Raw genomic sequence first — 65,750 nt, forward strand, 5'->3', positions numbered from 1 at the left:
AGACGAACCTAACCGCCACAGAGCGAAGTGTGCAGAAAAAAGCCAGAGGAAGAGTTATGGGTAACGTCTGAAACAAGTACAGCAGCTTAGGCAGGATGTCCATTTTTAGTACATTCATACGTCCCCACCAAGATAGTTTGAGGTTATGCCAAGATTCCAGCGAGTGATGGATTTTCGCCAACATAGGGCTGTAATTCAGGGCATAGATGTCTGTGAAATTCTTAGGTATCTCCGTCCCCAAGTACTTAACTGATTGCGGTTGCCACTTAAATGGAAACCTCTGCTTTAGTAAAGATACTGTACGTGGCTTCAGAGTTATATTCAGGGCCTCCGTTTTCGTCATATTTAATTTAAAGTTACTATGTGCCCCGAAGCGGTCAAGCTCGTGTAGCAAAGCTGGAATGCTAGTTAGAGGTTGGGTAATGTAAAGAAGCAGGTCATCTGCGTATAATGAAAGTTTGCTAGGTTCCGTGGAAGCTGGAATCCCATGAATGGCAGGGTTGGCCCGAATCGCTTGTGCCAGATGTTCAATCGTGAGTGCAAACAGCAAGGGCGACAATGGGCACCCCTGTCTGGTACCGTTTCTAATTGGAAATGACTCAGAGGAGTCTCCATTCGTTGCCACTTTTGCAGAAGGGTTAGAATATAAGGACATCACCTTAGACAGCAGCTTTGGCCCCATCCCTATTTGTAGAAGTGTCGCTCGCAGAAAGGACCAGTTCACGCGGTCGAATGCTTTCTCAGCGTCGCACGCCAACAGGCACATCGGGATGTTACTTTGTTGGGCATATGAAATAAGATGCAACGTCTTAGTAGTGTTGTCACGAGCCTCCCTATGTGGGATGAACCCAACTTGGTCATTGTGCACTAAGGATGGTAAAACGGGTGGCTAGAATCTTGGCAAAAAGTTTGAGATCGATGTTAAGGAGTCAAATAGGTCTGTAGTTACTACAGTGAGAATGATCTTTTCCGGGCTTGGGCAGTACCACTATTTGGGCTTGGAGGATGTGAGAAGATAGTGGGTGGGTATCATCTATTCCCTCGAACGCACGAGACATAATAGGGGCCAATTGTTGCGCAAATGTTTTGTAGAACTGTGGAGTGTACCCATCCGGACCTGGACTTTTCCCGTTCTTTAGTCCCTTAATCGCAGTCAGGAATTCTGTGGCAGTCAGGGGTAGTTCTAAATCGTCAGTCTCCGCGGGCATCATGGTAGGAAGGGCTGTGTCCTGCACATAACCTTGTAAGTCCAATGCGGTCGCGGTGGCCTGCGTGTCCCGGTCAACGTGTGGTTGGAGGTTATAGAGGGATGAATAATAGTCCCTGAATTCGGACACAATTCCCGAATTTTTATGCCGTTTTTGACCTGTATTAGTGACTATAAATGGGATATTTTGTCTTTGCTGTCTGGGGTGTAAAACCTTGGCCAAGTGCTTCCCGCACTTGTTCGCCTGGGAGTAATGGACATAGCGACCTTTGTTGCGCGCCGTCAGTGCCCTGTCAGAAAAAATGCGTAGTAGGTCGCGGCGAGTGTTGGACATTTCCACTAGTGTTGCTGGGTCAAGGGAGGTTTTATGCGTGGACTCAAGAGTGTGGAGTCGGTGAAATAAGCGTTTAATGTCCTCTGTACGAGCTCTTTTCAGCCTGGCCCCGTGCTGGATAAAGATCCCTCTAAGCACACATTTAAGAGTTTCCCATTGATTCATGGCAGAGGTCTCATCATGCGCGTGATTGCGCACAAAGTCAGTGATGGCTGTCGACACCTCTGCAGCACAGACGCTGTCATGCAACAAATTGTCATTCAGTCTCCACGTGGTCCTACGTGTTTGGCTCGGGCTGTGCCCCAAGGTGGCATGTACCGGGGAGTGGTCAGACCACAACTTCAGGCCTATGTCACCCCGGGGGTCCAGGTCTAGTAGTGGTTGGGACAAAAATATGTAGTCTATCCTACTGTACGAGTTATGGGCTGAGGAGTAATATGTGTAGTCTCTCTCAGAGGGGTGGAAGAGGCGCCAAGTGTCAACCAGAGACAGATCAGCTAAAATCGCTCTCATTTTAGATAGGGAGGAGGAAGTGATGTGTGACTTACCGGTAGAGGAATCCAGTCTAGGCACGAGTGGAGCATTAAGATCACCTCCCAATATCAGATTGGGTGAGCCAAAGGATCTCAGGCGGGTTGCCACGGAGGAGAGGAAGTGGAGCTGATCCTGGTTCGGAAGATAAACATTAACAACAGTTATAATCAGCTGTTGAGTGGCAATTTTCAAAAACAAATACCTCCCTTTAGGGTCACTGTCAACGTCTAATACCTCAGGAGAAAAGGAGCGATGGAAGGCTATTGACACACCCTTGGTCCTAGCTGAGGGGTTGGTGCTATGAAACCACTTAGTGTAGTATGTATCTTGAAAAGCGTGAATAGAGTCAGAGCGGAAATGTGTTTCTTGCAGTAACAGTATGAGAGTTTTAGCCTTATGGAAGTGATGCAGTATCTGCCTGCGTTTCTCTGGCGTATTAAAACCTCTGCAATTAAGCAAGGAAACTTTAAGTTCTATGGGGGTCGCCATAGTGAGGAGGGACATAGATAAAGTGAGGTGCAGTGGGAGTCTGAGAGCCTGTAGAGCTGGAGTGAATGGAAGAGTGTGGAGTGGGGTAGAGGGGGAAAGAGAAGGTAGGTGTGAATGGAGGGGGGGAGGGTGGGTGCCATTCTAGAGCAAGTTAACGTGCCAATGAGCTGGTCGTGTTCCAAAATAGCGCACCTGGGAGCAACCCACCCGGGAGTGGAAGCCCGGGTGGCCTGTAACATGCTACAAAAAGTTGCGACTGAATGGTACCCTGTAATGCCCATTTTGGTAGGAAGGACATCCTCTGAAAAGCTAACTGAGAGTGTAAATACAGAGTCAACGAAGACTCTGCTAGTCCTAAGGGGGGGAATTGCGGAACTGTAACATAGTATCCCGCCCCCGTCTAGGCGTTAACACTTAAAAATGAAATATGCACAAACTAATAACCACAAAAGAGAAAAAAAAAAGTGCATCAGAATAAGAAAAGAGCATTGTTAGGCAGCATCAAAGCATGTGAGGTCAAACGGTAATCTAGCATCATCCAGAGGCAGAGAAGTGTGAACCTATGGTGAACAACTAGAACCACAAAGTGGTGCAAACTCAGAGAGATTCTCTGCCTCCAAGATGCTATGCAACATACTCATCATACAGTTGTAACCTTCAAAATATCTCAACGACTCGTGGACCGAGGAAAGTCAGCAAGTAAAGGTCCCCACCGGCCGGCGGGGTTTGGGGGATTCTCATCCATTTGGAGATTTAGAGGTATGGGAATGGGAGCGCTTCTTCTTGGTGACCTTTGTCCAGCCAGTAGACAAGGGGAGACCAGGGGTGGCTGAATGAAGCGGCCAGTCTGGGATCCATATTTGTGGTAGCTCAAAAGTTCCAAGGAAGGCAGGTAAGTCCCCCAGTGTGCGGAAAGTCGCAGAATTGCATTCTGGGTGGCAGAAAGCTGGAAAGGGAACCCCCAGCGGTATTTTATTTGCTTGGCTTGCAGAGCATCAGTAACAGGCTTCAGGGCCTTCCTCATCAGAAGGGTTTGTCTGGACAGGTCCGTCAGCAACATAATTGGGGTCTCATTAAACAGGATGGCCTCCTGATGTCTGGCAGCTTGCATGATGTCCGACTTGACATTGAAATGGTGCACCTGGCAAATAACATCCCTAGGGTAAGCCAGATTCTGGTTGCGGGGGCCCAGAGATCTGTGAATGCGATCAATTTCAATCAGGGAGTCCGTAGGCTTGTTGAGCAGTTGGTTAAACACTTTTGTGGCCGCCGCAAGCAAGTCCTTGTTTTCAACAGACTCTGGCAAGCCGCGCATGCGGATATTATTGCGTCGGGTCCTATTTTCCTGGTCATCCAAACCATAAAATAGCTGCTGGATTTGGTTAGTGTGTTCCTGCAAAATGATGTCCTGTTCAGATAACCTGGAGATCGTTTCCTCCACTGAGTGTTCAATATCTTCCAATCTATGCCCAATATCTTTGCGGAGGTCATTCATCTTTCTATCATAAGACCTTTCCAGCCTGTTAATGTAGGATTCAATGTCCTGTTTAGTGGGGAGGGCCTTAAGATAGGCCTCCATATCCCAGCCATCCCGTCGTGAGTGGCCCTGGGGAGATGGGCTCCTGGATGGAGAGGGGCTGCCTGGGGGGGGTCCCCTTCAAGGTCTGGGGAGCGGGGGGAGTGTGATTGGTCGCCCGTAGGCCGTACCTGAGACGCGGCCCGCACAGCATGTGCGGCCGCGGAGCGTGTCGCCGCCATCTTGGGAGTGGAGGTCGCTCTGTGTCTGGCGTCTTTTGCGGGGAAATAGCTCCCTATGTCGCCTGTCTTCGAGGTCCCGGAGGAGCGGGGGGTGTTGCTGGGTCCCCTCCTGCTCATGTGGAGCCGTATGGCGGCCTCGGTCCGTGCTGCTGCCGGCGGGAAGAGAGACGGGAGCGGGAGCTGGGCGCTTACACGTCCGTTCTCGCCATGAGCTAGGCCACGCCCCCTTGGCAGAGTACTTTAAAATCAACAACACTTAGGATACTTCAGCGGAAACCTTGCGAGCAGCCCACAAGGCATTTGTTAGGGGAGAAATCATCCATGTCAGCTCAAATAAAACGGGAAAGAACAGGCGAAATTGAGAAATTAGAAAGAGAGTATATATTGCTACGTTCCCAACACAAAAGAAACCCCTCCAATGAGACAATAGCCAAACTAGACAAACTCAAGCTTGAACTTAATCTAGCCCTCACGACACAAGCAGAAAAATGTCTACGATGGAATAAGAACAAATTCTATACACAGACAAAATTGGCTATATGCTTGCATCCAAATTATCCCCCAGAATACAACTGAATGTAATGCCGCAAATCAGAATTCCCGGACACGGCCTCTCAGCCAATTCCAGAAAAAATCCTGGAAGCCTTCCAGATTTTCTATAAGAAACTCTATCAGGCTCCTCCCTCTAAAACAGATAAATTTTTAGATTCTTTGCCTATCCCGGTCCTATACTCTGAGCACAAGAGTTCACTGGAGGCTTCCGTCTCATAAGAGAAAGTCTTAGGGGTCATCAAGGAACTTAAGACAGGCTCTGCTCCAGGCCCCAACAGGTTATCAAACCTACTACAAAGCATTCACTTACACCTTGGAAATGCTTCTAGCAAAATTTTTTAAAGCCAAAATTCGGGGTAACCCAATAGATACACACCTTAAGACAGCATATATAGCAGTGATCCCCAAGCCAGATAAAAATCCAGAGGATGTTAGCAACTACTGTCCGATATCACTTATTAACAGTGGTCTTAAAATCCTCACCAACCTTCATTCTTTATTAGCAATTACATACACAAAGATCAAGTTGACTTCATCCCAGGCAGACAGGCCATTGACATCATATCTATTCTCCAATCTAATTGGGAAGGGTCCCCAAGAAAGCAGGCATGTTACTCTCTTTGGACCTACAAAAATCCTTTGTTTCTGTCTCCTGCTCATACATTTTCGCCCTTCTAGATTGATGGGGTTTTGGAGACAAGTTCATGGGCTTAATTTGAGCACTCTATTCCAGACCACAGGCTAGAATTTACCTCCAGGGATACCACTGGGATCCAATACACATAGCGGCTCTCAAACCCACAAATGTGTACTTTATGCGGATGACATTCTTTTGTTCCTCATCTCACCTATCACGTCCCTCCCAAATCTATGTTGGATGCTAGAAAGATTCTTGGCTATTTCAGGTCTTCAAGTGAATTACTCCAAATCGTTAGCCATGAATGTCTCCCTTCCTACCCTACTCCAAAAATCTTTTCAATTTGCATGGAGTGAAGCGTCGTTAAAATATCTCAGAATTAACCTGACACTTAAGACACAATCCCTTTATGATAGTAACTATCCCCATATGTTCCATAGTCTATAAACAGATCTTAATACATGGTCCAAACACAACTTAGCCTGGACATGCCGGATAAATGCGGTAAAGATGACCTTGCTCCCCAAACTGCTTTACCTGTTTCGCTCCCTTCCCATACCAATAAAACAAGCCCACCTCAAAGCCTTTCAGAGCAAGATTCTGAAATTTGTATGGGTTAGGGGAGGTTACAGAATCCCACAGGGCACACTGTTCTGTCATAGGGAAAGGGGGGGAATAGGTCTTCCAAAATTACTCCAGTACTATTTTGCAGCCAGACTGGCACAGATTTCGGTAGTATACAAGAAACCAGACTGGGTCCAAATTGAAAGGCAAGCAGTCCCCACACTCTCGACTTACTGCTGTGGTGCCCACCAAAAACTCGGCCGCCGATAATGACACGACTTTATCTCACTCACTAGCCCTCTGGGACCGTTTATGCACATCAACTACCTTTACCTTCGGGAGCAAAACTCTGTCGCATCTATTTAACAACCCTGACTTCCCCCAGGCATGAACATAATAGCTTTCAAATGGTGGATGGACCAGGGACTGTACCGGATCGGACATTTTTACACCCCCTTCAGGCCTTCTCTCAATCACTGCATCCATAAGTTGGAGTTACTGCCCTCTGAACGATTCCGATTCCGGAAAATTTTGCATTTCTTACACTCATTTTGGTCAGAAAGACCACTACCGCTTAGGTTTACTCCCTATGAACTCTGGTGTGGACAGGGTCTGCAACAGAGGGGAGGGATCTCAATCATTTACTCGTCACTAGTGCTACCGACTGCAAAATCACCCTTCATGACTGCATGGGAGGTGGACTTCCAATTTAGCTGGGACCTGAAGGCCTGGCAGGTGGCCTGCTTTAAATCATTCAAGGGCATTCTAAATATGGCCCTCACAGAGGCCAGTCTGAAAGTAATCTCCCGATGGTACTACATGCCATCCAGACTGGCCCCTATGTATGCCTCAACAAATCCATTGTGCTTCAGAGGCTGTCAACTCTCAGGGACAATGGCAAACATCTGGTAGGAATGCCCCAGAATTTGCCCATTTTGGAAGAACATTTTCAACATGCAGGCATACCCCACTTTTAAGTACACAATGGAGTTTATTTACCAAAGCTGGAAAGTACAAAATCTGGCTCACTTCTGCATAGAAACCAATGAGCTTCTATCCCCAGCTTGTTCAATTAAGCTTTGGTATTATAACCTGGAAGCTCATTGGTTTCTATGCAGAAGTGAGCCTTATTTTGCACTTTCCATCTTTAGTAAATAAACTCCTTTGTGTACTTAAAAGTGGGGTATGCCTGTAATTGTTAAACTCGCTGGCAGCCAGGTACCCAGGACCCGATGGTGGCTCTCCTCAATGGGGTTATCCCTAAAATACCCAAACACACTCATAGGCTAATTCACTTCGTTCTCGTGGGTGCCAAACTAACAGTAGCGAAGGCATGGAAATAACCCAAAATTTTGATCAAAGCAGCCCACAGGAAAATATCATGGATAATGTCCCATGAAAAGTTATCCAGTATATTACTGGATACTGTGGGCAAATTTGAAGCCACATGGGAACCATGGGCCCAACACGTAGGCATCTCCCTTTCCCCTAATATTAAGCCAGATTGAACCCACTTCATTGCCATCTGATAGACATCCTCAACTCCTAGTATCTTTTCCTTCAACTCCTGTCCCTTCTTCACACTTCTTTTTCTATCCTACTGCTCTCTCTCGGTAACCCTCAAATATTTGGGATATCAGTAGCTTACTTTCTCTTCTTGCTGGAAAGTTATAAGTTTTGAATATAGGTTGTGCATACAGCCAACCAATTTATTGTTTACCACTGTTAAAATATGGTGAGATGCGGGTTCGTTTCGGGGAATGAGACCCCTACCCGGCACAGCTTGGTCCCCTTTGGGGTACTGGGCATTAAGGGGCCTACCCAGGACCGCCCTGACATCTCGATGATAGGCTTTGCCTCTACACTATGCAGAGGCCCAGATTACTCTCCAGATCATATCTGTCTTAAACGCTGGGTTTAGACGAGTGCCTTATGGTAATACAATGTTTCTACTGTTTATATTATAAGTTATATACTTACCTTACTAGGTTATTGCTCACTTCTGTGGAGATACATTTGCTTTGTACCACATATTTCTGTTATCAATATCCTGATATTCAATCAGTATTTTTTTTGTTATATTACAAAAATAAAATTCTTTGAAATAAAAGGAAAAACACAGGGTTCTTTAGGAACTGGATGATCAGTAAACCTTTTAGTAAGGTTATTATTATTTAACTATTAAATAATAAATAATAAACAACAAACTATTTTAACCACTTCCGAAATGCCCACCGTCGTTATACATCCGTACTTTGAGGTTAAATACCAGAGTTATGGCAGCATATAGCCGGTATTTTCTGGTATTTCCTTAAACGGCGGGCGGTCCGCTTTAAGATCTCCACAAGATCACTTTTATCGGCGGCTAGAGAGGTGCCCCCCTGCCGTGTTCAGGTCGTCTCTGCCGCTTATCGGAGCACTGCAGACGATCCAATTCTTTCCTGTTAGAGGATGGAAGTCGAGTGAGGGAATGATAGCCCCACTCGACTCAATGATGTTGGATGACTTTAGCGACGTCAAATGTCACTTCCGCCCAACGGCCTTACATTTTTATTTTATTTTTATTACAAGAGATATTTATCAAGGGGTGCTTACATTCTTTTTAATAGGAATAAAAGTATTCCCCCCCAAAAAAATTTTTTAAGGGACAGTGTAAAAAAAAAAAGTAAAATAAGAAAAAAAACAAACATTTAAAGCACCCTGTCCCGCCATGCTCACACGCAGAAGCGAAGCATACGTATGTCATGCCCGCATATGTAAATGTACAAACCACACATGTGAGGTATCGCCATGGTCATTAGAGCAAGAGCAAAAATTCTAGCAAAGGACCTCCTCTGTAACTCAAAACTGGTAACCTGTAGTTTTTAAATGTCCCCTATGGAGATTTTTAAGTGTCAAAGTTTGTCTCCATTCCACGAGTGTGCACAATTTTGAAGCATTAAATGTTGGGTATCAATTTACTCGGCATTACATTATCTTTCACAATATAAGAAAAAATTGGGCTAAGTTCACTGTTTTCTCATTTTTTTATTAAAAAAGTGTATTTAGGTCTTCAGATGCCAAAAGTTCTTCAAAAGAGTCAGCTTTGACAACTGGAGATCTAGGGAACTGGGCATTAGCAGCATGCCTTAGTTGGAAGTATCGAAATAGCATCCAGCTAGGCAGTCCAAACTTCGGGGAGAGTGTTGGGAAACCCAGGAGGGCACCTGCCAGCATAATGTCACCAACAGTCTTCATCCCGTGTCCGGCCCAAAGCTGTGGTTCAGGAAGGGTACGGAAGTGAGGGAGATTCGGGTTGCCCCATAGAGGCTGAGCAGGAGAAAGCTGTCCGGGAGCGAAAAACCGACGCGTGCCTGCCTTCCAAACATGTAGTGTGTGTAGGTCCTGGCAGAAACTGGTATGCCCACAGTCCATGGTAAATTAGATTACACAGATCCATCAAGGAGCCCAAAAAAGCCACCTCTAGACAAGTGGGCGCATTGGCCCTAGAGCCCTGGAACCACCAATAGACAGACACCAGCATCGCCGCCCAAAAATAGACCCGAAAACTCGGTAAGGCCAGCCCGCCTAACCTGGGGGGAGATGCAGTGTTGTTTTTGCCAAGCGGGGGGAGGCTCCATTCCAAATAAAGGAAATCAACCTATTTTCTACTTCTCTAAAGAAGGCCAATGGGATCCATATCGGACAATTACGAAATACATAGTTAAAACATGGAAGGAGAATCATTTTAACTAGGTTGATTCAACCTAGCAAATTCAGTGGTAGCCCAAACCAGGACGAACAGTAAGCTTTGAGCGATGCCAAAAGTGGCTGGAGGTTGCTATCAAAGAAGACTGACATCCATCTATTAATCTGTACCCCCAGATATTTAAATCCCTCCACCCATTGTAGCGTAGAAGCTGGGTCTGCCTGCGCCGCTCCGTCGTCTATAGGAAAAATAATAAACTTGGACAATTTTTTAGTAAAAGAAAACCCTGATTTTAACTTATAGGCCTGGTTCTTAAGTGGTTAAAAATAAACGTAAACGTAAACGTAAAAAAATAAACTTGACGTTTTCTGTGATTCATTAGAGGGTGGCTTTGTTCATTCTACATGATCCCACTGTATGTAGGAACATAGTCACCCTGTCTTACTTGCTTCGGAGCTTGGATATGGACTATGGGGGCTATTTATGAAAGGTAAATCCACTTTTCACTACACTTGGAAGTGCAGTCGCTCTAAATCTAAGGGGTAGAGGTTTGGTAGCACATGGAGGACATTACAAGAAGAGAGAAAAACACAGTAAGAAAAATAGATTACAAAGCCATTGTGTACTGGATCAAGGTGGCCCCCTTTTCTTCACATCAAACACTTTAGCGGCACACAGCAATTTTTTGTATAAAACATACATATATTTTGATATTAAATATAATTTATAATTATATGAAGTTAAAGAGCTCCCCTTTTACAGTGGGTGCCACAGATAGTGTGTCAATCTTGCCGCTGCTAGCACCGAGATTGATACCCACGAGCTCCGTCGCGGGAGCCAGCGCAGAGCTTTGTCGCTCCTTCCGTTCGCTGCCCCCAATACATTCCTATGGATGCGCAGCATCTCTTGGGGGTGGCAAGCAATAGAAGCAGCGCTCACAGCGGTGATTTCCAGCGTAATCTCACCGAAAGCCAAAAGCCGCCAAGAACGGCCGAAAGCCACGAGAATGGCTGATTGCGGCCGAAATCCACAAAAAACAGCCAAAAGCCACGAGAATGGCCGAGAGCTACCGAGCGCCGCTGAGATACACAGGACATCCGCTCTGTATCTCAGCGGCACCGTTTTTAAACGGCAAGCCTGCGACAACACTGACAAGGTTGCAAATGACTGACAAGGCTGCAATGCAAGGATGCAATTGATTGACAAGGCTGTAATGGAAGGCTGCAAATGACTGACAAGGCTGCAATGGAAGGCTGCAAATGACTGACAAGGTTGCAGTGCAACGCTGCAAATGACACTGATAAGGCTGCAATGCAAGGCTGCAAATGACATTGATAAGGCTGCATTGATGGGCATTTAAATGTAAGTTTTTTTTCCTTAAACTTCCCTCCTAAACTTGGGGTGCGTCTTATATGCTGGCGTGTGTTATACGCCGGTAAATACGGTATTTATTTATTAATTTTTTGACCTTGAACGCAATGACAACTCACATTTTGAGCGCATTACTTTGCATTATGGTGAAAACAAGCAGTAAAAGATTAGTCTGTAATCCACTAATGTTTGCACATAAAGCAGACAGTAAGCTGCACACAGCACTTCAGTCTGTTTTGTATGATTACAGCTTTGTAGAATGATTGCTGACTAAAGGCATAGAAACTGCATAAAATACATCATCATTTATATGTGCTCAGTACACCATGACTTAAAGATAGAGCCCTGATGCTATAGTTTTATACTATAAACTTTAATATATGGTTATATTACTAGATGTGTACTGGATATGTAAAAAAAAAAAAAAAAAATGAAACTCATGGCTTCTTATTTTAAAATATATTTTTTATATATGATATAGTGTCCCCATAATAGTATATTATGATAAAAGATTTGATTAGATTAGATGTGGTGGGAGTTTGTGTATAGAAGAGTAGAAAAAAATAGGGGATAGGAAAAGGATCAGCTCTGTGGCCATCCTGAAATTTATTTTAATCTCAAAATTTTGTTTAAGTCAGAACTCAGATTTTTAAAGTTATAATTGCGAGAGTAAAAAAGTTAGAAATGTAGGAGTAAAAGTCAGGATTCTGACTTTCAAAGTCAATGCTGATGCTGTGTACACACGACTAGGTCCGATGGTCTTCCCGACTGACTTTTGGCGGAGTTCCAACGGGCTTTCCTGAGCGAACGAACTTGGCCACACACGAACAGACTAATTCAGTTTGTAAGTCTGTTAGTTTTGAACGTGATGACGTAAACGACACTAAACAAGGAAGTTCAATAGCCAGTAGCCAACAGCTTCCCTTGCGTTGTATTTGGTCCATCGGACCGGCACACAGATGAACGGTTCCCTGATTTTGGGAAAATTTTAGGGAATTGAGTCCGTCAGATAGATTTGAAACATGTTCTATTTCTAGGTCCATCAGATTTATTTTTCAAAAACGATCGGACTAGCCCACACACGATCGGATTGTCCGACGGATTAATCAGCAGTTTAACCTCATTCCATAAGTTGAGGAGAAAGTCCCTTGCAAACCTAACAGCATATTTGCCTTTAGTAAATCAATCCCACTGAGGGTATAAATAAGAAAAGATATAGGATGGACAGATTAGATGTACATGTATAAACAGATGGAAGGTAAAGGATGGGATGTAAAAAGCAAGATAAGATATACAGGTTTTACCATCACTTGTGCAACTACACAATCATTTCTTACCTTTCAGCACAGTGGAATCATTCAAGAAAAAATATGCATGATGTACACTGTATGATCAATCATGTTAGTGCAAGACAATAAACATGACAGGCAATACCCTTCTCTTCATACTGCTTATAAACACATTTCATTCAAAATAATTCAAATTTCTGTGATTTGTGTTGAAGTGCACTATACCTACTTTTACAGTGCCATTAAATAAATCCTTGGCAGTCTATTTATATAAGGTATGTTCCAGTGACAGTTTATGTGTGCACCTGAATGTACTAAATAATATGTTTCAATATAATAGGTATGACCATGTTATTATGCAAAATCATTATAATTATCACTACAGTAGGTTGTAATTTTGGCAAGATCTACAGAGGATGCATGACTTTGATGATGTTGTTGATTTTGGTTGTGGTGTATTCACAGAGCTGAGTAAGGTCAATGTTCTATAGATAATTGCATGTTGCAGTAGGAAGCTTTAAAGTATGCTCAAGGGAAGTCCTGATTCCTCAAGGCCACAGTCAATGCAGGAATTAAAGGTAAACTCTAGGTTGTAAAGTTATTGTCAATTGATGCTAAAAAAACAAACAAATATCTATTCCTTACCATCACAGCAGCACTATTTTATTTTTAGATTTCCTAGAATCCTCTCTCCTTAGCTTAAGTAATGGTTTACTGTCTTTTTGAGATTACTGGACAGAGCTTGAAGGAAAGATGTCATGAAAGAGATATAAATAGAACAGAAAAACATTATGGGACTTTCACGGCAAATTTGTGTGCCAGTTCGCAGTGCATTAGGGTCTAATGATTGGCCAAACCATGCAACTGACCTGCATGCTTTGGCCAATCACAGCGTGCTCTGTTGAGAGAACCATAATTGGCCAAAGGTAGGGTGCCTTTGGCCAATCATGGCTCAGGGAGACTAAGTCCACACCCCACACTATATAAGGCTGCTTACATAGGGATCATGTGTAGTGTTGTTGGAGGTTGGAGTGGACGGAGAGATAGACTGAGCTTGAGCTGGCCTTTGGCCAATTATGGCTCAGGGGTAGGGATGAGCTTCCAGTTCGAGTCAAACTCATGTTCGACACGAACATTGCCTGTTCGCCTGTTCAGCGAACAGTGAACAATTTGGGGTGTTCGGCAAATTCGAAAAGCCTCTGAACAACCTGTACAAGTCTATGGGAGTAATCTAAAGTGCTAATTTTAAAGGCTAATATGCAAGGTATTGTCCTAAAAAGTGTTTGGGGACCTGGGTCTTGCCCCAGGGGACATGTATCAATGCATAAAAAAAGTTTTAAAAACTGCAGTTTTTTCGGGAGCAGTGATTTTAATAATGATTAAAGTGAAACAATAAAAGTGTAATATTCCTTTAAATTTCATACCTGGGGGTGTGTATAGTATGCCTGTAAAGGGGCACATGTTTCCCGTGCTTAGAACTGTCCCTGCACAAAGTGTAATTTCTGCAGGAAAAAAAGTCATTTAAAATCACTTGTGGCTATAATGAATTGTCAGCTTCCGTAATACAGAGAACACTCATTGAAAGTCATTGATTAAAAAAAAAGCGTGGGGTTCCCCCAAATTCAGTTACCAGGCCCTTCAGGTCTGGTATGGATATTAAGGGGAAAAAAATAAAAAATGACATGGATTCCCCCTAAAAATCCATACCAGACCCTTTATCCGAGCATGCAACCTGGCAGGCCGCAGGAAAAGAGGGGAGACAAGAGAGCGCCCCCTCTCCTGAACCGTACCAGGCCACATGACCTCAACATTGGGAGGATGCTTTGGGGTCCACCCCAAAGCACCATGTCCCCATGTTGATGAGGACAAGGGCCTCATCCCCACAACCCTGGCCAGTGGTGGTGGGGGTCTGCGGGCGGGGGGCTTATCAGAATCTGGAAGCCCCCTTTAACAAAGGGACCCCCAGATCCTGCTCCCCCCCTGTTTGAAATGGTAAGGGGGACAAAAGTCCCCCTACCATTTCACAAAGAAAGTGTAAAAGAATGTTAAAAAAGACAAACACACTTTTGAAAAAGTCCTTTATTAAAATAAAAAAAGATTCCAGTGGTGGTAATCCACTCTTGCTATCCAGCGACGGATGATCGTCTCTCTGGGGTCCAGCGATGGCTGATCTGATCCAGCGACGGGTGATCTCTCCGTCCAGCGCAGTGCAGTCCATCCATCCTTCTTCTGTCTCCGCTGGCGTAGACACTGTGGGATCCCGACAGCCTGACATTTCTTATATGAGGACGGCAGGGCCACCCGTCACCTGACCCCGCCCCCTCTGACGCTAGTGGAGAAGCCTGGCTTCCTCAATGACGTATGGGTGACCCCGCCCCCCTCTGATGTAACGCAGGTTTCCGTTACATCAGAAATGCTATATTTCTGACCATCATAACAAATGGTCAGGCCTCTTACCGTGGGCGGAGTTTGCTCACAATAGTGCCTTGAATTTAGCTTCCCATTTGTGACCGTTTATGATGAACCATGGTTTCCAACTTTCCGTGTTGCCTGCCTCATTTGTTCCGCAGAGTATTCATGCATTAGAGGAGCATCTCTGTGGTCTTCGTTCCACTTGGCTAAGTCTAGGGGGCTTTGTGACATGCTAACGATAGGTACAGACTCCATGCTGACCACAGACACCTGCCTGCGCCTTCCTACCAGGTTGGGGACAGAGTCTGGTTGTCATCCCGCAACCTCCAACTTCATGTTCCTTCTTTGAAGTTCGCACCTCGGTTTATTGGGCCTTTCCGTATCATTCGCAGGATTAATCGGCTTACGAGTTGGACCTTCCTCCTAGTATGCACATCTCTAATGTGTTTCATGTCTCCTTATTGAATCTTTTGGTCTGCAACCACTTTACCACCTCTGTGCCATGTTCTCACCCTTTACAGGTTGAGAACTATGAGGAGTATGAAGTATAATCCATTGTAGATTCCTTGGGCGCATACAGTACCTGGTGCATTGGAAGGTATACGGTCCAGAGTAACGCTCTTGGGCTTCATCCTCGGACGTACATGCCCCTGTCCTCTGTGATTTCCATAGATGTTTTCCCCTCAAGCCCGGTGGTCCTCTGAGGGGTTATGGGTCATTGAGGAGGGGGTACTGTCAGGGCTAGGCTCAGCCCTTCCTTCTCTGAGCTGGCCGCTCAGCTGTTGGCTAATTGCCACAGTGCCTCAGCTTTTGATGATTTGCTCATCAGTTCTGCCTATTTAAAGCCGTCCAGCTCACTTCATCTCTGCCTTTGCCATTGGTCACATCTCTGAGACTTTCTCCTGCGTTCCCATTGAAGACTTGGACGGCTGAAGTCCAGATGGCTCCTGATCCTGCTTGCTGTACTACTACATTGATCTCTTGCTCTCTGTCATTGGCATTGGCTGACTACCCGATCTGGTTACTGAACTCTGCCTATGTATTGACTACGCTTACTCTGTTCTTCCTTTTATTATTATTAAACAAGTGTGATTAACTGTACTTCTGTCTTGGTCTGATTTATGGTTTCTGACAGGCAGGCAAGTGATTCAGTGCATTAAATATATATACAGTCTCCAACATATATATATGTATATATATATATATATATATATATCCATTGCATTCCAGTGTAGCCAAGCCTATATCTAACTGCAGGTGGTCATCGCTGGTGTACATTTTCAAATACACTTTTAGGCAGGCAGTGCATTAAATATTTATACAGTCTCCAACATATATATATATATATATATATATATATATATATATATATATATATATGCACTGCATTCCAGTCTAGCCAATCCTATATCTGACTGCAGGCCATTGCTGGTGTACATTTTCAAATACACTTTCAGGCAGGCAAGCAAGTGATGCAGTGGTCTGCAGTGCATTAAAAATATATACAGTCCCCATCATATATATATTCACTGTATTCTAGTCTAGCCAAGCCTATAACTGACTATAGGCCATTCCTGGTGTACATTTTCAATGACACTTTCAGGCAGGCAGGCAGAAAGGCAGGCAGTCAAGTGATTCAGTGGTCTGCAGTGCATATATATATATATATATATATATATATATATATATTGTAGAGGGTCAGCCTGGGGCAGGGTTAAGAGGGGGTTAATTGAAGAAGGCAGGTACTTCCCCTTCAGACCTGCTTATGGTCAGGTGTGCTGAAAGTGTCAGTGTGGAGCTGTTGAGTAGGAGAGAGACACAACAGCACGTTGTGTGGAAATGTCCATTGCTAGATGGTGTACCTGTTGGGTGACCTTAAACCACAAAAAGACTGTAGCTCTGTTTGGAGCCATTAACTGTTACCTCTAAGCCTGTGGGCTGATGAACTGTGAGCTGTACCTGTGTGCACATCCCTATGATAAGACAAGTCTGTCTGGTCTTATGTTTTTTTTTGCTGTTTTGCTGAATAAAAGCCACTTTTATTTTACTGGACTGCCTCTGAGCCAGCTCTTCACCCCTCTGATCCCCTACAATATATAAATATATAATATATATATATATATATATATATATATATATTATATATATGGCCTCCTACATATATATCCACTGCATTCTAGTCTAACCAAGCCTATACCTGATTGCAGGCCATTCCAGGTGTAATTTTTCTAGTAAACTTCAGGCAGTGTTTTTATAATCCAATTTTACAGCATGTCTGGAAGGCCACCAAGGAAAGGCAGACACTCACAGGCCACTAAAAGAGGGCAAGCAGGCTCTGTGTCTACAGCCAACAGTGCTGGTCGTGGACACGGTGCATCCTCAACATGTGGCCATGGGGAACGATTGTCCTTTTTTCCGACAGCTGTCCGTGTTGAGTCACAATATGCAGAAGAGTTGGTAGAGTGGATCACAAAGCCATCCTCATCCTCCTCATCCTCTGTCACCCAGGCTAAGAGAAGTTTGTCTGCCAATGCAGCTACCAAAGCGGCCTATTCCATCGGCTCAATGGCGTCAGTCCCTCCTTCCCTAGCCCCACCATCATGTCCTGAGGAGTCCCCTGAACTGTTCGACCACAGTGTTGGGTATATGCTGCAGGAGGATGTGCAGCATTTTGAAAGCTCCGATAATGGTACCCAGGTTGAGCATGAAGGCAGTAACGCGAGCCCAGAGAGATAGGGTACCCAAGGAGGACAAGAAACTGCCAGTCATGTTCCCCAGCTGCAGCATACTGCCAGGTTTGCTCTAGTGGCGAGGAGGGAGGGGATGATGAGGTTACTGACTCTACGTGGGTGCCTGATAGAAGAGAGGAGGAGGCACATCTCCAACTAGGCAGGATGCCCTGCAGGGGCCAGCTTAAGGACAGCCAACTGACTGTATCACACCGCAGAGCTCTACATGTGCAGGGCGCTGCTGACTTCTCATGTTTTTTCAAAAGTTCTTTGGTGTAGGCCTTTTTTGAGACATATGCAGCAGATCACATCGTTGCTGTTTGCAACATGTATCTGAAGCGTATCAAGCGTGGCAAAAGCAGCAGCCGCTTGGGCACCACATGCTTGACCAGACATATGTCAAGCTCTCATGCAGTCCGTTGGCAACGGTACTTAAAAGACCCACACCAAAGAACAAGGTAGACCTCTCCTTGCTCCTCATCAGCTGGGATCTCCAACCCCACTATACCTTCAGCCCTGTCAGAAACCTGCACTGAGAGGAATGAAGGTGTAGATTAGGTTTTCCAAGCACTTGCGGGCAATCTGCTAGCGGTACACCTAAATCCGATTGTAGCAGGCAAATTTACCTACCCCAGTTGCTAAACTGTCAAAAGAAATTAGATCCCAGCCATCCACATGCTAAGCTGCTGAATGCTAGTTTGGCTAAATTGCTAGCACTCCAACTGCTGCCTTTTCAGCTGGTAGACTGTGCCCCCTTTCGAGAATTTGTGGAATGTGCAGTACCTCAGTGGCATGTTCCCAAATGCCCTTTTTTTCTCAGAAGGCCATTCCGGCTCTCTACTGCCATGTGGAAGAGGGGGAGGAGGATGAGGATTGTATCAGCATGGAGGTGGAGCCTAGCACTCAGCAGCAGTATTTAAAGCATTGTTTTCAGTCCCTAGAAACCCATGGACTTGTATGTGGTTGGGAGGAGGTGGCTGGGGATCATGTCGTCCTTAGTGATCCAGTGGACTCCGGACCGAATGCCTCAGCAAACCTACACTGCATGGCCTCCCTGATCCTGCAAAGCCTGAGAAAGGACCCTCGGATTCGTGGTATCAAGGAGAGGGATCAGTACTGGCTGGCAACCTTTCTTGATCCACGTTACAAGGGTAAGGTTGCAGAACTTATCCAGCCTTCGCAGAGGGAGCAGAAGATGAAACATCTTCGGGAGGCCTTGCAGAAAGTTTTGTGCAATGCGTTTCCAGAGCCTGGGAGGTTAAAATTTCCTGGTCCTCCTGGACAACATCTTGCTGAGGCTTCGGTCAGTCACAGAAGGAGTGGTGGAGAAGGTGGTTGTCTGACCGATGTGTTCAGACAGTTTTTTAGTCCGCAGCCCTAAGTTCTGATCAGGTCCAGCAACCATCGCCAGCGTCTGATTTACATGGTGCAGGCATACCTTGGGGCGAAATCAGACTTGGAGACCTTTCCAACCAAAAATCCACTGGGTTACTGGGTCTTGAGGATGGATCACTTGCAAGAGCTTACACAGTATGCAATTGAGCTTCTGGCCTGTCCTGCATCCAGCATTCTGAATTGCACATTCAGTGCTGCTGGAGGCTTTGTAACGGATCACAGAATGCGACTGTCCACAGTTGATTGGCTCAACTTCATAAAAATTAATCAGTCTTGGATCACTAGCTACCAAGCACCTGATGATGATGTAACCGATACATTTTTTTATGAGAGATCCTTTGAAGACTGCCTATGCTGATGCTGAGTGACTATCTTGTTATGCTGAGTGACTATCCTATTCCTCCTCAATGTTCGTGTTGATAGCTTCTAAGAATATTTTTGGTTCTGGGCACCACTACCAGTGCCTAAAGCCCAATTTTTCTGCCCCTGTTTAACAGGGGTGTGTAATTAAAATTTTTGCTGTAATATTATGCAGCATGGCTCGTTCCTGAGCTCAACTAAAGTATCTTTGAGGGTTGCAGTGTTGCGGCACCAGCACCAGTGCCTAATTCCCCAATTTTTCTGCCCCTGTTTAACAGGGGCATTGTCAGGGCTGGCTTAGCCCTTCCTTCTCTGGTCTGGGCGCTCAGCTGTCGGCTAATTGCCAGCTCTCTTCTCTCTCCACAGTTACCAGCTGTTCCTGATGATGCTCGTCTGACCTGCCTACTTAAAGCCTTCCAGCTCACTTCACCTCTGCCTTCGCCTTGGTCACATCACTAGAAACCATATCCTGCGGTTTGTTTAAAGACTGGCTTGCTGACATCTCTTCTGGCTCCTTATCCTGCTTGCTGTTGCTCTACTTGGATCCCTGATTTCTGGCCTGGCTGACTACCCGATCTGGTTACTGGACTCTGGCTATGCTTGACTACGCTTTTTCTATTTACCTTTTTATTTTATTAATGAACAAGTGTGATTTAATTGTACTTCTGTCTCAGTCTGATTCATGGTTTCTGACAGTAGGCGAAGGCCATGAATTCGGAAGATACAGTCAATCCACTTGTTGGTAATATTTTTTCCACATTGGATGAACAAGATCACCGCATGGATCAGTTTGCCATGACATTACAAACACTCCTGAATCACACGGCTCACCTGGAATCCCCCATGGTGGCTGCTCCAGTACAACCTGATTCGCAGGCCATCCCTGCTGCTGCTCCAGTCTCTGTGCAGGCACACACCTCGAGTATTACTTCTAAGAGGAATGTCTGGTTCTGCTCCGCTTCCCCAGCAATTTGGGGGCGATCCAGTTCAATGCAGAGGGTTTCTCAATCAGGTTGAGATATAAACTTCGAGATGCTGCCCCAGGCGTTGCCCACTGACAGAAGCAAAGTAGGTTTTGTGATATCTTTGCTTTCTGAGAGAGCCTTGGCCTGGGCTAACCCTCTATGGGAGACGCAAAAACCTGTTGTCTTAAGTTACCCTCAGTTTGCGATCTCCTTTAAAAGGGTATTTGACGTTCCCACACACTCCGCTTCTGCTGCCAAGTGCATCATGTCCACCAAACAGAGTACGAGAACTATTGCCAACTACGCCATTGAATTCCGTACTCTGGCAGCAGAGGTTGCTTGGAACAATGAGGCCCTCGTGGCTGCTTTTTCTCATGGTCTCTCGGATTCCATCAAGGATGAGATAGCAGCCCGAGATATAACCACTGAGCTGGAGAGCTTCATCTCGTTTGCCATCCTCATTGACTCCAGACTCAGAGAAAGACTTTCTCTTAAGGAGCGCTTGCGGAAGCCTCCTGTACGTTTGCCTCCGAGCTTTGTAGTCCCACCCATGCCTCCCTCACCTCCCATGCCTCCTGGTACCGAGTTGGTCAGTGAAGATGAACCCATGCACCTGAGCTTCACGCGTCTCTCTGTGGATGAGAGAGCCTTTAGGAGGAGGGAGAGATTGTGCCTTTATTGTGGCCAGGCAGGTCACTTTTTAAAGTCTTGTCCTACCCGTCCAGGGAACACCCAAACCTTGAGGTCCTGTCATGGACAGACCTTAGGTAGCGTTGTTTCATCCCCAGTTATCCAGAAGGATAAGCCCCTGGTTTTGGTCACCCTTTCTTGGGCTGAGTCGTCCATCGAGATCAAGCTCTAATCGACTCTGGGGCTGCAGGCCTGTTCATTGATGCTGCATTTGTTTCGCAGCAATCGATTCCACTGCAGCTGCATGACACTCCACTTGCCATTGAGGCTCTTGACGGGAGACCTTTACAGCCTGCCCATGTGGCTCATGAGACGGTTCGGTTGTCCATGACCATAGGGCTCTTCGCCATGAGATAATCCAATTCCAAGTTATTTCCTCACCCAGGTTTCCACTGGTTATTGGTTATCCTTGGTTACAGATGCACAACCCCTCTTTTGATTGGCTCCGTGCTGAGGTTCTCTCCTGGTCACCACAATGCAGAGAGACATGCTTCCTGAAGGTATCCAAGGTCCTGTGCAACTCTTCACTCCCCACGCTGCCAGAGGAGTACCGTGATTTTAGCGATGTCTTTGATAAAGGTCAAGCTGGTAGTTTGCCTCCACACTGGTCTTATGATTGCAGAATTGACCTTCAACCTGGTGCCATACCTCCTCGTGGCTGGGTTTACCCTTTGTCGGTCTTGGAGGATAAGGCCATGGAGGAGTATGTTGCTGACGCACTTTCTCGAGGTTTCAATCCGCAAATCCTTGTCTCCTGCTGGTGCTGGTTTCTTATTTGTGAAAAAGAAGAGCGGTGAACTGAGACCTTTTATAGATTATAGGGGTCTCAATCGTTTGTCACGGGGGCATCCCCCTCAATCGTGTCCATTGATTACAGAGTTATTTGATCGCCTCAAGTGAGCAACGGTTTTCACGAAGCTTGACTTGAGAGGGGCATACAATCTCGTGCGCATTAAGAAGGGTGACGAGTGGAAAACTGCATTTAATACCAGAACAGGCCATTATGAATACCTGGAAATGCCTTTTGGCCTTTGTAACTCCCCGGCAGTTTTCCAGGAATTCATTAACAATGTCCTCCAAGATCTGTTGCAGTTGTGTGTGGTGCTTTATCTCCATGATATCCTCATATTTTCCAAGTCCCTGGAGAGCCACCACACAGATGTCTGTCGTGTGCTTCAGAAACTAAGAGAGAACAATCTCTACTGTAAACTGGAGAAGTGCGAGTTCCATCGTAAACAGGTTACATTCCTGGGCTATGTAATTTCCACTGCTGGTTTTTCGATGGACCCAGAGAAACTTTTGGCAGTCCTACAGTGGCCTCGACCCAAGGGTTTACGTCCTCTGCAGCGTTTCCTGGGCTTTGCCAACTACTATCGGAAATTTTATTTTTTTTTTCAAATAAGTTTATTAAGTATTTCAAACCATACATATAAGCAAGTAAATTGTTATGCATAGATAATTACAAAAAAATGGTACATGTACACAGAGATAGCAAAAAGAAAAACGGTCCTTTCCTAAACATTCTGTGTAATATATAACGCCCCAAATAACTTCGTATCTGTTTTCAGTTGTTCTTGAGTAATCTAACACTTTACATGGAAGCAATGAGTAATCTAATCTATGAAATTATGAAACAGAGAACGAAACCATAGTTCAACTCTCCTAAACCATTCCACTGATGACATGACTCTCACTATCTTGGGAGGGCATATACTTGCAAGAGTCGTAATGGGAGTGGTCTCGAGTATAAAATTGAAAGTTGACAGTTGACACTGTATCTATGGGCAACCTTATACATCGTGGAAAGAGAGATGACTGGTCTCTCGTCACTCCCACCCCAATCGGGCTCTGACTGTGGGAGTGACGAGGGTGTCACCACTTAACTCTGGTTATGAAGTATTTCTATCTGTCGTTTTCATCATTAACTGACCCAGGTGGCCATGTAGTATAGTCTATCTTATTGATAACCAGGATAGAGAATTTGTGGATACGAAAGGAAATAGTACTGCAGAATCAATGACTATCTAAAGTTTGGGTCAGGAGGCAAGGGTCAAAAAGAAGGAATATGGAGGGGTAGGTGGGGAAGGAAGGAAAGCCCAAGTGAGTAGTCCAACGGCTTCTCTTAGACTGCAAAGAAAAATCCAGATATGCCTGTAAGGCCAATACATGTGTCCCTTAGGTCGGGCTATAGGTTATCGTGTAATGTTTTGTATTCTACAGACTCTTGGAAATGCAACCAACATGCCCAAACTTTTGTAAACTTGGGTGATAGATCGTGAAGTTGATGGACAATTTCTTCCATTTCTTTTATTCGATTTACTCGCTGTAGCCAATCTCTTACGCTAGGCGGCGTGGTTTGTTTCCACCTGGTGGGAATACACATTATTATCGGAAGTTTATTCGTAACTTCTCGTCTCTGGTCAAGCCCCTGACTGATATGACAAGAAAGGACGGTAACCCACAGAGTTGGTCTCCAGAGTCCATTAAGGCCTTTTAGACTCTCAAGGCTGCCTTTGTTTCTGCTCCTGTGTTGGCACATCCTGATCCTATGTTGCTTTTTATCCTAGAAATTGATGCTTCTGAGACTGGAGTTGGCGCCCTTCTGTCTCAACGTCCTAACTCTGAGAGCGCTATGCATCCGTGTGGCTACTTTTCCAAGAAATTGTCACCTGCTGAGTGCAATTATGAGATTGGTGACAGAGAGCTGTTGGCGATCATTTTAGCCCTGAAAGAATGGAGACATCTACTTGAAGGTACCACTGTGCCTGCTCTTATTCTTACAGACCATAAGAATCTTACATTCTTGCCTGACGCTAAGCAACTCTCTCCCAGAAGGGCGTGATGGGCTCTTTTCTTGTCAAGCTTTAATTGCATTGTCTCATTCTTACCCGGTACTAATAATGTAAGGGCTGATGTCTTGTCATGATAATTTTCCTCCACTTCCAAGTCGGAGTCAGTTCCTATGATTCCTCCTGATCGTAACTTGGCTACGGTTCGCACCAGTCTTACTTCTCCTTTGGGTGATAAAATTCTTGCTGCTCAGGTCCATGCTCCTCCTGATAAACCTTGTGACCGCTGCTTTGTCCCAGAGAGTCTCCGTACTGCAGTGCTCCAGACTTACCATTCTCCCAAGGCAGCTGGCCATCCTGGGAAGAATCAACTCATTTGGGCCATTTCCCAACAATTCTGGTGGCCTAGTCTTTGGGCTTATGTTACTGCCTAGGTAGCTGCCTGTCCCTTATGTGCTCAGAGTAAGACTCCACAACACCTTCCAGTGGGCCTGCTACAACCCATACCCAATGGAGAGAGGCCCTGGACTCACCTGTCTATGGATTTCATTGTGGAGTTGCCCAACTCCCAAGGCAACACTGTTATCCTTATGGAGGTTGACCGGTTCTCAAAGATGTGTCATTGTATTCCACTTAAGAAGTTGCCCACCTTTAAGGAACTGGCTTCCATTTTTGCTCGGGAGATCTTTGTCTTACATGGGCTACCCAAGGTGATTGTCTCGGACAAGGGCAGTCAGTTTGTTTTCCGGTTCTGGCGAGCCTTTTGTGCACAGTTGAGAAACCAGCTTGCGTTCTCTTCTGTGTATCACCCGCAGTCTAATGGGGCCGCAGAACGAGCCAATCAGTCCTTGGAGCAATTCCCACGTTGCTATATTTCTGACCATCATAACAACTGGTCTGAACTATTACCTTGGGAAGAGTTTTCTCACAACAGTGCCTTGAATTCTGCCTCCCGATTGTCTCCATTTATGGCGAATTATGGTTTCCAACCTTCCATGTTGCCTGACTCGTTTGTTTCGCAGAGTATTCCTGCGTTAGAGGAGCATCTCCATGGTCTTCGTTCCACTTGGGTACAAGTCCAGGAGGCTTTGTGTCATGCTAATAATAGGTACAGACTCCATGCTGACCGCAGATGCCTGCCTGTGCCTTCCTACCAGGTTGGGGACAGGGTCTGGCTGTCATCTCACAATCTCTGGCTTCGTGTTCCCTCACTGAAGTTTGCACCTCGGTTTATTGGGCCTTTCTGTATCCTTCGCAGGATTAATCCAGTGGCTTGCCCGTTGGACCTTCCGCCTAGTATGCGCATCTCAAATGTGTTTCATGTCTCCTTATTGAAACCGTTGGTCTGTAACTGATTTACCACCTCAGTGCCACGTCCTCATCCTATTTAGGTTGAGAATCATGAGGAGTATGAGGTACAATCCATTGTTGACTCCCATAGGTTCCGTGGGCGCATACAGTACCTGGTGCATTGGAAGGGGTACGGTCCGGAGGAACGCTCCTGAGTTTCATCCTCTGACATACATTCCCCTGTCCTCCTCTGCAAGTTCTATAGACGGTTTCCCCTCAAGCCCGGTGGCCCTCCGAGGGAGAGGAGTCATTGAGGAGGGGGTACTGTCAGGGCTGGCTTAGCCCTTCCTTCTCTGGGCTGGCCGCTCAGCTGTCGGCTAATTGCCAGCTCTCTTCTCTCTCCACAGTTACCAGTTGTTCCTGATGATGCTCATCTGACCTGCCTACTTAGAGCCTTCCAGCTCACTTCACCTCTTCCTTCGCCTTGGTCACATCACTAGAAACCATCTCCTGCGGTTTGTTTAAAGACTGGCTTGCTGACATCCCTTCTGGCTCCTTATCCTGCTTGCAGTTGCTCTACTTGGATCCCTGACTTCTGGTCTGGCTGACTACCCAATCTGGTTACTGGACTCTGACTATGCTTTTTTCTATTTACCTTTTTATTTTGTAAGGGATCTTCCCGGGGTAGGGTGTGTTTGGACACAGTTCACAGCAGACTTGGAATTTGATAAAGCAGATCTTGGCGTTTATTCGTGGTACAAACAGTCCAGCAAACAAAATATACAGCAACACCGTGCTTTCTAAGTACAACAAAAATAAAAGTCCTAGCCCGGCTGGGCGCTTACTAACAGGTTCTGCTCACCTATCTGACACTTACAAACACAGCGTCTTTCGCCTGGATATCGCAGGGTGAGTTTTAGCTCCAGCAGTGGCTGTGCTTGCAGCTTCCTTCAACACACAGATTGTTCATTCCCTGGCTGAGAAGCAATCACCTGCAGACCCTACAGAGCCTTTAGCTTCCCAAGCTAATTAGGATCCAATCTCACCTGATCCCAAACCCAGAACTGGATCGGGGGATGTGGAATGACAGGTCCCTCTACCAAACCTACCTGCCATTCCATATAAACCCAGGCCCGGCAAAATTAAATAACAACTCAGCAGCATATCGCTGCTGAGAAACTGATCCATCCTGGATTTACCATCTCACACTGTGTAGCAACCTAGGTGAGATGTACACCCCCTCGATCACTTCTCCAGTGACATGTCTACATATCCCCCCCCTCTTTTTCAGACCGGAGGGCTGAGCCTTTTGTCCCCACAGACAACTTACCCTTGACAATGCGTTAGCATTTGCCTGTAATTTCCCTGGCCTGTGTTCCACAGTGAAATTAAAGTTTTGTAGGGAGAGAAACCATCTAGTCACTCTTGCATTTCTCTCCTTGTTTAACTTCATCCATGTTAGGGGGGCATGGTCTGTCACCAACTTGAATTTCCTGCCTAGCAAGTAATACTTTAAAGATTCTAGGGCCCACTTCACTGCCAAACATTCTCGCTCCACAATGGCATAATTTTTCTCGGCCGGGGCTAGTTTTCTACTCAAGTACGTCACCGGATGCTCCTCACCATTCACTACTTGTGAGAGTACTGCACCTAAGCCTGTGCTAGAGGCATCTGTCTGGACCAGAAATTCTCGCCTGAAATCGGGGGTGACTAACACAGGTGGTTGGCACAAGGCAGACTTAAGGCTTTGGAAAGCCTTCTCGGCCTCTGGGGTCCACGTGACCATTGCTGTCTTTCCGCCCTTTGTCAAGTCAGTTAGCGGAGCAGCAACTGAGGCAAAGTTCGGCACAAATCTACGGTAATAACCCGTAATACCCAGGAAAGCTCTAACCTGTTTCCTTGTCAGGGGTCTAGGCCAATTCTGTATTGCCTCAATTTTATTTAGCTGTGGCCTAACCAATCCTCTTCCAACAATGTAGCCCAGATATTTGGCCTCTTCTAGGGCTAGAGCACACTTCTCGGCATTTATGGTCAACCCTGCATCACTTATGGCATCCAACACGGCCTGTACCTTACAGAGGTGACTTTCCCAATCAGGGCTAAAAATGACCACATCATCGAGGTAGGCGGCTGAGTAATCACGATGTGGTCGCAGAATCAAGTCCATCAACCTCTGGAAAGTTGCAGGCGCTCCATGTAACCCGAACGGCATCACTACATACTGGAATAGCCCATCAGGGGTGGAGAAAGCAGTTTTCCCTTTAGCCTCGTCAGAAAGTGGAATCTGCCAATAGCCCTTTGTGAGATCGAGGGTGGTTATGTACCTGGCGTTACCCAACTTCTCAATCAACTCATCTACCCTGGGCATAGGATACGCATCGAACTTGGAGATCTCATTCAACTTTCTGAAATCGTTACAGAACCTCCAAGTTCCATTGGGCTTTGGGATTAGCACAATTGGGCTGGACCATTCACTCTGTGACACCTCAATTACCCCCAGAGCAAGCATACGTTTTACCTCGGCAGATACGGCTTCCCTACGTGCCTCGGGTATCCTATAGGGCTTAAGGTTTACTCTGCTTCTAGGCTCAGTTTCAATGTGATGATGGATGAGGTGTGTACGCCCTGGGAGGTCAGAGAACTTGTTTTTGTTTTTCTGTAGAAATTCCTGAGCCTCCTGTTTCTGTGACACTGATAGAGTATCACCTACCTTGACTGGAGGGATTGGTTGTGACAAATTATTAACAGTATTTGTCGCCCCCAAGGATTCCCTGTCTTTCCAGGGCTTGATCAAGTTTATGTGATAAACTTGGAAAGGCTTCCTTCTACCTGGTTGGTGCACCTTGTAGTTCACCTCACTGATCTTTTCAACAATTTCATAAGGACCTTGCCACTTCGCCAAGAATTTACTCTCAACAGTGGGGACTAGTATAAGGACCCTATCGCCTGGGTTGAATGTCCTGATTCTTGCGGACCGGTTGTAAATTCTACTTTGGGCCTCTTGAGCTCTCTGGAGGTGTTCCCTTACCAGGGGCATTACAGTGGCTATACGGTCCTGCATTTGTGCTACATGCTCAATAACACTCTTGTATGGGGTGGACTCATTCTCCCATGTCTCTTTTGCAATGTCTAGTAGACCCCTAGGGTGATGACCATAGACCAACTCGAATGGTGAGAACCCTGTGGACGCTTGGGGCACCTCCCTAATAGCAAACATGAGGTAGGGTAATAAATGATCCCAGTCACGACCATCTTTTGCCACCACTTTCTTCAACATATGTTTCAAAGTTTTATTAAATCTCTCCACCAATCCGTCCGTCTGGGGGTGGTACACAGAGGTACGGATGTGTGAGATTTTAAATAGTCTGCATAATTCCTTCATTACTTTCGACATAAATGGCGTACCTTGGTCAGTTAGGATTTCTTTGGGGATCCCAGTCCTAGAGAACATATAAAACAACTCACGTGCAATTGTTTTAGATGCAGTGTTTCTTAAGGGTACAGCCTCAGGATAGCGGGTCGCATAATCCAGGACTACCAAAATATACTGGTGTCCTCTAGCTGACTTTACAATGGGACCCACTAAATCCATGGCAATACGCTCAAAAGGCACCTCTATAATAGGGAGCGAAACCAAAGGACTGCGAAAATGTGACACTGGGGCACTAACCTGACATGTGGGGCACGACTCACAGTATTTTTTAATGTCATCATATATGGCCGGCCAAAAAAACCTCTGGAGAACCCTCTCTCGCGTTTTGTCAGTCCCCAAGTGTCCCCCAAGAACATGGTTATGTGCCATGTCAAGCACCTGACGCCGGTACGGCTTAGGTACCAGAAGCTGTTCCACAATCTCATCCTTAACCTTATTAACCCTATAGAAAAGATCATTAGTCACCGAAAAATGTGGAAATCTTTTTTCAGCATCTGGTTCCTGAGGTACCCCATTCATTACAGCAACCTGCTCTCTCGCATTTTTGAGAGTGGGGTCCTGTAATTGTGCAGCCCCAAAATTATCTCTAGACACCTCTAAGTCTAGTATATTTTGCTCAGTGGGAGGAGCCTCCTCCTCCCCAGCCAGGACCTGTAAAGGAAAACAATCATTTTCATCCTGCATACTTTTATCATTCACAGTGGACAAGGCAACCCCCTTAGAGGTATCCTCACTCCTTTTGGGGATTTTTCTTTTTTCCCAGAGAGCCCAGAATAATGGAAAATCGCGCCCCAATATTACATTATGCATGAGGTTTTTAACCACACCCACTTCATATTGTACGGTGCCTTGTTCAGTCCCGACTTTAGCCAGCACTATAGGGTACATTTTTGTATCACCATGTATGCACACAACACTCATATGCTTTTTAGACTCTAAGTCCCCAGTCACCAGGCTAGCATGCACCAAGGTTACAAGGCTTCCTGAGTCCATTAACGCTTTAACAGGAAAGTCATTGATTGTAATATCGCAGATTTGCGGTTCAGTCTCTAGTCCAGGAACTGCAGCACAAGATGGTTCCGCAAATAGCGACTGACGCCGGCTAGCGTCACATTCCATGGGTTCAGAGGTAAGAGGGCAATGGGCCGACACGTGTCCCGCCTCATGGCATCTCCAACACTGGATAGGGCCTGGTCTCTTTGGCAAGGAGTCCTTTTCAGAGCCCCTTAGCCACCCGGGACCATCACCAGTCTTTTGTCCCTGAGACACCACTTGAGCCCTTTTCCCCCCATCAGCACCCCTCCACACTCCCCCAATAGATGGAAGTCTCTTACCAGCTGACGGCACAGATCTGGCGCTCCGGGGAGGTGAAGATGCTGCAGGAACATCACGGAGGTAGTCCTCAGTCGCCTGGAACCTCTCCACAAGGTTGACAAGTTCGTTTGCATTCTTAGGATCACCTTGTCCCACCCAGCGTTGCAAGTCAGTAGGAAGGGCTCGGAGGTAGCGATCCATCACGACCTTCTCTAGGATTTGTGCAGGAGTAGAAGTGTCTGGCTCCAACCACTTTCTTGCCAAATGGATTAGGTCATACATCTGGGACCTCGCTGATTTGTCCAGACTGTAGCTCCAGTTGCGTACCCTCCGGGCACGGACTGCAGTAGTAACTCCTAGTCGGGCAAGCATCTCCTCTTTTAGCCGAGTATAGTCCTTAACCTCTTGCTCACTGAGGTCATAGTAGGCCTTTTGAGGTTCACCTGTTAAATAGGGCGCAATTACCTCTGCCCACTCAGCGGCTGGTAACTTCTCTCGCTCAGCCACGCGCTCAAATACTGTTAGATAGGCCTCAACATCGTCCTCAGCAGTCATCTTTTGCAGCGCTTTCTGCACAGTCCTTCTCCCAGAAAAAATCTCTGGAGCGGCTCCCATCACCACAGGCGCCTCTCGATTTGCTATCAGGTGCTCAATAAGTTCTTGTTGTGCAGCCATGGACTGTTCATGTCGTCTATTGGCCTCTATCTGAGCCTGCTGTTGTGCAGCCATGGACTGTTCATGTCGTTGCTGTTGTTGCAAACTCACTTGCATAAACTGCTTCAGCATCTCCTCCATGTTGCTGGACTGTTCCTGGAGTGTCATTGCAGCTTTCACCCAAGACATAAGCAGCTGTAGCCAAGTCTGTCCACACCGTTGCCCCTAGCAACCGACTTTGCCCGCATTCGAACACCAATTGTAAGGGATCTTCCCGGGGTAGGGTGTGTTTGGACACAGTTCACAGCAGACTTGGAATTTGATAAAGCAGATCTTGGCGTTTATTCGTGGTACAAACAGTCCAGCAAACAAAATATACAGCAACACCGTGCTTTCTAAGTACAACAAAAATAAAAGTCCTAGCCCGGCTGGGCGCTTACTAACAGGTTCTGCTCACCTATCTGACACTTACAAACACAGCGTCTTTCGCCTGGATATCGCAGGGTGAGTTTTAGCTCCAGCAGTGGCTGTGCTTGCAGCTTCCTTCAACACACAGATTGTTCATTCCCTGGCTGAGAAGCAATCACCTGCAGACCCTACAGAGCCTTTAGCTTCCCAGGCTAATTAGGATCCAAGCTCACCTGATCCCAAACCCAGAACTGGATCGGGGGATGTGGAATGACAGGTCCCTCTACCAAACCTACCTGCCATTCCATATAAACCCAGGCCCGGCAAAATTAAATAACAACTCAGCAGCATATCGCTGCTGAGAAACTGATCCATCCTGGATTTACCATCTCACACTGTGTAGCAACCTAGGTGAGATGTACACCCCCTCGATCACTTCTCCAGTGACATGTCTACAATTTTTATTAATAAACAAGTGTGATTTAATTGTACTTCTGTCTCAGTCTGATTAATGGTTTCTGGCAGGCATGTAATTACAATTTTTTATGTAATATTTTGCAGCAAAAAGGGGTGTAGGACAGCAATGCTGTGTGAAGTTGTGTCCTGGTGGTGGACTTTAAAGACACGTACGAGCATAGAGTATAATCAGAAGAGTTTTGTTTATTTATTAAATTGATATAAAATCATATACAGATAAAAATAGTTTATACATGTCATGACAAATTGTACAGTACAATAAGACAGATCACCTATACAAGGTAAGATCAGCTACAAAGTTGATCACGCTATGCGTTTCGGAGCTAGTGTAGTCTCCTTCTTCAGGGGTGTAGATACAACATGAGATGTTGTTCTAGTGAAGGATATAAATGACAGGGTATTAAAACAGGAACAATGTAGACCAGAAATAATCATATATTATTGTCTCAGTTGGTACTTACATAGCCAGATAAAGTGTCATGTGAGAGTAAAACGCTATTCAATTAAAAACAGCGGACCAGATAGGTGGAATACGTGGCTTCCCAGTATCCGAGGCTCCCATGAGAGAGGAATGATGATAGACGTAATGATAGGATATATAGTAATTTATGGTCTTTTATTGTTTTCCTCCTCCTTGTTGCTGCCTATAGGCAGACAAATCCCACAGAGACCTCCCCTTGGACACCCCCGTAAAGAAAAAAGTAGGGTTTTTTAACTAGGCGCCACCAAAGGAAACACTGGGGCGGGCAAAAAATGTCGGATCCTAGGAAAGAAATAGAGGGAATAAAAAAGAAAAGAGAAGAAAAAGGAAATTCCCTAAAGTGTATGAGATAAAAAAAGGGCAGCCTCATGGGGAGTATACTAACTCAGGAATGAGTTAGACATTAAATAGTAACTATAATCTTTATATTCATAATTGTAATAGTAGTCAAGAAAATAGTAATGGGTATATACCTGCAAAAATGATGTAGGTGAGGGTGAGAGGTATATTCAAACTCAGAGGAGATGGTGAAGGCTGCAGAAAATATTAAACAAGTAATACACAATAAAAAAAGGTTGGCTGGGGACAGCGTCATGAAACCCCATTCACCCAACATTGTGCCTATGTGAGAAGGGGTATGTGTAATAACGAGTAATGCAGGGGTAATTACCTGTAATGCAGGATGGGAGCTGGAAAGACGCCACTGGACCATCCGCTTGGCGTCCCAATATATAATATTTTGCAGCAGGGCCAATTCCTGTGCTCAACAAGAGTATCTGTGAGGTTTTACAGTTGTGTGTCACCACCACCACTGCCGCCTAAAGCCCCATTTTTTTTGAATATTTGACAGCAGGGCTCATTCCTGCGCTCAACAACAGAATCTGTGTGCGGTTACAGTGTTGTGGTACCACCAACACCTAAAGCCCAAATTTATGCAGAGTATATAAGGCAGGCCGTATAGTATATACAGGCGGTTCCGTACTTTCAAACATCCAAGTTACAAATTACTCCTACTTACAAATGGATTGAGACAGCAGGAAGTCAGACTAAATATACCCCTAGGAAGGGAAATTCTCTCCTGTGAGCCTTTGTACACACGGTCGGAGATTACGACAACCAAATCCGTCGTAGTAATTCCGGAAGTGATGTTGCATACACACGGTCGGACTAAGTTGTCGGAAAATGCGATTGTACATAACGTGATGACGTTATTTCGTTACGACGGGACTACGGTAGCCAATAGCTTTGGTCTAGGAATTTGATCTGAGCATGTGTGGCACTTTGCCCGTCGGAGTGGGCTACACATGATCGGAGTATGTCCGATCGGAGCATTTTGTCGGAAATTTTTACCGGCAAGTTGGAAAAGTTGGTCCATCGGTTATTCCGACGGAAACAGTCCGATGGAGACCACCCACAGTCGGAATGTCCGACAAAACAGTCAAATAGGACAGATTCTGTCGGAATCTCCGACCGTGTGTACAAGGACTGAGAATTAATATGGGAAAAGGGTGTCTCCACTGATGCTTTATCACCAATCCTTGTTTCCCTGAAAACCCCAAATTTTCAAAATACAATTGTCATTGGAACAGAAAGTCAGGTGAAATCTTCTGAACAGGGGCACAGACAGTAAAACAAATATTACAGGGGTGATGATAACCCTTCCCTATGTTATCCAAAAAGCTTAAAAATAGTTTTTTTTGGCTGGAGCTACACTTACAAAATGTACCTGTTCCAAATTACAAACAGATTCAACTTAAGGAACAAACCTACAGTCCCTATCTTGTTTGTAACCCCAAACACTTTTAGGACAATAACTTGCATATTAGCCTTTAAAATTCGCACTTTTGATTTCTCATGTTTGAGTCCCATAGACTTTAATGGTGTTCGAATGTTCGCACATTTTCGGTCCATTCGCATGTTCTGGATGCAAACTGAACCAGGGGGATGTTCGGCTCATCCCTACTTATTTCTACACGTTAAAGAAACGATGAAGTGAAATAATTGCAATCAAAGAAATGATGAGGGGCTATGCTATTATGTATACTGAAGGTGGCTTAATCTCTGAAGCCCGCCAGTTTCACCATCTGTACTTATGTCTGCCATTCAACCTTTGTTGAACTGTTTTATCCAATTTCTATGGAGTTTTCGCAAAAACTTTCAAAAACATAACTGACTTGACTCTTCTCAAACCTCAAACATGGATGCAAGTGTGAAAGCGGAACAGTGAGTAAGGTGCTTCCTCTGGGAGTGGAGATTTAGATAGACTATGGGACTGGAAACATACTTCTAGAACAATACTGAGAGAAAGGTAAGACATGCTGAACTGAAAGAGACTGACAGGGAGAGGCACTCAAGAAGCAAGGGTGATGCAGTAGCAGCAGTGAAGGCAGAAGAATGAGGGGACAGTTGGTAGGATTAAAAGTGACCACCAGAAGTAGCAGGACTTGTGCTGGAATGCAGGAAGACCCGTGAAAAAGCTAGGAAAGGCAGATAAAAAAAAAATGAATGGACAGTAGCCTAAGGAAAAATTCTGTTTAAGCATAAGGCCCATTTCACATGGGCAAATCCCGCATGGAATCTGTTCCGATCAGCAGGGGATCAGCTCACAGCTCAGCTGTTAATCAGTGCAGAGTGGGCAGATGACGCATCTATGTGCACTGCAGTGAGGACACGAACGGTGCCCGCTCTGCTGTATGGGTGGCTGTGAGTAAACAGACTCCATCACATAGACTCCTATTTGATCTGCCTAAATTGAAGTGGATGAATCAGACCCAGAGTCTCCCTCTCCCTATAGGGGCTGCTGAGAATTATGGTTTGCCTGTCACCCTGCCCAGCCCTACAGGCAATATGAGACATAAAGCAGTCAGTGAATTTTGTTGTTTATTTTTTTGTTTTATTGAGGGATATAACTTGTATGGGGATGGGAGCTATGACATGCCCAGCATGGATAAATAGAAACAGCAATCAGATTTGGGACAACTATGTACTCTCCCTGTACATCCTCATTCTGCTTCCTCTTTCACAAACTTGCTTGAAGTTCATCATTCCTCACTCCACCAGCACATCGCTTGCTACAGACTGTTACCCTTAGTCACTTCCTGCACATCACATGGTTCCTCGGGAACAGCTAGCACTGTTTTTGGTTATGCCTGATACTGACTCAACCAGGCTTTAGCAATTGCCCTTTGCAGGCAGGGACCACAGGCCCCTATAGTGTAGCAAAATAGAAAGTTCCTGGTGCTAGATGTCCTACATATGGCTACTGATCCCAGTTAGCCCAGTTACCCCCCAGTTAGGCCCTGCCAACCCTCATGACTGCGTCTTTCCACTACCCCTTCCACCACAGTCCACTCTTCTGGTTCTGCACCCATCTCAGACTACAAGCACCCAGTCCTCTTCAGGCGTGTATCCCCAGTCCTCCTGACTGTGCCTTACTCACCAGCCCTACTGGCTGAGACCAGTTGTCCTCCCTGGAGTCTCTTAGCAGTGCTCTCTCCCGCTGTCCTCTCCTTGCTCTCTCTTCTGCCTCCGGTGCAGGACCTACTCATGTGTTCCTGAAAGTGTTCCCGACTGCACCCAAGCCCAGTCCCGAGGTCACCTCCCCCATTACACAGGAGGCCGGCCCCCTGTCCATCCAGATTGGGGATTGGTCAGGGTTCCTTAAACATCCCAAATGGCTCCGCCTCCCCTCCCACCTCTCTTTCTAGAAAGCACCAGAAATGGGAGGTCCTGATGACACCACCTATGAGCCACCCAGCACTACCCTGAGCCACTCCCAGCCCGGAATGAAAACAAACAGGCCTAGCAACCAGTCAAGCTTGCTTAAATGTACCTATCCTCTCTAGAACACTACTAGAGGGTACTACAGGTATATCTATATATATATATCTATATATATATATATATATATATATATATATATATATATATATATATATATATATATATATCTATATATATATATATATAGATATATATATATATATATATAGTGCCAAGATGCAGAGAATGGAACCCTCTGCTGGAAGCTTCCTTTAGAGTCATAGGCAGAGGCTTTTAGACCAGGAGAGACAAAACCTGGCTGACTGGTCACAGAAAATTGTCAGATGCTGATGTAGTCCATTTGGCTATATCCCATGTTAAAATGTAAAAATACCCCACTGTGCCCCCTGCATACCTCTGCATCCCCAAATATCTTTGTCACTACTGTGTACCCCCTCTCCACAACTGCACCTCTGGACCCTTTTACATTACTCAGCCCCCACAGCTCTGGACCCTTTTACATTACGCAGCCCCCTGCATCCCTTTACATTACACAGCCCCCATAAATCGGAACCCCTTGCATGTTACACAGACCCCCCACAGCTCTTGACCCCCCTACTTGTTACATAGACCCTCCCCCACAGCTCTGGACAACTGTATGTTACACCCCCCCACAGCTCTGGACCCTTTTACATTACAGCCCCCTGCACCTCTGAATCCCTTTATATTATACAGTACCCTGCACCTCTGGACCCCTTTACATTACACAGCCCCCTGCACATTACACAGCCCCATAGCTCTGGACCCCCTGCATGTTACACAGACCCCCCACAGCTCTGGACCCCCTGCATGTTACAGACCCGCCCCCCACAGTTATGAACCCCCTGCATGTTACACAGACCCTCCCACAGCTCTGGACCCCCTGCATGTTACACCAACCACCTACCTTAATCATGCAGAGGGGAGACACAGCAGCACTGAACATAGGGTGGGAACTGCTAGAGTTATTTTTCATATTAACAAGCTAATGATTGGTTGCTAGGACAACCTAGCAACCAATCACCTGCTGGTTTACTTAAATGTTAACTCCAGCGGTTCCTCTATTTATCACTGCTCACTGTCTCTCTCTCACTCTTTATTTCTCCTGCTCCGCTCTATCAATCCGGCTGCTGGCTCTGGGTGTCACTCCGGTAGTGGTACGGTCCACACCCAGCCCGGGCACCAGGGCCGGCGCTACCACTAGGCGGACTAGGCAGCCGCCTAGGGCGCACTGCCGCCCAGGGCGCAGCCACGGCCACTAGAGGTGTTGTTGAAATAATTGGCGGCAGAGAAGCTGAATCACGATGGTGCACCCTGGCATCTTCCTGTCCTGCTCCTTCAGTAAGGGGCACCCCCCTCCTCTCCCCCTCGTTCGAACGGCAGCTCCCTCAGATCGCCCAGTAACTCTTCAGAGGGTGATCTGCAGGGGACAGTAATGGAGGAGAGCAAAATCAGTATCCAATGATGTGAGGAGCCGGCGTGGGGCTCTGTACTTATCACACTGCTCCTCATCTGCCTGAGGGTGAGTCACCTATGCACATACCTTGACTGCTTTGTGTGTCTGTGAGAGGAGCTACAGCCAGGGGGACACCAACCTCCCTACACAGCTGTCTGCATACTGACTGTGCCCACTCCCCATCTGTATACTGCACACCCCCACCTGTATACTGCACACCTCCCACCTGTATACTGCTCACCCCCACCTGTATACTGCACACCCCCACCCCCTACCTGTATATTGCACACCCCCACCTGTATACTGCACACCACCCCCTACCTGTATACTGGACACCCCCACCCCCCACTTGTATACTGCCCACCCCTACCTGTATACTGTACACCCCCACCTGTATACTGTACACCCCAGTATACTGTACACCCCCACCTGTATACTGTACACCCCCACCCCCACCTGTATACTACACACCCCCACACCCTACCTGTATACTGCACACCCCCCCCCCCCTACCTGTATATTGTACACCCTTCACCTGTATACTGCACACCCCTACCTGTATACTGTACACCCCCAGTCATTTACCACCACCAGCTTTTTCCAGCAATATATTTCTACAAATTCTTCAGTGGCTTTCCAGGTAATCTTACTCCCTTATTACTACTCCAATTGCTCAAGGAGAGGCCATACCCAGTCAATCATTTCATTTTATGCTGACCTGTTTGAGCTTAACCAGTTTATACATAATATGTATATACACATTACTTACTTTTATCTTAATCTCCTTTCAATCTTATTTACATCCTATGTACCCCTTTTTAGATTACCCCCCCGTGGGTTTTGTGAGGGACCTCCAGTGACGCCCTCTGTTGGGTGAACCCCCATTTTCCTCACTCAAGGCCGTGAGCCTTCCATCCAGGGCGGGAGCAATTTTTCAAGGATCAGAGTCTCTCTCCACCTCCTGGTTCCTTCGACGGATGCGAGGAGATAAAAGGCAGCACAAAAAACATCCCCCCCTTCTTGTTCTCCTGAGGTCCATCATTGTTTTTAACTATGTATAATTATGGATGCATTTATGACGTATCGAGCTTCTGATACAGGGTCAGTACAACCCTAGCTTTTATTCAATGTTAGTATGCTACAGTGACTATAACCTTTGTATTTAGCCACGCATCTTATGTTATCTCCTTTTTTTGTAGATTGATATTATATGTTTGCTGATCCATTTCCCTGAGGAAGAGTTTGAAACACTCGAAACGCGTCGGAATAGGAATTTTCACCTGTATTGTGCTCTTTGGGTTTATTGTATTTTGCATCCTGTTTTTTGCTTTCTGTATCCACACATTCATTTATATTCCTTCTACCATTTGGGCTCCTAGTTTGCCCATATAACTACCCCTTTGATTTTACTTGTAGTAAAATAAAAATATTTGTTTTAAAGTAAGATATTGCCTACTAAATATTTGTCCTGCCCCTTTAAAGTCCCCCTGAGGCACCCTTTCCGCATCTACCATTAACTGGGATGTGGGTCAGGCCATCTCCAGACCATTTTCAGCACTTACCCTCCTCCTTTGACCAATCCAGGGTAGTAAATACCCCTCTAGCCTCACCAAGTGCTCCTCTGGTCTACAACCACCACCTAATTACCTTCCTACTATTACTAAAATTTTCTTTTTCTTTAATCATGACCAATTATGCCAATAAAAACTGGGAGAACGCCATGTCAGGACACTACAAGAACTTTACACACAAGGAACAAAGAGATACTGAACTAGCTTCAACCTTTTTCAATTTACGAAAACTATTAGAAAAGAAATCGCTCAACCATTGGCATATCCACTCATTTGAGCAATATAGAGCCAAGAATATCATTCCTTTTGGCCTCAGAATACAAATTTTCCCCACTATGGAAAACCTCTCCCCCTCTTTTAAAAAAGATTGGGAGGATAACCTCTCAACTTGCTCCTACAAAATGATGTCTCTCTTGATTGACGAATATAGAAAAACCATTAAAGAATTAGACCAAGAAATTGACCCCCTATATGCACAACTCTCTACTCTGAAGACTCATACGGCCTACGACCAGTTCAATAAAGAACTTAATGACCACCTTGAGCAATTCAATCGTGACATTTTAATTAAAAAAGAAAAGAAAATCCTAAGAGATACCAAAGCCTTCCAGGAGGCTAAAGCCTACCAGTGGAAGAACTCCAATCACCGCAATCGTTTCAACCCCAAACCTCCCCACTCCACCAATGACCCAAATCTATCAGATGCTTCTTCAGCATCATCCACCACCTCTAGAAGATCACACACTTCACATAGATCACAAAAAACAAAACGGAACTCTCAGGGGTCCAATACTCAGGGGAATTCCCAAAAGAAACATATCACCGAATCGGGCACATCGCACGCACCCAGTCATGACAATACAGTTCCCAACACGATCACTCCACCCCTTTACTCTATGTTCCAACCAGATGCTAACACCCTATTACCTAGAATTTCTCTATCAGGTTCTAAAGCCCCTCCACTCCAAACACCTCGGGATGATCGCGCTACTGGGACCCCACATATCACTGAGTCCTCATGACTACCGGATCAGGTAAGATCGCAATCTGTTGTCATTGATTCTGAACCCATTACTATGAATGTTGTAAACCTATCCACATACACCTTGTCCGAACTACAACTACAGGTATTGGCCAAGGGACTGAGCTTCTGCCCCAACCAAAATTTGGACCATTTCGAAACTGTCAAAGATATCCAATTATTCGCACGAAAACTCATCTTAAAACAAATGTTTACCAAAGACATACCAGCTCAATCCAACTTTGAACCATTCGAGCTGGAAGCTCTCGACACCCTGATCGAGCTCCTCGAAGAAAATGAGACCCCGGATCTGATTGATCGGATCGACCTAGAACATTTGCTGGGTCGCTTCGACCAATCAGATCTCCCCACCCCACCACCGCAAGTACTAAAAAAGAAATCTAGTTTGTTTCCAAACTTGAATACCAACCCCAACGTACAAGCTTTCGTGAAACTGGTCACCCAAGATTTATCCAAAATTCGAACCTCTAATCCAAACAATGACAACTTATCCAAACCAGAAAGAGAAGCTCTCGCGTCCTTGAAGGACCATCCCACCATTACCATTAAACCCTCAGACAAGGGAGGTAATATTGTAGTCATGGACAATGACTTTTATGTGAATATGTGCACATCGATTCTAAACAATCCAGAATGGTATCGTAAAATCTCAGCTTCACATACTGAACGCTTCATATGTGATTTCTATGCCTTGATTGACAACGCATACAGTACCAATATTCTAAATAAAGCAGAATGGGACTACATCAGAACTCAATACCCACGCACCCCCACCTTCTACGCCCTACCAAAACTGCACAAAAGTATGACACAACCCACTGGTAGACCGATTATCTCGGGCAATGGTTCTCTGACGGAAAAATTAAGCAAATTTATCGATGGATATCTACGACCACATGTAGCTAAACTCCCCAGTCATATTAGAGATACCCCACATCTACTTCAAAATCTCGATGGATTACGGGTGCCCCCCGAGTCTGTACTAGTGGCTATAGATGTCGAGGCCCTGTACAGCTCGATTCCACACGACAAAGGCCTGGCATGTATTAAACATGTATTATCTCGGTATTGTCAATCAGACCCTAAGACCAATAACTTCATTTTGGAATCTTTAGAATTTATCCTCTCCCACAATTTCTTCACCTTCAACAGCTCCCACTACCTCCAGGTGCAGGGGGTGGCTATGGGAACCTCGTGTGCCCCCTCCTATGCCAACCTGTACCTGGGGGAGTGGGAGCAAATGCTAAAACAGTCATCCTTACTGGCCCCATACATGGAGAACGTCTTGATGTGGTTTCGCTACATTGATGACGTCTTCCTGGTTTGGACTGGCCCAATTGATCTACTACCAGAATTTTTGGAGCAGATCAACTCAAATATTTTTAACCTTTCTTTTACTATGAATTGGGACAAGGACAGTATCACCTTCCTTGATGTCTCAATTACCAAAGACCCAAAAGGTACACTCACCACTGGACTATACAGGAAACCCACTGCTGGCAACTCCATTCTTCATGCAAGCAGCTTCCACCCCACCTCCTTGATCCAATCCATTCCGTATAGTCAATATCTACGCACCAGACGAAACTGTACAGATGACTCAATTTTTAAAAAGGAAGCTGACCTTTTGAGAACACGTTTATTAGCACGGGGCTACTCGCACAAATGCCTCAAAAAAGCATATAAAAGAGTATGCAGCAGAACCCGTACAGACATCTTATATAATCCCTCCACTAAGAAACAACAACCGCATCCGATTTCAATCATCACTTCATTCTCCAACCAACACCGCACAGTCAAACAAATAGTCCAAAAATACTGGCACATGTTGACCATGGACCCTGTTATTGGCCCTTTCGTGCCAGCCATGCCCGTCATCACATTCAGGAGAGCACGCTCTCTACGTGACCGGCTTGTATGCAGTGAATACAAGGGCACTAAAACTGACCCTTGCAAATATAAAGGTACATTCACATGCGGAGGCTGCAATTATTGCAGATACCTCAACACTTCCCGCAATATTACATTACCCAATGGTGACACCTTCACACCTAAGCACTATGCAAATTGCTCCACTAGCGGTGTTGTATACATGCTTACATGTGAATGTAACAGCTTTTACATAGGCAAAACTATCCAGGAATTCTGGAGAAGGGCATACAAACACATTTTATCAATGAAGACGTGCAATCCCAATTTACCCCTTGGCAGACACGTTACTCTAGTACACGAAGGCATCTGCCCCAAATTTTCATTCATAATACTTGACCGGGTACATCAGGGCATCCGAGGGGGAGATCTAAACAAAATATTGCTCCAACTCGAACAAAAATGGATTTTCAATTTAAATGCTACCAAGCCACCCGGACTCAATGGAGCTATCTCCTTTAAACCATTTTTGGAAGGCTTCACGTCCGGGGGCTCTGAATGGGAACCTCCCATGTAAGAAACCCCCCCCCCCATAAAATAATTCTCCACTCACTCAGTAAATATGAAATAAATCCCATATATAATTTTTTTTTTTTTTTTTTTCGATTCAATCAAATCTATATGTGTATGGCCCGTGTTTTTTTGTTTTTGTTTTTTGTTTTGTTTTTTTCTTTCTTCTCTCCTCTTTTTCGGTTCAACCCAATCCCTATGTGTAATGGTCTTTGGTTTTTATTTGTGTTTATCATTAACACTGTTCTCCTTTCTTTTCTTCCTGACATGGTTTTTTGGTTTAATTGCTGCTGCCTTGCGGGGTTTTTTTTTCCCCACTTTCAAGACCACCTCCGTACCACCCTTCGGGGCAACCACGGCGTGCACTGATCCATGCTCCTGCCCCTCGGCTCCTCCCTCGGGTGTGGGTTCCCCCACTCAGCGCACGATAGGGCCACCACTGCGTTTATCAGTGCCGGTGGCCCTTTCACATGGGGAGAGGCAGGGACATACGTCTGTCCCCTCCCTCCTCACATTTGTGCGCTGCGAGCCAGTGACGCGGGTGCGGGTCCCCGTCGGCGGCTGCCCTAGACGTCACGACACCGGGCGCATATACCCGGAAGTGACCTCCCCATATGGAGGCTGACTGCAAGATCTCTTTTGCATCAGCTTCCTGTGGGGTGTTTTTTTTTTTTTTGACAGTTACTCCCGTTGTCAAAGGGGAGCTTCCCCTCCCCCTAATCGGCACCGGGATACGCCCCCCTCCATCTACCGCACATTACATGCGGAGGGGGCGGGCTCCCGCGCCACCGACTCGGGGGGCGTCACTATCCCTCCCTACCTCCTAGCCACTCCCACCCTCCTTCATTTTAAAAGGCTGGCTTTCCACCCTGTCAGTCTGGCTGAGACTTCAGGCCACACTGACACACACACTGCTGCTCTAATCAAGGTAAGCCTCTGGTTTTGACTACTCATCCCCATCATACCCTTGTACCATACCCCAATTGTACTGGCTTGCCACCCAGAGCCCCCCCCCCCCCGTTTTTTTTTGTTTTTTGTTTTTTTCTTGTTCCCTTCCCCTAATTCACTATTTACAACAACTATTTCCAGACCCACTTGCCTATTTGAAACACCAGATGTGCTTCGATCTGAGCGCTGTGTCCGTCATTTACCACCACCAGCTTTTTCCAGCAATATATTTCTACAAATTCTTCAGTGGCTTTCCAGGTAATCTTACTCCCTTATTACTACTCCAATTGCTCAAGGAGAGGCCATACCCAGTCAATCATTTCATTTTATGCTGACCTGTTTGAGCTTAACCAGTTTATACATAATATGTATATACACATTACTTACTTTTATCTTAATCTCCTTTCAATCTTATTTACATCCTATGTACCCCTTTTTAGATTACCCCCCCGTGGGTTTTGTGAGGGACCTCCAGTGACACCCTCTGTTGGGTGAACCCCCATTTTCCTCACTCAAGGCCGTGAGCCTTCCATCCAGGGCGGGAGCAATTTTTCAAGGATCAGAGTCTCTCTCCACCTCCTGGTTCCTTCGACGGATGCGAGGAGATAAAAGGCAGCACAAAAAACATCCCCCCCTTCTTGTTCTCCTGAGGTCCATCATTGTTTTTAACTATGTATAATTATGGATGCATTTATGACGTATCGAGCTTCTGATACAGGGTCAGTACAACCCTAGCTTTTATTCAATGTTAGTATGCTACAGTGACTATAACCTTTGTATTTAGCCACGCATCTTATGTTATCTCCTTTTTTTGTAGATTGATATTATATGTTTGCTGATCCATTTCCCTGAGGAAGAGTTTGAAACACTCGAAACGCGTCGGAATAGGAATTTTCACCTGTATTGTGCTCTTTGTGTTTATTGTATTTTGCATCCTGTTTTTTGCTTTCTGTATCCACACATTCATTTATATTCCTTCTACCATTTGGGCTCCTAGTTTGCCCATATAACTACCCCTTTGATTTTACTTGTAGTAAAATAAAAATATTTGTTTTAAAGTAAGATATTGCCTACTAAATATTTGTCCTGCCCCTTTAAAGTCCCGCTGAGGCACCCTTTCCGCATCTACCATTAACTGGGATGTGGGTCAGGCCATCTCCAGACCATTTTCAGCACTTACCCTCCTCCCACCTGTATACTGCAACCCACCTATATACTGTACACCCCCCTGTATACTGTACATCCCCGCCTGTATACTGCAGCCCACCTATATACTGTACACCCCCCTGTATACTGTACACCCCCACCTGTATACTGCAGCCCACCTATATACTGTACACCCCCCTGTATACTGTACACACCCACCCCCCACCTGTACATTGGGGGTATTACACTGAGGTGATTACATTTGTGGGGATTAAAAAATCTCTACCTGCCAGCTCCACCTTATACATGGGCAGGGCAAAAGGGGCGGGGTCTAAGAAGAGTTGGGGTGGAGTCAGAGAAGAGTTGGGGCAGAGCCAGGGGGTGGCAAAATTAGGTTTCGCCTAGGGCAGGGGTGTCCAAACTACGGCCCTCCAGCTGTTGCAGAACTACACATCCCATGAGGCATTGTAAAACTCTGACATTCAAAGGCATGATGGGGATTGTAGTTCCTGAACAACTGGAGGGCCGTAGTTTGGACACCCCTGGCCTAGGGTGTCGAAAATCTTTGCACCAGCCCTGCCGGGCACCCCACACCCTGTCACAACTCACCTCTCCAGGCTCTCCCTGCCCTGTCACCGCAATGCTGCACTGCCTGAGTCCACCCCGCTGTCATCGCTTCACTCATGTGGGGAGCTGGACTGACACCCCCCAGTGTGTGGCACCCAAGGCGGACTGCACTCCAGGTGGTACACCACTGATTGGTGCCAATGCATGTTTACCCGCATTAGCTTTTAGCAGCATTCCTCTACCTCTATTCAAAATCAAAGTTTCCCTATGAAAGCTGTTTACTGATCCGACTTTCAGCCCATTGAGTTGAATAGAAGCCAGATCATGACGATCCGACTTGTGCTGAGGATCTTGAAGGGGTCCCCTCCAAAATCCATGCCAGACCCATATCCAAGCATGCAGCCTGGCAGGTCGGGAAAGGGGGGTGATGAGTGAGTTGCCCCCTCCTGGACCATAGCAGGCCACATGCCCTCAACATGGGGAGTGTGGGTGCTGCCCAAAAGCACCTCATCCCCATGTTGATGGGTAGAGGGGCTTCTTCTCGACAACCCTGGACTGTAGTTGTTGGGGTCTGCAGGTGGTGCAGTTATCGGAATCTGGAAGCCAGAGGGAGAAGACCGGAGGGAGATTTTTAATAAAGGACTTGTCAAAACCGTCTCTTGTTTTTATTTACACTACACTGCCTTTTTTTTGGGGTGAATGGGAAGTAGGGATTCAATACACCCCATACTCATTCACACGGGGGGGGCAGGATCTGGAGGCCCCCTTGCTAAAGGGGGATTACAGATTCGAATAAGTCCTCCCCGCCCGCAGACCCTGACAACCACAGGCACAGGCCAGGGTTGTCAGGAATGTTGAGGGAGTGTGGCCTGGTATGGTCCAGGAGGGGGTGGGCAACTTGCTCATCCCCCTCTTTCCTGACCTGCATGCTCGGATAAGGGCCTGGTATGGATCTTAGGGGGGACCCCACGCTATATTTTCTTTTATTTTGGCATGGGGTTCCCCTTCAAGATCCTAAGCACAAGTCTCACCACAAGTCAGATCATCATGATCCGACTTGGATGTGACTTCTATTCAAATCAATGGGCTGAAAGTCAGATCAGTAGATGGCTTTCATAGGGAACCATTGATTTTGAATAGAGACAGTGGAACACTGCTAAAAGCTAACGCGGCATTAGTGTCAATGCAAAAAGCATGTTTTACAGACACTTTTTCCTGGCGTTGGTAGTGGCTTTGCAGCATGTTTTTACCAATGCCAGTGTACTTGAGGCCTTAGTATGCTTGGGGCAAATTTATAGATAACTTGTCCTATAAGGTTAAAGTACAGAGCATTAACCTATTGAGTGTGGCCATGAAGATGTACCTGGAAACATCTAGGCTGCAGTTATACTTTTGTGATACAGTAGCAAAAAAAGGATTGTGCACTTTACAACGCTTTACAACATTGCAAGTTAACACATGGGAATATTTCAATTCTGGTGCACTCGTATATCAAAGCGAGTTTCCCCATAGAAGTCAATGGAAATTCAGATAATTAATTCCACAGTGACCTCTATTATATGATGTAGTACCACATGTTGCCAGAGGTGGAGGGGGGGGCAGCGGAGACACTTGGAAACTGCTCGGATGCACTCGAAGAGGCTCAGAAACGCTCGAGAGTGGCTCCGAGTGTCACCGGCACCCCTGTCCCTCTGGCCAAATGTGGTACTGCACACTGCAGAGGCTTGAATCCTGCTCCTTTTGCGAGACAACGCTCACAAACCGAGTCCGGATTTAAAAAAATATAATAGCTTGTATTGCGAAACTCTCATTAACCACCTTACTTGCAATCCGAGGTATTACTGTACTGTGATTGACAGCTTAGTAATGCATGCAAACACATAAATTAGGTAAACTAACACATATGCTTTAACACAGTATGTTAGTGTGAAAAAGCCCTAATATATTTCATTTTCATCCAGCTAGTAAGTAAATATGAGAGAGTGAATATTTTACCTTTATATTAGTTTCTCTTGGTAATGGTTGAATTCCTATTTTGAGAGCAAAACCTTTAAAAAACAATACAAGTAATTTACAATATATTATTTATGGTAATATTTTTAAAGATTTTCAGTTTAAACTGATATCATTAATTTGCCTATGAAACCTCAATGTAGACACCCTATAACCACCCTTTGAGAAGAACAGTTGAACCTTAGGGTCAGATCACACTGCCGCAACTTCGATACGACTTCTTTACCGAAGTCAATGCAAGTCATGCTGTAACTGTTTTAACTGTTTAGAATGGTTCTATTGCACTTAATGGGTGTGACTTGTCATGTGACATAGTTACATAGTTAGTAAGGTTAAAAAAAGACACCAGTCCATCCAATTCAACCTGAGTGAGTGTCTACAATTGTTCCTATCCCTGTTCATTTCACACTCACATTGGTCCCTACCTTCAAGGAGCCCACAATCCAGGGTCTTCACTGATATGCATATTCATATACTAGGGTCAATTTTGGACAGAAGCCAATTAACCTACCTGCATGTCTTTGGAGGGTTGGAGGAAACTGGAGTACCCAGAGGAAACCCACACAGGCACAGGGAGAACATGCAAACTCCAGGCAGGTGGTGTCGTGGGTGGGATTCAAACCAGTGACCCTTTATACTGCTAGGCAAGAGCGCTACCCACTACACCACTGTGCCACCACATGTGCTTTCAAAGTCAGAGTGGATTTCGGACCAGTGTAAACTGGCCCTTATTTTGATGTTAATTGGAAGGGCCAGTGTCTGTGGGCTTTTTTCTTGCTTCAGTTTTCTTTATCTCTATTCAAGTCTATAGAAACACAGAGCAGTTCAAAATGAGATCAGCTGTAAATGTACCTGTTAATGAATTGTCAATGATCTGGGCACAGGTTCTAATTAAGTATGAGCTGTACTGCCCTGGGTGTAGTGAACTGCAAAGAAATACGAATGACATGACTAGGGTAGCCAGATAACTTACTTCCCCAACAATACATGTAACCTTAACTATTAACCTTAAATAAATACTCGGACACCTGCTTGGATGAAAATGGCCTCAACGGCCTTTATTTAAATAACAATAAAAAACTAAACTTTATTTTAAATATTTTAATAATACAAAAACTTGTAACAACTTCCAGTTACCCAAAAGACCCTAAGTGCTTTTTGGCTGGTCCCTGACGACCCCTTATTATTTTGAGCCTGTGATCCCCTCTTCGTCAGCATCTGTCCCCAGCCGCCAAAACTTGCCTTGAGGACTCACTAACTGACCACAGACCCCCAACACATGTTAGCCATTAATCTGGACTGACACCAGCCCAAACACAATGACTCCATCTCTGGCATGGGTCCCAACCTTTTTCAAATGACCCATGCATTTCTACATATATATTTTCATATATATATATATATATAGCAGTCGCCAAGGACCCAACGCCACACCCCTAACGACAACACTACTAACCCCAACCACTATCCATTATTAGGGAGGGCGGGCGGGAACGTCTCTCCTCGCTTGCTGACCCCCAACTGCTGACTTGCCCCACCCTGGCACATGGACGAAGGACCCACACTCCTCCCCCCCTTGTGACCATCCACCAATGGGGTAAGTACGCCTGCATCCTAAACCACCCCCATGCTGCTTTTTCCTTATCCCAGTCATTTCCTTGCACCCTGTCATGTATGTCCTGCGCTTCCTTTTTAATACAGCTCCGTACATGTCTTGACTAGGGTAGCCAGATAACTTACTTCCCCAACAATACATGTAACCTTAACTATTAACCTTAAATAAATACTCGGACACCTGCTTGGATGAAAATGGCCTCAACGGCCTTTATTTAAATAACAATAAAAAACTAAACTTTATTTTAAATATTTTAATAATACAAAAACTTGTAACAACTTCCAGTTACCCAAAAGACCCTAAGTGCTTTTTGGCTGGTCCCTGACGACCCCTTATTATTTTGAGCCTGTGATCCCCTCTTCGTCAGCATCTGTCCCCAGCCGCCAAAACTTGCCTCGAGGACTCACTAACTGACCACAGACCCCCAACACATGTTAGCCATTAATCTGGACTGACACCAGCCCAAACACAATGACTCCATCTCTGGCATGGGTCCCAACCTTTTTCAAATGACCCATGCATTTCTACATATATATTTTCATATATATATATATAGCAGTCGCCAAGGACCCAACGCCACCGCGGAACAAGTGTGAAACCTTACACTTGTGACCGCCGCCACGCCAACAAAGCCCGGTGTACTCCATCTTCCAGCCCCAAGGCCCACAGATCAATGCCCACAGGGTTCAAATGAACCCCGTCACCCCTCAAATACCTCCAGGTGTCCACCTCCAGCTCCCAATGACGAATGACCACCCCTCCATTCCGGGCCACAAACCTACCCACCTCCTTGTTTACCTTAATCCTGGTCTTGTTCAGTTTTTCCCAGGACCGAGCCCCTCTCCACGACATGCGGGCCACTATATCCGACCACACCACCGTCATGTCTGGGAAAGCGGTACGGAGCCTCAAGAAATCCCACTGGATATCTTTGATCACCTGTCGCATAGGTCGGACCCCCAGATCATTGCCCCCAACATGGAGCACCAAAATATCCGGGGACCGATCCAAAGCAGCAAAACGATGTACCTCGGGGACTACCTTATGCCACATCATCCCCGGAATCCCAATCCACCTGACCGTGCCTTCCTCCCTGGCCACCCTGAGTTGTCTACCTTCAGGCCTGACATCTGCCCTCCTGGCCCCCCAAAAAACAAAGGAATGTCCCATTATCCAAACAAGACATCTTGGGGGATCTGAAAAGACATAACCAAAGGAAAAACATTCAAACCCATCAACATTAGTAATAGACAAAATTAAGAAAACAAATCAGCAAAACAGTTGTGGCCTAACATATAACCGGTACCTAGCCGATTCCCACCTACCAATCCTCTGAATGACTTCCGATGGAAGTCCCCATCGAGCTGCTTCAGTAGCCGCCCCTATCCTAAAAGAGTGGGAAGCATACTCACCCGAAGGAAGACCAGCCGCCTCCAGACACTTCCGAAAAACCGCAGAAAATTGGAATCTGGACAGGCAGGACCCCTCCCCCGGCGGGCGGAGTGCCAAAAATCGCTGCATAGCCGTAACTGGACAAAGCTGCCCCTCCACCCCAGGAAACAACTCTACCCAGGCCCCCCTGCCTTCCTGATCCATCTTCAACTTCCTAACCCAGATCCTTACCTTGCCGCCGGAGCATTGGACGTCACTCCACCGCAGTCCACCAGCCACCCTCCTGGACGGCGAGACCAGCTCCCCAATTCGAAAGGCCCCAAAGAATGCCTTTGTGACATCCACCCTCCCTTCCATCTGAAACCAGAAGACCAACGCAGCCAACTTCCGTCCTATGGCTGCCCCAGACACTCCCCTTGCATGATTAGCACATACAAAGATTAACACCAGCATCTCCATACCTTCCGGGCCCCCCATACCTCCTACCTCATTCACCAAGACCAACCATTCCTGCCAAACTTTCTGATAAGCCTTCCACGTTCCTGCGCTGAGAGACTGTCTGATCAATCCCGCGGCGACTCCAATGCAACCGTCCACAGCTCCTGCACAGTTCCCCTTCCCGATGTGCCTCCGGTGCCAATTTGCGAAACGTGTCCCACTGGAAACGAGACAAAGCATCCGCTAAGCCATTGTCGACCCCAGGGATATGCACAGCATATATAAACGCATTTATGCGCAAACAGCAAAGCACCAAGCGTCGCAACAACCTTATCACCTGGGGAGAAGAGGCCGAGATGTTATTAATGGCCATCACCACCCCCATGTTGTCGCAATTGAATCGCACCTTCCTGTTCTCAAAGACCTCCCCCCACAACTCCACAGCTAAAACGATGGGGAATAATTCCAGCAAGACCAAGTTTTTGAGAAAACCCGCATCCCTCCAACTCTCCAGCCATGGTCCCGCGCTCCACCTACCCTGACAGTAAGCGCCATAGCCACCCGAACCGGCCGCGTCCGTGAACAGGACCAGATCAGCATTGCCGACCGGCCCAACCTGCCAAATGGCCCGCCCATTGAATTCCGCCAGAAAGGAATCCCAAATCTTCAAGTCTTCCTGTAACTCCCTCGTCAACCTCACAAAGTGATTCGGCATGCGCACCCCCGCCGTGGCCGCCGCCAATCGTCTACAGAAAATGCGCCCCATAGGGATAATCCTGCAAGCAAAATTCAATTTGCCGAGCAAGGACTGCACTTCCTTCAAGCGAAGCTTACGCTTGCCGCTGGCCCCACACACCTCCCGTCTCAAAGCCACCAATTTGTCCTCCGGCAATCTACACTCCATCGCCAACGAATCAATCGTGATTCCCAGGAAAATCAAGTCCGACTTTGGGCCTTCGGTCTTATCCGCCGCCAGGGGGATCCCAAATCTGTTCGCTAAATGCTGAACTGTCCCGAGTAAAATGCCGCAACAACGAGAATCCGGGGGGCCTATGCATAAAAATTCATCCAAATAGTGGATAATAGAACTCACCCCCGCAACCTCCCTAACCGCCCATTCAAAAAATGAGCTGAACTGTTCAAAATATGCACAAGAAATGGAACATCCCATCGGGAGACACCTGTCCACGAAGTACTCCCCCTGCCAGCAACAACCCAACAAACACATGCTCTCGGGGTGTACCGGCAACAAACGAAAAGCCGATTCCACATCGGTTTTCGCCATAAGCGATCCCCTACCATATCTTCTAACCCACGCTACTGCCGCATCAAATGATGTATAGGTAACCGCACATGCCTGCGGGTCAATACCATCATTAACCGAGCCGCCCTTAGGGTAGGACAGATGATGAATCATCCTGTACTGACCCGGTTCCTTTTTTGGAACAACACCCAACGGGGAAACAACTAAACCTGGCAGCGGAGGATCCACGAACGGGCCCGCCTCCTTGGCCAATTTGGCCGACACCACCTCCTGATGGAGACGGGCCGACCTCAAATTATCCGAGATCGGTGGCACCTCCCGCACCATACTCGGAATCCTAAACCCTTCCCTAAAGCCAACCTCCAAAAACTGCGCTGCCGCCCTGTCCGGATACCTACTTAGAAAAGGAAGCATCCTTACCAGACTCACCGGCGTCATCCCTTTTTCCAGCGTTGTCCCCTGGCCGACCCTTGCCCTGCTTAAAGCAACGCAGGAAGGGGTGGCTCCCGCTACAGCCTGAGCACTCGTGTTTGTATCTGCACGCTGACCCAAAACGTCACGTTCCCTCGTTGAACTGCCAGCAGACCCCTTTCTTTTTAGGGGCCGGCGATCCTGCGGAGGAAGCGCCGCCGGCCCCCCCTGGAAAAAACTGACCTGACCCCCTTGAAGACGTCATCAACTTCATCCAAAGACTAATGTCTTTGTGATCCCATCTGATGGAGGGGCGAACTGCCTTCCGCTGACGAAACTGTTCGTCGTACCGAAGCCATGCCAAACCCCCATAAACCCTATGAGCCTCACTGATCGCCTCAAGATAGCAAAACAGTGCGGAGCAATTTTCCGGCCTCACAACGCGCTGCGTCCGCTAAACGCACCTTGTCCAAATCCTTGTCTTCCGCCTCCGATCCAGTCTTAGTACCCCCGGCGTCCTTTTCCGTCTGCGTCTCCGTAGTCACCGACACCTTCTGCGCTGCCCCCCCCCACCTGACGGCCCCCCCACCACCGCAGGCGGAAGAACCCACGGCATCACCGGAGCTGGGGCTCTCACCTCCCCCCCGTCCAATCGCCGAAGCAGCTCCCTGAGGGACTCCCACAACCCCTGAGACCCTTCCCCCACCCCCTGCCCGGCCTGAGCACTGCCCACCCCCATCCCTCTCCCCCCCACAAACTCCACGCTCCCTCCCCCTAAGGCCCCCCCTCCCCCCAATACGTCCCCATTCCCCCCCCTTACATCCCCCCCTTCCCCCCCCTACAACCCCCCCCCACCCCACAAGACAATGCAGAATGTGAGCACTCACCAGGCTGTCCCAGGCGATAGGAACCTCCAGCCGCCCCACCGGATACTCCTGCAGCCTCCTGGGGATCTTCAGACAGCTCTCCCTCCTCACTGCTGCTGCCAGCCCGGTCCACCGATCGTTGAGACTGCGGATGTCCTTCAGGGCCTCCTCTGCCCCTGGGCACTGCAGCGCTGGGCACAGGAGAAAAGCTGACATTCCCCTGAGTGCTCTGTCCAGGATTCGAAATTGGCGCCGAAACGGTGATGTCATCAAGCCGCGCCGCACTCCCGTCCACCGCACAGGCATTCCTATGGCCAGCCCTCCTAGGACCCTCACTGAGCCTGGAGGCGGGGCCTCCCGACCGACGTGAAGCCCTGGCGCGATCCTGCACACTGCCAGCAGCCAAGATGGAGACTCCACGAGGTAAGCCCCCAGCTGCCTCAACTCCCGCACTGGTGCCCGCTTGTCTGCTTCTCCCCCGGTGGACTGCCCCCCCGACCGGAACATTGCCGGAGGCAGCAGCCGAATGTATCTGAGCCACGGGGGTGGCAGGAGGGGGTGGAGGCCCGCCGGCCCCCCGAACCTCCCCCCCCCTGGGACTTTGCCGTGGACGGGGATTCCTTCCAGGCCCCCCGCTGGCTGTCTGGAGTGTCCGCTCGGCGGGGGGCCTGAAGGGGCCCAGCTGGGGCTCCCATAACGGCGTCGAGTCCTGGGGGTATTGTCTGGGCTCAGGCGCTCCGGGGGTCTAGACCTCCGAGCACGCATCTGGACAGGCCCTGCTGTGGAAGGACCCTGTCCTACCCCCTGCAGCGTGGCAGCAATCTGGCCCTGAAGCCACTCCGTGCCATGAGCCTCCGCTGCCTCCCTAAGCCATGCCCAAAGATCCTGCAACCCACTCATCCTAACTAACCTCTCTCTATCTGATTGCAGGACACAATGTCTCTCCTCGCTTGCTGACCCCCAACTGCTGACTTGCCCCACCCTGGCACATGGACGAAGGACCCACACTCCTCCCCCCCTTGTGACCATCCACCAATGGGGTAAGTACGCCTGCATCCTAAACCACCCCCATGCTGCTTTTTCCTTATCCCAGTCATTTCCTTGCACCCTGTCATGTATGTCCTGCGCTTCCTTTTTAATACAGCTCCGTACATGTCTAATTCAAACCTCATTGAAAACAAAGGGAGCCAAATCTTTCAAATTAAAAATACCAATGCTCTGGACTAATTGGCAAGAAGGTATAAAAATAGCATGGGGGAGGGGGTTGTCACTGTCCTGGGGAACATGTGCTAAAGCATTTTTTTTTTTTTTTTTTTATCCAGAGCAATGATATTTTTACATATTTACAAAGGAATGATAATGTTAAAAAAAAAAAAAAAGAAGTCAGGAGGGAAATGTTATTTCCTGGTGCCTCCATGGCAGCATACCTGTGACAAGCTCCGCCTTGGCTCCTCCCTCAGGACTAGTGAATATTATAAAAGAAATCGTTAGCACAGCCCCAGCATTCTCCTTTTTTTTCCTCATACCTCATGGCAGTGAATCCTGGTCGGCGTCCATACCTTCTGCATTCGGCAGCTTCCGTCCGGGTTCAAGCCTCTCCCGGACGCAGTTCCTTCTCTTGGGCAGCTAAACGCGCTTATAAGGTTGGAAGTCCCTTCTGTAGGATCTTTTGGGACAAGCAGTTTGTCTCTTAAGTAAGAGCTTTATCTGCAAGTTGATCAGGCACCAGCTCGTTCATGGTAACAGAGGCAGCAGCTATTTCTACATTTCTTTTTTTTTTTCTTCCCCTCCTTCTTTCCTTCCCCTTTTAGGTTTTACATCTTAGTTTTTTTCTCTTTCTCCCCTTCGTCCTTTCTCTTTCTTCTTCCCTCTCTGTCTTCCCCTCCTCAACTTTCCATTTCTGTCTTTCTTTTGACCTCTCATTTTTCTTTTATTTTTTGTTGTTTCTTTTAGAGGAAAAACCCCTCTCCTAGCCCCTGCCATTGTTAGCTCCGTAGGAGCCGCGTGCGCTCAGCCCCGGCACTTTATTCGCCCCCTCGGCGTTCCCCGCAGTGCTCTGCGCATGCGCCGGCGGTGCGAGGCTTCCGGGTTTCCGTTCCGCCGGTCGGCGCATGCGCAGTAGTTCCCGGAGGCCGTCGCGGCCATTTTGGATAAGGGCATGGAGACAACTATGCCATTAAAACATTAAGGACAGGATAAAGGCGTGCCCTGCCTCTCCTGTTCCACTATTTATCTCCCTGTCGGCCTCAGTGGGACGCCTGTGGCTGCAGGGAGAACTGCGTCTGAGAGCTCCAGGGAGCAAATACCCATTCCTTTTAGGTAAAAGAAATAAATAAATAAATGTAAAAAAAAAAAAAAAAAAAAAGGGGGAGCGATTAATTAAATAATTTAAGATAAATATATTAAATTATTATATAAATAAAATTAATAAAAATTATTTAAATAGATGTTCATCTGGGTTAAAAAAAAAAAAAAAGACAAAAGTAGAGAACCCATTATTTATAGAGGTAATTTCACTTTTACCAAGTCAGGACATGGTGGGTTGATCTTTCTTCTCTAAAACACCTTTTCTTAGCTGCTGCTTCTGCTAATCCGTCTAGTATGAGCCATTTGCCGCCCGCACAAGATTCTACTCTACACCTGAGGTAAGGACCTACGTCCAGGTAAGTTGATCCACTTTTAAAAAAAAATGGATAAAAGAGTGCACTGTGGCTGGTACTTTTATGTATTTCAGTCCTGTATGCCAGAAGACGTCTAAGAAGACCTCAAGGCAACATGGAGACGATGATGACTCTTGTCACAGCAGGTCATCCAGGGGAAAGCATCGGCCCAAAAGTGCCGTCATTCATGCTTCCCGAGACCTAGATCTCCAAGATGTCAGGCCTGTGGGGCTACCCCACTTCCAGACAAACTGATCTGTCGAAATTGCATCAGGGTCTATGCAGCGGACAGAGAATCTGAAAGTCTCCAAGTGGCAGACCTACTTAAGAAAGCAGTAAATGATTCCCTTGTGGAATTGGTAGCTACAATGCCGACGCAGCAGCCAGCATCTCCTCCTCAGGAGCAAACGGCTGAGGCTCCCATTCCCGGGCCGTCCACAAGTGGAATTTCTTGTCTGACCCTTGCATCTTCCTCTAAAAATATCAGGAAGAGAATGCCATCTCAGTGTAATAATCTGATGACCTAGATGCCTCTGGCTTTGCTTACACCATGGTACAGCTTTCTGTACAGGCAGTTAAACAAGAGATCGGCTGGGAAGAGACCAACACAGAGGTTAAAAGTCTAAATCGTACTTCCCCTTTCTCAAATGCCAGATATCCTTTTTCCCTCTCATGGACGAGATCAGGGATGTGATTGAGGAAGAGTGGAAAAAGACAGAGAAAAGATTCTCCATTAATCAGTTGGGAACGTTATACCCTCTCTGAGGCTGATTCCGCAATGCTGGAGGGTTCTCCAGTGGTCGATGCAGCAGTGGTAAGGTTGGCAAAGAATGTCACGTTGCCCCTGGAAGACTCATCTTCTTTAAGGTCCCACTGGACAGGAGGATGGATCTCGATCCAAAAAGGCTTACCAGATGGCAGGCAACGCCTGTAAGTCAGTGATAGCTCTGACATCAGTGTCAAATGCACTACGTGTCTGGATTAATAATATAGATTTGGCAGTCCAACAGGAAATCCCAAAGGAGGATGTAATCAAGGCCTTGGATGAGCTGAAGCTCTCAGCAGACTTTATTGGTGAAGCCGCCATTGATTCAATTCGTTGCTCCGCAAGGGCAATGCTCTTGGAAAAGCACACAGTCTACGTTCCTCAAGACCTGAAGGCAGAGACCAGTGCCTACCCCACAGGATTCCACTAAATCCTTTTGACACCAGGCCAGCCCAAGCTATGGGGGCCAGGTTAAAACACTTCTCAAAGATCTGGGAACAAAAGTGCAGGGATCCTTGGGTAGTCTCCACAATCAAATACAGCCATTTCTGGTTGTCCCTAGACAAATCTCCCAAGGACTTCTTCTCCCCGAAAAGGATGTCAAGATTCCCTCCAAAAAAAAAAAAGAGCGGAGGCGCTACAGCGATTTCTTCTCTCCTTGCAGGAACAGCAAGCAGTAGTCCCAGTGCCTCCATCAGAGAGTTTTTCGGGTTGTTACTCCACCCTGTTTCTAGTCCCCAAGAGAAATGGGGGGTGGAGACCTGTGATAGACCTAAAAAGACTAAACCCCTATATCTTCCTAGAAAAATTCAAAATGGAGTCACTACAGATGATTATTCATGTAGTCCAACCAGGGGACTGGATATTGTCAATAGGCTTGCAGGACGCTTACCTGCGTATACCCATACTCCCGTTCCAGAAGTATCTGAGATCCATTTGGCCTCTGCACGTCGCCAACAGTCTTCACAAAGACCCTGATTGCCATCATAACCCCTCTGAGGGAATTGGGGCTTCAGGTATGCCACTACTTGGACGACATTCTACTCCTGGCGAAGGATCCAGCCCAGTTAGGGGAACACAGGAATATTCTTTTGACAACTCTAGCAGAATTCTGATGGAAGATAAACCAGGAGAAAAGTCACCTTTCTCCAACCTAGGAGATGGTTTATTTGGGCGCTCTGTTCAATAAAAGGAACGGAACAGTGGCTCTCCCACCTCCGAAGGTGACATCCATTATTCAACAAATGAAGAAAGTGAGTACGAGATCCTACCTGACAGCCTCAAACTGTTTGGGCCTGATAGGCCAGATGTCGTCATGTATCCCTATGGTCCCCTGGGCCCATTGGCATTTGAGACATTTCCAGCTGGAAGTTCTTGAGACTGTGGAACAGACGGTATCTATCCCAAACCATACACTTGACGACCTTGATGCTCAGGAGTCTACGTTGGTGGATGAAGAAACAGACACTTCTGAAACCGCGCCCATTAGGGCATGTCGACTGGATCACAATTACTACCGATGCCAGTGCAGCAGGTTGGGGAGCACACTGCAACCAGTTTTCAGTGCAGGGAAGATGGTCCTTCCATACAGCAGGCTTGGTGTCAAATGTCCTGGAGGTCAAGAATGGTCTACCTCGCATTTCTATCCCTAGAGTTCGAGATTACAGGGAAACCAGTTCTCCTCCAAATGAACAACAGGGCTGCGGTATCTTATGTACACCGGCAAGGGGGGACACACAGCTGGTCCCTCCTGAAGGAGGTGGAACCCATAATCCTCTGTGCAGAAAGGAATCTAAAGGACCTGAGGGCAGTCTATCTGCCCGGTCATCTCAACTCGAGGGCCGACAGCCTTTTCCACAGGTTCATTGATGCCAACGAATGGTCTCTACACCCGGAGATTTTTGACTGGATAGTGAACTAGTGGGGTCCCCTCGAGCTAGGCCTATTTGCAACAGCATTCAATACCAAACTCCCAAGGTTCATCTCAAGGCTTCCTCACCCCCAGGCGGAGGCAATAGATGCCCTCTCAGCCCCCTGGGCATGCAACCGGGCCTATGCCTTCCCTCCACGGCCTCTCATTCCAAGATTCTTGTCAAGACTTATGACGGAAACCACGACGGTGATAGCGGTCATACCGTACTGGCCAATTCCCCACAGCAATGTATCTGAGTACCTGGCCTCCAGTCAAGGTTACAATAATACCTCTTCTCCTGTCGCAAGGATGTCACACCCATCCAGGTCCCCGCAGGCTGGACCTTCACTTCTGGCAGCTGAAAGGGAAAGGTTCCAATCCCTAGGGTGTTCCAATAAAGTGATCGCAACCTTGCTCAAAGCAAGAAAACCACCCACAAACGGCATATACGATAAAGTGTGGAACAAGTTCAGGGCCTTCATGCTTGGCAGAAGCTGTGATCCAGGTTCCCCATCATCCTCTCAAATTCCTGAGTTTTTGCAGGCAGGCCTAGACCTAGGCTTTGCAAGAGGTACACTAAAGGTACAGGTATCAGCGATTTCAGCAGCAACCAGTAGAAGATGGGCCGAGGATCCTTTAATAATCCAGTTCTTCAAAGCTGTCAAAAAGATCCGACCGCCAACAAAACAATCTTTTCCCACTTGGGACCTTGCTATCATCCTTATCGTCCTTAGCCAATCCACCTTTTTGCCCCTTCGGAGTCTGCATCGCTTTGGAGTCTAACATTGAAGCTAGCCTTCCTGATAGCTATAACCTCTGGCAGACGGGTTTCAAAGCCCCAAGCTTTAGGAACAGATCATATTCACATGATATTCTATCCGGTCAGAGTAGAACTCAGAACAGTGCGAGGATTTATTCCCAAGGTTGCATCATCCTTGAACATGTCGGAACCTTGGGCACTCCCAACATTTTCTGAACTGGACTCTGGCTCTCTTCATGAGCTAGACATCGCCTCCACTTTGAGATACTATCTGCAGGCCACAGCATCATTCAGGGGATCCATCAGGCTGTTTATAATTCCCTGGGGTAAAAAAAAAAAAAAAAAACAAAGGCAAGGAGGCATCAGCAAGAACGATTGACTCATGGATCGTTAAACTCATCCACAAGGGGTACAAGACAAATGGGCTGGAACCCCCTTCGGCGGTCAGGGCGCACTCCACCAGAGCGGTTTCTGCCTCTTGGGTGGTAAGAGCGAATGTGTCAATTGAAACTATTTGTAGGGCAGCGACTTGGTCGTCCCAACATACGTTTCCGAAACATTACAGGGTGGACCCAGGGGCTCTCTCATCAGTGGAGTTTGGCAGATAGGCAGTCACATCAGCTTTTGCTTCTGATAAATAATAATTTCTTTAAAATAAACTTCTAAGCATCATCCCACCCATCTTTAGCTAGTTATTTGTCACAGGTATGCTGCCATGGAGGCACCAGGAAAACAGAAAATTGTACCATACTTACCGTAATTTTCTTTTCCTGGTGCCTATCCATGACAGCATACAATCCCACCCTCGGTATTCTATATTACGGAGAATGCTGGGGCTGTGCTAACGATTTCTTTTATAATATTCACTAGTCCTGAGGGAGGAGCCAAGGCGGAGCTTGTCACAGGTATGCTGCCATGGATAGGCACCAGGAAAAGAAAATTACGGTAAGTATGGTACAATTTTCTGTTTTGTTGGCAATTTAAAAGAAAAATGGCACACAGACTCAATAGGTCCTCCAAAATAAACATAGACTTTAAAAAAAGGCAATGACATTTTATTTGCTGGGGCAATTTATCCTGTATCATCATTTTCCTTTTCAAATTTCCCTTTTTCTATAGCATATTGTAGCACTGACCCCCGAAGGTGCGGCTGATTTGATTGGGCTTACCGTTACCTCCTTGACCTCATGTATATCTAGTGCAGTGATGTCAAAACTTGGCACTCCAGATATTTTGGCACTACCTTTCCCATGATGCTCATGCACTCTGCTGTGTAGTTGAGCATCATGGGAAATGTAGCTCCAAAACATCTGGGGTGCCAAGGTTCGCCATCACTGGTCTAGGGGTTTCTCAAAGTAGATGGTCCAAGAACTGTAGAGACTGACACTAGATCCGCTTGAGAGATTTTTATTTGCAAAAAAGGAATAAACAAAACGCAGTCTCTCAAAATAGGGCTAGAGGGTTTAGGTATAAAGTCCAGGTACTCTTGGAACTTTGTCAAATAGAAAAGTCTCTCACATTAGGAAATCCAGAGAATATCCATTCACAACTGGATTCTCACTCTTATCGGATAGTCCTTCTCTCACTAGGCCTAGAGTGCTCAAACAAAGTCTCTGCCACAGACTTGCTGTAGACAAACTTGAATAAAGTCCCTGCCACAGACTTGTTGTAGAACACTTGAATAACTGAAGGATGTAGACAAACTTAGAGAACCCTCATACGGTACCAGTATCTTGCAGCCAGTCCGGCCCTACCATACAAGGCCAGATTGACTTGGGGTCTTTCAACTAAGCCTCCAGGCTCCTTCTGAGAAGCCAGCCTTTTGCGTGGCCTTCTCCCAAAGAGTCCTCCCCTGGATGCTTCTCCAGTTGCTGGGCCTCTTCACAAACCGAGACAGCACCGCACCACCAACGAATCCTCCTTCCAGTTACTTTGCCTAGGGCTAGCCAGCCCCGATACTTGGAATTGGGTGGAGCCGCACCCCAGGCCATGAGCGCCTTTGGGGCTGGTCAGAAGGACCAGGACCAAACAGACAGAAACCACTTCTGGACCGGAACCCGAAGCACATGACGTCAGCATCTTAAGTACCCTCTCCCAGAATGCACAGCAAGAGGATTCTCCCACTGGGCTGGTTCCGAGAAACAATTGGCACTCAATGCACCTAATTGGACTGCGTTCTAGCACCTGCCAGAGATGACAGCGCTACCTATGGTCAAGCGGAACACAATGCAATCCAGCTAGACTGGTACTGAGATCAACATTTTGTATAAATGAACCCAAAACCAAACTGCGGTTCCAGGAATATTAAATGACAAAAATACATAGCGCGTGCTCTTCAGGAGCCAGCGCTACAATATCATACAGCAAAAATGAAAAAAAAGATTTTTATAGAGTCCCCCCAAAATGCATACCAGACCCTTCAAGTCTGCTATGGTTTGTACTGAGCAATCCATGCAAAGAAAAGTGAGCCCCCCCGCACCCCTCTTGTACCATACCAGACCACATACCCTCAACATGGGGGGGTACCTTGGCCTCATGTTGAAGAAGATAAGTGCTCTCTTTTCCCTAACCCTGACTGGTGGTTGTGGAGGTCTGTGGGCCAGGAGCCTAGCAGAATCTGAAAGTCCCCTTTTTGGTAGTGCCTTCTCTCCCAAACCATACCAGGTTACATGCGCTCAACATGGGGGGGGGGTACCTTGCAGAGGAGAACCCCCTGGCAACGCACCTTGCCCTCATGTTGAAGAAGACAAGTGCTCTCTTTTTCATATTCCTGCCTGGTGGTTGTGGGGATCTGTGGACCAGGAGCCTAGCAGAATCAGGAAGTCCCCCTTTTGAGGGAGCCTCCAGATACTGACCGCCCCCCACATGGGTGAGTATGAAAGAGTGCTCCCTAAGATTTGACAAATCCTTTATTAAAAAAAACAAAAACAAAAAAAATCCCCAGAAATTTGCCCATTGTAAATCTATTGTCAATCACAATGCCTGCCACCAATCTAAAAAAAACAACAACAGATGACCCATCAAACATGACCAATCCCGATGGTGCCACAGTGGAGGGGTTTCCTGGTGATGCCAGCAATTCAGAGGTCCAAGGGGTAGAAATAGCGTTTCTATATAAGATTTATGGGTCCGCATAACACAGGGCTGGACAGGCAAAAGTTTGGATGTTTGTCCGAATGCATGAACAGCATCCCCTAATTTGATGCCCATTTTTCCTGATGTAATAACTAAAAAGGGAATTGAAAATAGTCCCAATAATACATTTCAGGTGGTTCATCGCTTAAAGTGGTTGTAAACTCTTTTACACCACTTGAACCTACAGGCAAGCCTATAATATGGCTTGCCTGTAAGTACTGTGAATATCTCCTAAACTTGCATAGCTTAGATGTTCAGAGTGCATGCAGCCAATTACATCTTAGCCCTCGTACACACGATCGGAGATTCCGACAACCAAATCCGTCGGATTTTGTCCAAAACTGTTGTATACACACGGTCGAACGAAGTTGTTGGAAAATCCGATCTTTCAGAACGTGATGACGTTATTTCATTACGACGGGACTACGTTCAGGCTAGTAGCCAATAGCTTTGATGTAGGAATTTGATCTGAGCATGCGTGGCACTTTGTCCGATTCTCTACACATGATCGGAGTATGTCCGATCGGAGCATTTTGTCGGAAAATATTTCCGGCAAGTTAGAGAATTGGTCCGACGGATATTCCGACGGAAACAGTCCGATGCAGACCACACACAGTCGGAATATCCGACAAAACGCTCCGATCGGACACATTCCGTCGGAATCTCCGATCGCATGTACAAGGGCTTAGCCCCTGTACACACGGTCGGAGAATCTGTCGGAATGCGTCTTATCGGACCATGTCGTCAGATAATCCGACTGTGTGTGGTATGCATCGGACTGATTCCGTCCGAATCTCCGTCCGACCCAATTTTCCAACATGTTGGAAATATTTCCTGACCAACTGGGCCGGTCAGACCTAATCCGATCATGTGTATAGCATTTTGATCGGACCAAGTGCCACGCATGCTCATATCAAATTCCTACATCAAAGCTATTGGCTACTAGCCTGAATGTAGTCCCATCGTAACGATGGTATTTAATTACCACAGTTTTTTTTTATTTTTTGCTAAACAAATGAATAAATTTTGAAAAACAAAAAGCTTTTCTTAGTTTTTGGTATAAAATGTTTCCTTTACTAATGTGCGCTGATAGGCTGCATTGATGAGGTGGCACTAATATGCAGCAATGATAGGCACTGATAGGAGGCACTGAAAGGCAGCACCGATGGACACTGATTGGCATCACTGGTGGGGCTGCCCTTTGAGGAAAGGAAATGCTGTCAGTGTGATTGAACATAGCTGATCACATGGGTAAAGAGCCTTTGTCCCCGGGGCATGCACGAGCGGCTTGTTATGAAGAACGTCATATAGGGTTGCCTTTTCTTCAAGCCAAACCTGAACACTTTAGCGGTGGCATTTTTTGGGGTGTATACGCTATTAGATTGTAAAAGACCTGGGACACTTTTGGTGGAAAGAGAAAGAGAGTAGTAATGTGGCACAACGCTCGCCGCAGAAAACAGCGTGGCTGAATTGTGAGTGTTCTACATGGAATGCAGGGGTCAGATATGTCCTGGGGAGAGGGCTAGTGCTAGCAGGGGTTGGGGAGAGTTAGATGTGCTGGGGGGGCAGTGGCAGCTGGTGCTCAAAAGTTTTGGGGGTGCAAACAACCTGAAAAATTCTGAAAAAACCCATCAATTGCAGCCTCACTGTGCCCCATAAAATACAGCCACTGTGCCCCATAAAATGCAGCTACTGTACCCCATCAAATGCAGCTACTGTGCCCACAAGATGCAGCCTGTGCCCATAATACAGCCACCGTGACCATCATATGCAGCCTTTGTGCCCATATGTGCTGGGGGGCGCTTGGCGGGGTCAGATATGTGCTGGGGGGCACTTTGTGAGAGAAGAGCCCCAGTGCAAGGGGGTGGGGTAGGATTTGTCCTGGGGGTGCTTTGGGACGGGAGAGAGATGCAAGGAGAGGGTGTCAGATTTCAAGTCCAATCCACACTTCTAGCATTGTCTTCCCCTGTCAAAGCCCCCCTCCCCCCAGCACATTTCCTTCTAACCCCTCAATCACTCCACATATTTTCTACCTTGTCCTCCTTTCGAGCTACTCTCTCTCCCTCCCTCCTCCATCTACAGTGCATAATAAAAACTTTCTACAAGCCCGATATCAGCGCATCCCTGCTCCCCCTCCTCCTCGTGTTTGTACAGAATGGAGAAGGATGAGGAGGAGAGGAGCTTTGATTCACCGACACTGTGCTCTGCTCTGCTGAACCAAGTTGCTGTCAGGGAGAGGGGACATATCAGATGTCACTCTTGGTGCAGTCTATGTGAATGATGTGTCCGGGGCTGAGGCAAATGAAAACCCAAACACATCATTCATCATCATCACTGTCCGGGAGAAAACTGCACAAGTGCAACCCTAACATCATATGATGTCCACTCAAAACAATGAGACACCTGCCTGGCCATCATTCTGCTATAGGCAAGTGGCGGGAAGTGGCTAAAGTGGAGCTCCAGTGGTTTTTTGTTTATTAAATGTCAGCTGCTACAAAACTGCTAACTTTTAATGAACAGACTCATCTGTCCCACGATTCAGAGATGTGCTCACCCAAGCTGTCCCTTCTCCCTATCTTCTCTCTATGGCGCCAGCATCTCAATTGTGGGCAGCGGGCATGACTGAGTCGCACTGCGCCTTCTGAATGGTCCGGCAGTATTCTGTGACCTGTGACGTGTCTCAGTAGACTGCAGGGGGGGCAGGAAGAGGAGACGTGGGTTCGGGTACCTGTAAAAACTAGTTACCCTCTCACCCCCCCCCCCCCCAAAAAAAGGCAAATGTGGCAGGGGAGGAGTACTTAAAACAGAACCTGTATCAGTAACATTATCAAACATGCAGCAAATTCAGGTAGTTCTTGCTAACGCCACTTCAACAATCTGTCATTATGACCAGTACAGATTCTTAACCACTTTCAGACCGGACCATTTTGCTGGTAAATGACCAGAGGTCTTTTTACACTTTGGCACTGCGCTGCTTTAACTGGTAATTGCGCGGTCATGCAATGTTGTACCCAAACAAAATTTGCGTCCTTTTCTTCCCACAAATAGAGCTTTCTTTTGATGGTATTTGATTGCCTCTGCGATTTTTATTTTTTGCGATATAAACGTAAAAAGACCGCAAATTTTGAAAAAAAATGATATTTTCTACTTTTTGTTATTAGAAAAATCCAATAAACTCAATTTTAGTCATACATTTAGGCCAAAATGTATTCAGCCACATGTCTTTGGTAAAAAAAAAGTCAATAATTGTATATTTATTGGTTTGCGCAAAAGTTGTCACATCTACAAACTAAGGTACGTTTTCTGCAATTTACGCAGCTTTTAGTTTACGACTGCCTATCTCATTTCTTGAGGTGCTAAAATGGCAGGGCAGTACAAAACCCCCCCAAATGACCCCATTTTGGAAAGTAGACCCCCTAAGGAAATTGATAAGAGGCATGTTGAGCCCATTGAATATTTTATTTTTTTGCCTCAAGCGATTGAATAATGACAAAAAAAAAAATTTTTTTTTTTTTTTACACAAAGTTGTCACTAAATGATATATTGCTCACACATGCTATGGGCGTATGTGAAATAACACCCCAAAATAAATTCTGCTGCTTCTCCTGAGTACGGGGATACCACATATGTGGGACTTTTTGGGAGCCTAGCCGCGTACGGGGCCCCGAAAACCAAGCACCGCCTTCAGGCTTTCTAAGGGCGTACATTTTTGAGTTCACTTCTCACTA

At 46.6% G+C, this 65,750-nt stretch overlaps 2 long non-coding RNA genes across 2 annotated transcripts; both read left to right on the top strand.

The window, feature by feature from the left end:
- The first annotated feature begins 37,925 nt into the window (after positions 1 to 37,925).
- On the top strand, positions 37,926 to 38,521 carry LOC143942276 (uncharacterized). Its single transcript, XR_013264738.1, has 2 exons — positions 37,926 to 38,178; positions 38,277 to 38,521. It is a non-coding gene; the product is annotated as an uncharacterized LOC143942276 (long non-coding RNA).
- A 4,282-nt stretch (positions 38,522 to 42,803) lies between these two features.
- LOC143942277 (uncharacterized) lies at positions 42,804 to 44,139 on the top strand. The gene is made up of 4 exons (XR_013264739.1): positions 42,804 to 43,057; positions 43,219 to 43,335; positions 43,518 to 43,796; positions 43,895 to 44,139. It is a non-coding gene; the product is annotated as an uncharacterized LOC143942277 (long non-coding RNA).
- The last annotated feature ends 21,611 nt before the right edge of the window (positions 44,140 to 65,750 follow it).

This window comes from Lithobates pipiens, unplaced genomic scaffold (genome assembly GCF_037356315.1).
Source record: "Lithobates pipiens isolate NorthernLeopardFrog02 unplaced genomic scaffold, aLitPip1_a1.2 Scaffold_30, whole genome shotgun sequence".
Lineage (NCBI taxonomy): Eukaryota > Metazoa > Chordata > Amphibia > Anura > Ranidae > Lithobates > Lithobates pipiens.